Source organism: Oncorhynchus masou, chromosome 11 (genome assembly GCF_036934945.1).
Source record: "Oncorhynchus masou masou isolate Uvic2021 chromosome 11, UVic_Omas_1.1, whole genome shotgun sequence".
Lineage (NCBI taxonomy): Eukaryota > Metazoa > Chordata > Actinopteri > Salmoniformes > Salmonidae > Oncorhynchus > Oncorhynchus masou.
In genome coordinates this window covers 25,615,236-25,687,324 of record NC_088222.1, presented here as the reverse complement: position 1 = coordinate 25,687,324, position 72,089 = coordinate 25,615,236, and the positions used below count along the sequence as shown (strand labels likewise).

At 43.5% G+C, this 72,089-nt stretch overlaps 1 protein-coding gene across 2 annotated transcripts in view; it reads right to left on the bottom strand.

The window, feature by feature from the left end:
* LOC135548377 (T-box transcription factor TBX2b-like) overlaps positions 1 to 58 on the bottom strand; it is an 8,097-nt gene extending 8,039 nt beyond the window's left edge. For both annotated transcript variants that reach the window (XM_064977912.1, XM_064977913.1), the window contains exon 1: positions 1 to 58. This exon is cut by the window's left edge and continues 581 nt beyond it. The gene's annotated coding sequence lies outside the window, so the exon portion shown is untranslated.
* Positions 59 to 72,089: the final 72,031 nt, after the last annotated feature.

The following is a 72,089-nucleotide window of genomic DNA, read 5'->3' as shown; positions in this document are numbered from 1 at the left end:
AGCACCGTGATAATATCCGTGAAAGAGACGGCATCGGCACTTCGAGAGCAGAGCTGGGCTTCACTTCTTATCCACTCAAGTAACTTTCGGAAAAATAAAATCACTCTTTACTCGGATATAGTTCTATGTACTGAGTTCGAATTGAGAGGTCTTGCTCTGGCCACTTTGGAATTGTGACTGTCTTTACATGTCCCTCCTCCCTGGGTCCCGACACTAATGAACCAAGCCCGCTTGATTGCCGATTTTACGCTTTGTGGACCAATTGTGGAGCCCTATAGGCGTGGTTTCGACAGCTCCGGCCAAGAACGGTAGGGGGGGCTAAAAGGTGTCGGAAGCATTAGTTGCAAAGAAACATGTTAATAGAATAAAATATGAACCAATGACTGAGTAAAGATCTGGATATCCCTCCCCCAAACTTCGAATGGAACACCAGCTGGCTTTTACTGCATGGCTGGTGAAGAGGACGGATCCTCCGTCTGCTTCGTCGTTTTGTGAAGCCTTCACTCCACGCAAGATCTTGACTATACATCTCGAATATCGACAGCTTCAAATTATTCGTTCAGTAAAGCCTCACTTGAAATAATGGTATTTATACTAATGATTGAGCTTATAAAACACCAGCTTTTATTCATACAAAACATTTTGTAGGCCTAGACACGAATGTCTCTCTGCGCTGGCTGGTAAACAGACTAGGCTGCTACACAACGCCATGATACATGGTTTAGAATTCGGTTGTGTTTTTAAAATACTTCTACTTTTGGCGTGTTTTGCTGCGCTGTTTGTAGCACTTTTATAACGTTATGATAGGCTATGTTAACATTCATAACCATCTATTGATATGTGCCTATCAAAACATAAACATTTATTATTTTAACAGCTAGACATTTAGCCTATAATTTACAAGTAAATGCATTAGTTTCATGGAACCATATCCCTGTTGTCGAACATTTCCTCTAGATGCCATATCAAAAAAAGAAGAGAGAAAGAAGAGAGATTTGAAGAGCTACATCCGGTTAAAACTGAGCTGAGGCGAACTCCTTATACCTTGGAGGTTATTCAGGAGTTATTAAATTGAACGGAATGTCTTACATCTTCAAAACAAATGGATTTAAGATAAGGATAGGCCTTCTATTTTTGCATTATTATTTCAAATCTACGGAAGCATTATACCCTACTTTTTCAGCAAAGTTCTGTACCATATATTACATGTAAAATGTATGCAACAATGACAGAAAAATGATTGACTATTCGAAACCATAGCATATCATATTATTTATAGCGGCAGGGGTTCATGAGTAGACAATGGTAGGCTATGCGAGAACGTTTGTAGGGAATCTCAATAGGCTACTGCTCATTAGACATGGCACGTGCATTTTGCAAGATGCAACCGGGTGATATTGTCAAACTTCATACTATCGGGTACCAAAGGTTGTGTGTGATTCCTGTGTAGCAATATAACTTTCTCGAAATACCATTGTGTATACCTTTAAGAAGTCATTGTGCTGATCCTTGATTGAGTTGGACTACGTTTGTTAAGGAGCGCTTGGCGCCAGTCTGCTGGCGTCCCACAACAAGAACCCTTTCCTGTCACTTCATATTTAACCCCAAATCTTCAAACAACGTGCTCCAATCCCCTCTGCATTCCCTCCAAGGCTGCAGCCCATGGTAGATCTTTAACTTCGGATTTCCTGCACTTGCCACACATCGGCGATAGTTTGGCTATAATTATTTATTCCAATGCAGATTCTTAATTAATGAATGAAGAGTTTCCCAGACTCAAACCCAGCTTAAAACATTCAAACTTCAGCTGAATACACCGGACATCTGTCACAATGGTGAGACTCTTCATAATTTTACCCTCATAAACGCTATAATGCAATATGTTTTCACATTATATTTTCTTTCTGTTATTTTCTTTCTGTTTAGCATTTTATCTAATTTTGAACGAATTGTCACTTGTTTGTATTGAAGAAAATGATATGATTATCTTATTTTGAAAAGATGTAGTCACACGTAATATATTACTAAACGTTGTTTTAACTTTTAACAATACATTTTCAGTGGTATGCTGCAATTGTATTTACATTATATGACATTTACAGATCATTCAATCGATTAGGGGAGAAGAAGTGGAGTATGGAACGTAGGCCTACACACCGTAGGTGTCGATAATGGTGTGTCTGGATGAGTCCACTGAAAGGTGTTTGGTATTTAGTAGTTTTGTATGCCATAACCTTGTAGAACTATCAAAAACCACCAGAATGGCCCGCGGACTTTTGCCATTGAGAAGCGCAACATCGGGTTAGTTATAAAATCAACATTAACACCGCAATAGTGAGGCTAGACCAATCATAGACTAATAGACGAAACAGTAAGGTCAGGTAAGTGAAAGGCATTGTTGATTTGATTTTATAGAATGTATCTTTTCCTGTTGAAGGTGGATATAGGCCTACTTTCTTGTGACATGTTTCCATGGCAAACATTCATAGCCTACTTAAACTGTGGAATATAATTTCACATGATTCACTAAATGCTAGGCTTTTCGACCAGTCAAGTTCGAATGTTAAAGAAACTTCGTCATTTGCAGAAGGAAAAAATACAACCATGACAACCATTAGGCCAATACTTTATTACGATTCATATTTTTACAGTGAATATCATATGCCTATAGAGGTGGTTGATGGTAAGGTCCCAACACCTATAGTTTATGCCTACCAATATAACCCACACAATCACGAGGCCAATTTTGAGTGTTTGTGTCTGCAATTCCCCGATCAAGAACGTTGTACTTAAGGCTGTGTTTGAGCAATTGTAATAGCCAATTGGTGTACAGTCTGACCGCAGTTGCTGAAATAAAGTAACAGAAAAAACACTATTTTGCAAATATTTTTTTTTCAGTAACACATTTGGTAGGCTACATATAGACTACTGCTACTCCATATTTTAAGTCTTGGGAATGCAAAATGTTTAAACCCACACGGAGACAGATAATGATTTCCTACGTGTATATATATCATTCAACTAATTACATAAACCAAGGCAGACATTATGCTCAATTTATTTGTTTTAGGGGTTCCACAGTAAGCCTATGCGCATATAGGCCTAGTTGATATTGTGGTTTTATTTAGGCCTAGCCTATAGGCCTATGTGTTAGCTCGGTGAGTGCACATGGACCTTTGTATCTTAACTTTTGTTTTTAACTTTAACTTCAACTTAAATAATTTATCATGTTGAGCGAAATGAGTGTGTCAATTTGTATTTGTTCACATGACCGAATTAGGTGCACAAGTCACTAGTGCTATAGTCTACCCAGCTAGCACATAACGTTCTGAGAACAATATGTTGCTGGCTAGCGGAGTAGAAAACTTGAAAATAAAGGAGAGATGCACACTCTAGGAGCTCAGATGCAAAAATGTAATATCCAATGTTTCGACAGCCAAGCTGTCTTCATCAGGATATAATCACAAACAGTGCGGGATGACTCGTTTATAGAGTGTCAAAAGACACACAGGTGTCTGTAATCATGGCCAAGAGTGCCCTAATATCATTGGTTAATTCTCAAATATTAAAATGGCATACAAAGAACAGCATACAAAAAAACAAATGGATAGCAACCTAAAAAATATACCGAACACGCAAAATGTTTACTTCTGTTCTCGGAACATTTAAAGAAAAGTTCAATTTTACAGGTCAGGAAACATATGGCTTCCTTCCCACAACCAATGTGAAACCTAAAACATAAGTTCTCACAACTTCCAAGGAACCAAATGTGCTAGCTGCGTATAGCCTGTCAAAATTGCCTGGATATGTGGTGTAGGACCTACACTTTATATGAGAGAGCATATCGAGTAAAAAAACACAAATGATTTAAAATGTATCGGATACAAGATGTTTGTCACCCTGCCATACCATATGCTGTTATAAATCTGCTCTACATGTCACTTGATTCTTTTCATCATTCCCCTTCTATCATTCCACTTCCATCTCTCTTTCTCTGTGTAACTGCTCCTTGGCTATATTTTTCCTGAGGACTGAGGTTTTGGCGCCAGACCGTTTAAGACCTGTCAGAGTCCTTCATATTCCCGCGTCACATAGCCAAGGCAAAAAGTCTTCCAGCCTTAAAAACTAAACCGACCCCCCCCGCACCCCAACCCCTGGTCATGGTCAATTCCCTCACTTCACTCTTCGCTTTCGTTGATTCATTCATTCATTCATTCATTCGTCCATCCATCTATTTGTTCAAATCTGGGTTTAATCCCGTTGCGTCGCATCAGTCTTTGGGGGTTTAGAAATTTGCTTTTCGTCGTGACTGTCTCATCTCATTGACCCTAGTCAGTGGGGTCGCGGTCCAGTTCCCTACCCCCGCCAGTTCAACAAAGTCTAACGGATTGTTGAAAACTATCATCATTTATTCATAGCAACAATCGTTGGCGTGCACTCCTTGTCCAAATTTGCCCCAGTTTTCCTGATGATGCCCCCATACCTACTCATATCGACCTACTCTCCTTAATCCTCAATTATTCATGCGGATGCTTATTATCTAACAGGCTTCAATATATTTACGCTACTGCATGTTTATAGAAGCAAGTGTTAAATATAGGACACTCCATATGCCTTGTCCATAATAGCCTAAATGTTATTTCAGCTGGAGATTAAATGGAATATGGGCTAATTAACCTGTGCCAATTACTGCACACTCATGGACTCCATAAGGTGATCTTGGCAGAAGCCTTAAGCCTTAACCTATCATTAGGTACTGTAGGCTAATCATGTCTGCCGGAGGATACTGGCTCCGCTGGGATCCTGGGATGTGGGAATTAAGGTCAATACGAAGAGCACCTTTCACTTAGATATAACAGGCGGGAGCGCCAAATTTAGGGCCGACAGGGATTCGAAAATAAACATGTTTTTCAATCTAATTCGATGTTTCACCACAAAGAAAATGTATCCAGACTAAACGAGTATGTATATTGATTTAATTTGAGTGACTATCGTAAGTCATTTGCTTATTCAAAACTGTAATATGCTATAGCCCTCTGCAGTGAGGCTGTCATTGCCATCATTATAATGATTGCATTCCCTTGTAAGGCAACCACTCACAGTCGTCATTACCTTTAGAATGGAATTGTGGGACTTTTATATTCATGTTCATAACCTAGTTATGTGACTCATGTATTTTACATTAATTGACCTAACAATTATTTTATTTCTTCATAGGAAGGGATACACTTTCACTCTTTAATTGAAAACTTGACTCACCTGCCGCACCACTGAGCCGGTTGAAAACACGAAATGGATCGTCGATCAAAGACAAGTTTTATTCGGTAGAGTAATTAATATGAACTTGCTTCTTTTAAACATAAAACGGTTTGATGATGACAATATCGACCCACAGTGGATGCTTTATTAAATGCCATCTTCATAGAGAATTGATTCAGTAGCTAAAGCTTTTTTGAATAATACAAATAAAGTCAACAGGGACAATTCGAATATACTTTTGTGGTTATGGTATAGCAGGGCTCGATCTTGTTTGAGAATCTTACACCAGTGTTTCCCACACGCCCAAACTACCTGCTTATTGTATGGACACAACATTTTAGTGGGCCATTAACTATTTTCAGTTACATTTCCAACATCCCCCGTATTACACTTGGTTGTAGAACAACTAATAGACACCATTGTTGAAATACATCTGATCAGCTCAACAAACTTGTTTATCTTAACGGCTTACTAGTCACATATAATATAGCCCACATAGGGTTAAGTATTTTAATTAACGAATTAACTTGATAAATAAATCTGTTGGATGACCATCAAAAATGTAAAATAAAGACGTACCAAAATAGCCTGTTGATTCAAAGTTCAAATCCAGATTATAATTGGAATATGCATGACTTTGATACATTTTACATGATTATTTTTTGACAATTAAAAACAGACTTTAAACAATAATTAATAGGCTAACACGTGCTCTGGTCTATATTTCTTTGTTGTATATGAAACATTGATGGTTTGTCTATCGTTTACACTAAAGCCTCTCATTCTAAACTGACATTTCTCTTAATAGCTACATTTTACATTATTGATACAAATATATTTTTTTGTTAGTTTATCATTTATTAAACACTTTTTACATATAATAATATATTAATATACTATAAACAAGTACTCCAACTATCACTGCAAGAACTGCAAGAATATTCAACATTTCTATCTGAAGACTGTTGGAACATACCAGGGAATGGAGGACCTTTCTATCCTAATGCTAAACTCTGTATGATCTCTCTAAAATAGCCATGTCAATATTCAATAACATTTCTGACAATGTGACATATCATATTTTTGACATATTTCTTGTGTCTGACAATGTCTAATGAAAGTTACAATTTGATTAATAAGCATGTAGGCCTAGAAGGCCTACTGAACATAATTCAAATCTTTAAAAAAAAATCACTATCCATGGGTGTGTCTTACAACTTAACTGCCAACCAGATACTTGTAAAACTATATCAAATACATATTTACAGAGCAGTGTCGTGCCTGAAGCGCTACCCTATAAGGTCATAGAAAAATGTATACAGTATCTGAATTCCTGCCCAATATCACACATGGTAACCAATATTATTTTTTAACTTAACAATTTGTACATAATTTCTGATGTAATAATAGAGGTGTAGTAAAGTTAGAATCCATGTGAGTGAGGACAATTACAGATGCAGTTTGAAGCGAGGGCCACGATTTCTTTTAAGGCTGTTGTCAGTGAGATGATGCCAGCCAAAGAGTTCAACTAATGCCAAATATGTACATTATATTCTTCCATATTACTCCTGCAGGATAATGCTTAGATCTGTGTAACAGTGAATCACTATACAGACTGAGTCCTCATACAAGGTATATGTGTGTGTGTTTGTGTATCTGCTTTTCATTCCTTCAATAAAGACAAATTCAGTGCTACGGATAGCCTTTTTCTCATCCTATATGAATTATGTTCCAGCTACTAAAAAACACTTAATGAGTTGTTTTGTCTATACTCTGGTACATGTCCACAATCCCTCACACTGAACCCTGAAGCAGAGAAACAAGTCTGTTTAGCTGATTCATTATGTGGTTCAAGGTTTTCTTTTGAAGACATTATTTGAAACAGACACAAACTTTTTCACTGAAGAAATTATATTGTCTCTTGTCAATGCTCACTTGAAACAACTCATATGTACTGACAGTATAACAGCAGACTCATAACATTTTCTGATTAATTTAATAAGGAATCTTTTTTTGGAGCTTTTTTTACACAAAACAAAAGAGTTACCATCACTGAGGTCAGACCTAAAACAGAACTAACTTTGCTGCATTACTGTTCACAATGTGATACAACAAGCAGAAAGTTCAACAAATACGGTATCATCGTTACCACACTGCATGTGATTGCAGGTGTCAAGGGCAGTGTCATGCTAGGGGCATTCTATGAGTTGCTGTAAGCACTATAAAGCTGCCTTTGGACCAGGCTAGAGGGCATGTCCAGGTTAATAATGATTCACAAAGCCTTCATTAACTATTGGCATGCTTCATGATTGTCAACAAAGTGGGATTTATCATATTATATGAAATTAAAACCATCTGACCATCACGTTTGATGGCCTTTGGACTAAATTGTGCCGCTGATCCTGCTGCTTTAGCACAACGTCCATTACGTTACCCATTCATTTAGCATTTGGTAAAGCAATAATCATATAATAAAAAAAATAAGTGTACAAATCTATGTGAACTATCTTGCGGGTTACTTTGTTGTTTTCTTGGTTGGACAGAGTGTTTTCCAAACTTTGTGTTGGTTGGTCATCCCATGGGTCTGTCTTGACTCAGTGATTTCCCATGATCAAAGGCATAGCAGAGAATGAGGGGGAGGCCAGCTAACCTCCTGTGTTGTGGACTGTAAGGTGGATGCAATAACCTGAAAGGTCAGCATCTCCCCACATCAACACTGCCACACTGACCGGTGGAATGTTCACATCAGGGTCAGGTAAGGGATTGGCCTATGTAGGAGGCAAGGTTGGGTAGGTTACTTTATAAATGCAATCTGTTATAGTTACCAGTTACCCATCCAAAATTGTAATCAGTAACGTAACTTTTTTGTTATCCAAACTCAGTAATCTAATCAGATTACTTACTTTTGAATTATTTTCCCCTTAGGAGCATCAGAAGAAGACTAAAAGGATCCAGCAAATGTGTTTGTTGTGTCATCATAGTGGTCTCTGACTTGTGGTCACTCAGTCAGGTGGAACAACATGACTGATTTTCTGCTAACTAGAGGTTAACTTAAATGTTTTCCTTTTTTAAGGCTGAATTGAATGTCATTGAGAAAACAGAAATGTGTCATAATATACAGTATATATTTTTTGCAAACATTCTTTCTGAATATAAGGGTTACCAACACATAAGGTAATCATCTAGTTTTTCTAAAGTGTCTGTAATCTGATTACAATATTTTTGCTAGTAATGTAATTGATTACTTACAAATTTGTTGTAATCAGATTACATGTAATCAGTTACTTCCAAACACTGGTGGGAGGGGTATACCAGCTTTACCATCGGACACTAATCAACTGATTATAAAAAAATGACATACTCTCTCCATTGCTTGTTGAAGGTGTTTGATATAGGCTGTTAAATTGAGGTGGGTTAACAATACGTATTTGTCAAAGGCTCTGGACATTGAGACTATCAGTATCTGTCAGATGGAATGCATTATCTCAGTAACCAGAAATATGTGTAAACATCTTGGGAACAATTTGCTCAAAATATTAAAGGCAAAGTTTTTTCAAATTGCTTAAATGTTTCCTTTCCTTAACTGTGAGATGCTGCAATCTACACTTAGGGTTTGTTTACTCAGCTACAGTCACCAATGGTTAACATTAGCATTGATGACCAAAAATCAATGGGAGTGAATGGGAAACCATTACCATGTTTTAATTGCATGCTCGAATCATATCAAATTCTAAACATAGTTTCAAACCCCAGTAATCACACAATCCCACAATCTGCCAAGGGTGATAGGAAACATAACACAAACTTATATTACGTTTGGGGGATCTTTCCCTTCAAATCCATGTTGGGCTATGGGCTAGCTGGCTGGCGAGCCAGTATAGAGAGTTCAGAGTGAACTGGTGAGCTGGAGGGGAGTTGGATGTCAGTGAAAGCTTGGGGTAGGAAGTGATCTCAGTGGTCCCACACAAGACGAATGGCTCCCTAGATACAGGGGGTAATAACTTCTAATCAAAGCCATGAGACGGGTACGGGCCGGGGAGGTTGGGTCAGGACTTAGAGGAGGACATTAATCGCACCCCTCCGCTCCCGTTTCATGAGGTGCAGATGACTGGTGAGGAGGTGAGGGTGTTTGTTTGTTTTCTCAGGATGGAAAGAGAGCCACATGTCTGACAGGCAGGCAGGCGTAAATTGTACAGTAGGGTTTGAAGTGAAGGGAGGCAGGATGATGACGGGGTCTGCTTCTCCTCACTCACTGCTGCTGAGGCGGGATGGTCCACCCCCCCCCCTCCCCCACCCCCCCAGCCCCTCCCAGCCCCAGCTAACAGCACATCAGAGGAGCACTGAAGCAGGAAGGAGGCAATCAATCTGAGCGACGGCGCACGGCTTTCACCTCTCCGGTCACAGTCCACACCTGGGACACATTCAGCAGAATGTTAGGTCACACAGGGCTCCAGGCGAGTCATCCCGAGGTCGAAACTGTAAAGCAGAAATCACATCTGAAGGCTGTAAAGTCTCTCCGTGATAAGGAATAAGAGAAAGAGCCCAGGCTGGAGTTATAGCTGAAGTAACTCTCCAGCAGGACCCTTTTATTCTCAGGAGATCAAAGGCAAAGCAAGTACATACAATATCTGTTTACAGTCATTATCAAGATGCTTTTACTGTGTACACATTGTTCTCTTCTCATTATACAGGATAGCTTCATACCCATGCACATTGCATTGCAACAATAGGGAATTTAAACTAATCCATCCTTCCTATACTGGCTCGATTTATCTGTCATTGAAACGCACACACGCACACGGATACACACACGGATACACACACGGATACACACACGGTTACACACACGGACACACGGATACACACACACCAAAACTCACACACACACGCACGCACGCACGCACGCACACACACACACACACACACACACACACACACACACACACACACACACACACACACACACACACACACACACACACACACACACACACACACACACACACACACACACACACACACACACACACACACACACACACACACACACACAGAGGTCGTGCAGACTTATCTGGAGTAATCCATAATGATATCACTTTCCGGGCGAAAGCATCAGGCCCCAGTACCACTTTCTGAGCTTCAGCTCCCAGAGGAATGTGATGGTGGCTCATTATTCTAAAGGACTTAAGCTGATGTACACGACCGAAGACCTAAAGGTTTTTTTCTGCAGCTTAATGCACCCACATTGTCCCTATTTCTGATGCCAGACCAGCCTGAACAGTTGTATAAAAAAAAAATGTTGTGGTGGTGTCTATGGTAAGTGAGCTTATTTTCAATCCTCTCTACATTTGGGAGATTTGAACCAGTTCTCTCAAACTCTCCATATCCATCCTAATTGGAGGATATTTATAATTTATGTTTTAAGTTGAGCATTTTTCAGGAGATGAAGAGTTAACAGTTGAGACATTAACCCATTGAAGTGTAAAATGTGGCAATGTAAAATACACTACACGATTAAAGTATGTGGACACCTGCTCGTCGAGCATCTCATTCCAAAATCATGGACATTAATATGGAATTGGTCCCCCCTTTGCTGCTATAACAGCCTCCACTCTTCTGAGAAGGCTTTCCACTAGATGTCGGGACAATGCTGTGGGGACTTGCTTCCATTGAGGCACAAGAGCATTAGCAAAGTCGAGCTCTGATGTTGGGCAATTAGGCCTGGCTCGCAGTTGGCGTTCCAATTCATCCCAAAGGTGTTCAATGGGGTTAAGGTCAGGGTTCTGTGCAGGCCAGTCAAGTTCTTCTACACCGAGAGAACGTGTTTCCACTGCTCCAGAGTCCAATGGCGGAGAGCATGACACCACTCAAGCCGATGCTTGGCATTGCGCATGGGGATCTTAGTCTTGTGTGAGGCTGCTTGGCCATTGACAACTATTTCATGAAGTTCCTGACAAACAGTTCTTGTGCTGAAGTTGCTTCCAGAGGGAGTTTGTAACTCGGTAGTGAGTGTTGCAACCGAGGACAGATGATTCTTACGCACTACACACTTCAGCACTCGGCAGTCCAGTTCTGTAAACTTGTGTGGCCCACCACTTTGAAGCTGATCCGTTGTCGCTCATAGACGTTTCTATTTCACAAAAACAGCACTCACAGTTGACCGGAGAAGCTCTAGCAGGCCAGAAATTTGACAAGCGGACGTGTTGGAAAGGTGGCATCCTATGACGGTGCCACGTTGAAAGTCACTGAGCTCTTCATTCTACTGTCAGTTTGTCTATGGAGATTGCATGGCTGTATCAGCAGTCACCTGGCAGTAACGGGTGTGGCTGAAATATCCAAATCCACTCATTTGAGGGGGTTTTACATACTTTGTATCTATAGTGTACCTTCTAACTATTCCACACTAGAATGCCCAGATATGGTTGGATTTAGTGCTTTTCTGTGAATAGCTGTAAGCCGCTTATGTTTTCTCTTCTCACTTTAGGCTGGCTTTGGCTCAGGGATATAAACCCTGTGATTTCACATGATAGAAAATTGCTTTGTTTTTTGCCACTGATGTAAGGACTGATTCAGACAGAGTCTCCTGGTCAGTCTAAGAAGTGAAACCCAGGAAAAGAGACTTGAGAGCGTGTATGTATCTCTAGTCACTCAGATCACCTGCTGATTCAGAACATGTTGCTGCAAACCAAAGGCCTGTGTTGATGGAGATACAGTACATTGAACTCACAATGAAAAGTGGATCAAAGGAAAACAAAGAGCCTCTTAATCAGAGATTCTGTGCCAGCGTTCAACATGAGGAGAGAGGGAGAGGTCCAATCCCAGCCCAATTTCACCCTCTTCAGCCTAGGTAAACTAGGGGAGAGAGAGGCCGCCCTGGGGACTAGAGACCAAGGCAGAAACCCACACCAGTCCCACACTTATCCCCTCTGATTTGTTATGTTGTTCAAACAGTAATCCCACCATGGTCTGTCTCCCAGCTGTCTCTGGTTAGGGCTCTCACATCACACATATAAACACACCGCCCTGCCTGCCTGCCTGCCATGATGCCCTAACCAACCAGGACGACTGATACCCAATCAGGGCTTACTAAGGAAATACCCCTTATTAAGGACACACGCACACACGCACACACGCACACACGCACACACGCACACACACACACACACACACACACACACACACACACACACACACACACACACACACACACACACACACACACACACACACACACACACACACACACACACACACACACACACACACACACACACACACACACACACACACACCTCTATATCATGCAAGGTCCTGCCAACATATACTGTATTTTGCTCACCTGCACAATAGAATGATAACCAAGTTCTTTGTCGTCCTATTTTAAGAAGAAAATGTGGCTCCAGAATAAGACATTTACAGCAGACTAAACAATAGGACTATACTATATGGAGACTGCAGACAGTTACATGCATTCTGGTTAATCTTTCTGCACAGCCATAGTGTAGTAGCCTATAGTATTATAAACCCAAAGCTGTTTCAAAGAATTAGCTGTAAAGCCAGTAGAGGGGGTATTAGAACTAAAAGTAAGAGCCTGCCACCTGTGTTAAATAACCTTGACAATTATTATCCCTGACCCCTCCCTCTCTGTTGTGATTGGCGACATCAGCGGTTGCCCCACGTTGACAGAGGTAACGGGCATGGTGTGTCAGGAGTCCAATCAAAAGGGGACCATCGCGCTCTCCGAGATGCTTGGCTGGTGTGTAAAACCCATGAATTCAGACAAATAAAAGGTGTGATGGGTACACACTCAGAAATATGTTGCATAAGGAGCACAGAGCCATCACCCAGCTGCCAAGGCACTGGGAAAAACAAACAGGGAGAATTTATACAGCTCTTCCAGAGGAGGGGGCATTAATAAGTCTGGTGGCTTAACGTATCGTTGTAATTAAAACACACTTTCAGATGGCAGTGCACCTGGAGGTGGAGGGACTCCAAACCCCAGCACCGGAGCTGCATTCAATTATCTTTCATGAAAACCCTACTGCTACCCAGCTCAGCCACTCAGGAAGCCTGATCAGATTTTCATCAACCTTCACATAGCACCTCATAATGAACGATACCCATATCAATCTCTTCCTTTTATCTCTTCTATTCATCGATGTAGCACAGCTTTGTGTTGTATATCCTGAAATGTTTCATAAAAAAACAGAGAAATGGGGTGTGAGTTTGTTTGTATCTGGCAGAGAGCCTACATGCAGTGTTGGACGTAACATGGTGCACATGGCTGGGTTTTGTGTGTGGGAACATTATAGGAACAGAAACAACACAAACCTACAATGAATGAATGCACTGCAAAGAAGACACATGAACAGACAGACAGACAGACAGACAGACAGACAGACAGACAGACAGACACTCCCCCTAGCAGGCACAAACATTCTGTTCCCTTTTCTCTGGCATTGAACGCCTACAATCTGCTCGAAGCATGCTATTAAGTGCACTGTCTAAAGTCATCCACAGAGGAGCTGATCGCTGTGGGTTAGTGCTTTAACTCAACCTCCATCTCCATCCTTCTACAGGCGTCACTTTGCCCATGCTAGTGAGCTCAGTGGCAGAGGGGAAGTGGGGATTAATGATACAAGGACATGCAGGGCTGAGGTGTCAGAGTGGGGTGTGGGGATGTGGAGAGAAGTGGCTGCCCTGCATACAGGAATGAGTTTTCATCATCACAGCACTGTCGCTGTGCATTACGCTCAAGCTCTTAGTTCGCCAAAGGAGAGCAACCCTGGAATGAATGGGTTAGTGCTGAGGGGTAAAAAATAAAATAATTGCATCCCTCTTTTACACTCTCGAGTCAATTTTCACAGCTCCGTACACGCCAAGCCTGTGCTAAGGTCACCTCACATTCTTATTTTAGAAGCTCTGTGTTGTGGTTCTCAGTACTAGAGTGCACTCTGCAACCACAAGCAGACCCCCTGAGGGGTGAAGTGGTAGACAAATATGTCAGTGAAAAGTATCTAAATACTGTGTTAGAATGAGAGGAACATGGAGGAGGGAACCTTTCAGCATCACTTCAGGCCAATGTTCCTTTTAAAGCACTAAGATCATGGTCATGGTGCCTCTCTCTCTCTCAGTGACTCCCTGTGTCTCTTCCTTGTTGCACACCATGTGACCGAGGAGATATTATTACAGCCTTGTGTCTCTGTCATGGCAAGTCATCAAAGTCTTTTTAATATGGCAACATAGATATGTGATGATATCAGTAAACAGTAATGCTGTGTATCTAAGCCATGCACAGCAGGTCTAGTTGAGGTCCTTCTTCCAATGTAATCAGGAAGTTGGTGGTAAGGTTACTGAGCACCAGTACTGAACACCACCAAATGACAGTCCCCACCTCCCCATGCTCGTTCCGGGTAGGTGGTTAAAAATCCCTGTGTGGAAAGGGCCTGCCATTACCTTACATAGAAAAACATTGCTCTCTGCTGAGAACTGCTATTGTGAAGTATAACTCAAGCGCAGAAATGGGTGGAATAAAGGTATGATTACGCAAGCTAGCAAGTAAGGGCAGGAAAAGGAAAAACCCCTGTAAGAAACAAGGGCTGAGCCCAGCAGCCAAGCGCACCCAGCTATGGTAGACTGCAGCAGAGATGGATACCAGTGTTATGACAGGCAGGCCATACTACCCAGCCACTCACTCACACAATCACAGCTGGCCTCTGTGGAGGAATATGAGCAGCAGCATCCAATTCAAACATGACAGAAATGAACAAGACTGACCTACCTTACAGGCTACGAACAAAATAGGTTTTCATTCCAAAAATGAAATGTGAAGCTAGTTCAGAATTTCACAATGAAGGTTTGGCTACAGAAGCGTACAATGTACTGAGTGCTACATTGTAGAGTTAGAAGTGCAGTGTGGATGTATCTCACTGAGAAGGTTATGATTATGATGTACTGTATAATATCAGTTAGCAAACAATTGTATTTTATTACAAAAATCATCTAATAAAGCATATGTGGTTGCTCTGGTTGCGCGTGATTGGCTCAGCGTGCTGTCACTTTTGGGAACACTACGTCACCGCAGCACCTGCTGGAGGAGCTAGCCATCAAAAGCTCATCTTTAGTGCTCCATTTATTTACAGTAGAAGTGCCCGCCCAAGAAGGATCATTGTCATTGACCACAAATACAGTAAATCAATGTGTTATGCCCGGTAACGTTGATTGGACTGAGGTGTTGACTACATAGCGAGCTAATTGATTAACACGCACTGTTAGCAATACAATCTAAGTTAGCGTTATAAAGAAAATGATAAAACATCTCGGTGCTCATTAACCACCAAAACTTAAAAATATGGCCAACCATTAAAATAAAGCAAACTGGGAAAGACGATTCAGGTCAAGTGGTTGGTGGTGGATCATGGAGCAGTGGCTAACATCTGTTTGGAGGTAGGCTAGCTATAATATCCATCAGGCTACATGTGTTATTGTTGATGTTTGATGGCAGACTGTAATACCCATGGAACCACATGTAGAAGAAGGGTTAGTTAAAAATATATTTTATCGAATTTTGCAGTATATGAAGTGAGGGAATTGAGTTATAAACATTGCATATTGTTAACTGGGCCCGTCTGTAACAGGCAGGCAGGCAAACGCACGCAGTGTCTCAATATTGGAGACCGATTTCTAGGTCGTTTACTATATAAAAGTATGATCGACTACCATGGTCTTCCGTGCAATAAGAGCTAAAGATATGGGAAGTAGCCATTTACGGATCATAACCCAAATGTTATAACGTTTGTGTGTATGTGGCTCAAAACTCAATTCTCAAATTTGTTATTACTGCATTCAATGTGTATCCAGTACTGTGTAGTAGTGTACTGGTTTTGATGCATATGAAATTTGTTGATTGAGTTTTCCCCACCTGTTATGAACTTGAGTGAAGACCCAAAAGCGGTTTTAACAGAAAACAGAGTTCTTTAATGAAAATACAGGAATGGCATAAATCCTCTTCCAACGATGTCAGCGGAACAAAAGAACGTTAGTATAGTGCAGGATGCTCCAGCCAGGCAGACTCCGACAGGACAGGACAAGGTGGAAGCAAACGAGACGACAGCTTGCTTCTGGCATCAAAAAACACAAATAAGAATCAGACACTGAAAGTAGCAGGAACAGAGAAAGAAATAGAGACCTAATCAGAGGGGGAAGAGAGAACAGGTGGGGAAAGAGAGAATGAGCTAGTTAGGGGAAATGTAGAACAGCTGAGGGATGAGAGACAGAGAAGGTAACCTAAAAAGACCAGCAGAGAGAGAGAATGAAGAGAAAGGACAGGAACAGACATAACAAGACATGACAGTACCCCCACTCACCGAGCGCCTCCTGGCGCACTCGAGGAGGAAACCTGGCGGCAACGGAGGAAATCATCGATCAGCGAACGGTCCAGCACGTCCCGAGAGGGAACCCAACTCCTCTCCTCAGGACCGTACCCCTCCCAATCCACTAGGTACTGATGACCACGGCCCCGAGGGCGCATGTCCAAAATCTTACGAACCCTGTAGATGGGTGCGCCCTCGACAAGGATGGGGGGGAGGGACGAGCGGGGGCGCGAAGAACGGGCTTAACACAGGAGACATGGAAGACCGGGTGAACGCGACGAAGATAGCTGGAGAAGAAGTCGCACTGCGACAGGATTAATGACCTGGGAAATACGGAACGGACCAATGAACCGCGGGGCCAACTTGCGAAAGCTGTCTTAAGGGGAAGGTTCTGAGTGGAGAGCCATACTCTCTGACCGCAACAATATCTAGGACTCTTGGTCCTACGCTTATTAACAGTCTGCGCCCTATTACGGCAAAGTGCCGACCTGACCCCCTTCCAGGTGCGCTCGCAACGCTGGACAAAAGCCTGAGCGGAGGGGACGCAGGACTCGGCGAGCTGAGATGAGAACAGCGGAGGCTGGTACCCGAGGCTACACTGAAAAGGGGATAGACCGGTAGCAGACGAGGGAAGCGAGTTGTGGGCGTACTCTGCCCAGGGGAGCTGTTCTGACCAAGACGCAGGGTTACGAAAAGAAAGACTGCGTAAAATGCGACCAACAGTCTGATTGGCCCGTTCGGCTTGACCGTTAGACTGGGGATGAAAGCCGGACGAGAGACTGACGGAAGCCCCAATCAAACGGCAAAACTCCCTCCAAAATTGAGACGTGAACTGCGGACCTCTGTCGGAAACGACGTCAGACGGAAGGCCATGAATTCAAAACATTCTCGATAATGATCTGAGCCGTCTCCTTAGCAGAAGGGAGCTTATCGAGAGGAATGAAATGAGCCGCCTTAGAGAATCTATCGACAACCGTAAGAATAACTGTCCTCCCCGCTGATGAAGGCAGTCCGGTGACAAAATCTAAAGCGATGTGAGACCACGGTCGAGAGGGAATGGGAAGCGGTCTGAGACGGCCGGCAGGAGGAGAGTTCCCAGATTTAGTCTGCGCGCAGACCGAACAAGCGGCGACAAATCGACGCGCGTCACGTTCCCGAGTGGGCCACCAGAAACGCTGGCGAATGGAAGCGAGCGTACCCCGAACGCCGGGGTGGCCGGCTAACTTGGCAGAGTGGGCCCACTGAAGAACGGCCGGACGAGTAGGAACGGGAACGAACAGAAGGTTCCTAGGACAAGCTCGCGGCGACGGAGTGTGAGCGAGTGCTTGCTTTACCTGCCTCTCAATTCCCCAGACAGTCAACCCGACAACACGCCCCTCAGGGAGAATCCCATCGGGGTCGGTGGAGACCTCAGAAGAACTGAAGAGACGAGATAAAGCATCAGGTTTGGTGTTTTTTGAGCCCGGACGATAAGAAATAACAAACTCGAAACGAGCGAAAAACAGAGCCCAACGAGCCTGACGCGCATTAAGTCGTTTGGCTGAACGGATGTACTCAAGGTTCCTATGGTCAGTCCAAACGACAAAAGGAACGGTCGCCCTCCAACCACTGTCGCCATTCGCCTAGGGCTAAGCGGATGGCGAGCAGTTCGCGATTACCAACATCATAGTTACGTTCTGTAAGCGATGAGAGAAAAACGCGCAAGGATGGACCTTGCCGTCAGAGAGAGAGCGCTGAAAAGAATGGCTCCCACGCCCACCTCTGACGCGTCAACCTCAACAACAAACTGTCTAGAGATGTCAGGTGTAACAAGAATAGGTGCGGATGTAAAACGATTCTTAAGAAGATCAAAAGCTCCCTGGGCGGAAACGGACCACTTAAAGCACGTCTTAACAGAAGTAAGGGCTGTGAGAGGAGCAGCCACCTGACCGAAATTACGGATGAAACGACGGTAGAAATTAGCGAAGCCCAGAAAGCGCTGCAGCTCGACGCGTGACTTAGGAACGGGCCAATCAATGACAGCCTGGACCTTAGCGGGATCCATCTTAATGCCCTCAGCGGAAATAACGGAACCGAGAAAAGGGACAGAGGCGGCATGAAAAGTGCACTTCTCAGCCTTCACATAAAGACAGTTCTCCAAAAGGCGCTGGAGGACGCGTCGCACGTGCTGAACATGAATCGAGAGAGACGGTGAAAAAATCAGGATATCGTCCATGTAAACGAAAACAAAAATGTTCAGCATGTCTCTCAGGACGTCATTAACTAGTGCCTGAAAGACAGCTGGAGCGTTAACGAGGCCGAAAGGAAGAACCCGGTATTCAAAGTGCCCTAACGGAGTGTTAAACGCCGTCTTCCACTCGTCCCCCTCCCTGATGCGCACGAGATGGTAGGCGTTACGAAGGTCCAATTTGGTGAAAAACCTGGCTCCCTGCAGGATCTCGAAGGCTGAAGACATAAGAGGAAGCGGATAACGATTCTTAACAGTTATGTCATTCAGCCCTCGATAATCCACGCATGGGCGCAGGGACCCGTCCTTCTTCTGAACAAAAAAAAACCCAGCTCCGGCGGGGGAGGAGGAGGAGACTATGGTACCGGCGTCGAGCGAAACCGACAAATAATCCTCGAGAGCCTTACGTTCGGGAGCCGACAGAGAGTATAATCTACCCCGGGGGGAGTAGTTCCCGGAAGGAGATCAATACTACAGTCATACGACCGGTGTGGAGGGAGAGAAGTGGCCTTGGAACGACTGAACACCGTGCGCAGATCGTGATACTCCTCCGGCACCCCTGTCAAATCGCCAGGCTCCTCCTGTGAAGAAGAGACAGAGGAAACAGGAGGGATAGCAGACATTAAACAGGTTACATGACAAGAAACATTCCAGGATAGGATAGTATTACTAGACCAATTAATAGAAGGGTTATGGCGTACTAGCCAGGGATGACCCAAAACAACAGGTGTAAAAGGTGAACGAAAAATTAAAAAAGAAATGGTTTCGCTATGATTACCAGAGACAGTGAGGGTTAAAGGCAGCGTCTCACGCTGAATCTTGGGGAGAGAACTACCATCTAAAGCGAACAAGGCCCTGGGCTCCCTAACTGTCTGAGAGGAATGTCATGTTCCCGAGCCCAGGTCTCGTCCATAAAACAGCCCTCCGCCCCAGAGTCTATCAAGGCACTGCAGGAAGCAGATGAACCGGGCCAGCGGAGATGGACCGGAAAGGTAGTGCGTGATCCAGAAGGAGAGGCCTGAGTAGTTGCGCTCACCAGTAGCCCTCCTCTTACTGATGAGCTCTGGCCTTTTACTGGACATGAGGTGACAAAATGACCAGCGGAGCCGCAGTAGAGACAGAGGCGATTGGTGATTCTCCGATCCCTCTCCTTGGCCGAGATGCGAATACCCCCAGCTGCATAGGCTCAGCATCCGAGCCGGCGGAGGAGGGTGGCAGTGATGCGGCAGGTGGCAGTGATGTGGAGAGGGGAGCAACGGAGAACGTGAGCTCCTTTCCACGAGCTCGGCGACGAAGATCAAACCGTCGCTCTATGCGAATAGCGAGAGCTATTAAGGAGTCCAGACTGGAAGGAACCTCCCGGGAGAGGATCTCATCCTTAACCTCGACGTGGAGACCCTCCAGAAAACGAGCGAGCAAAGCCGGCTCGTTCCAGTCACTAGAGGCAGCGAGAGTGCGAAACTCAATAGAATAATCCGTTATGGATCTATTCCCCTGACATAGGGAAGACAGGGCCCTGGAAGCCTCCTCGCCAAAAACAGAACGGTCAAAAACCCGTATCATCTCCTCCTTAAAGTCCTGATACTGGTTAATACACTCAGCCCGCCTCCCAGACTGCCGTGCCCCACTCACGCGCCCGTCCGGTAAGGAGAGAAATGACGTAGGCGATGCGGGCTGCGCTCCTGGAGTAAGTGTTGGGCTGGAGAGAGAACACCACATCACACTGAGTGAGGAATGAGCGGCACTCAGTGGGCTCCCAGAGTAACACGGCGGGTTGTTGATCCTGGGCTCCGGCGACTCGGAAACCCTGGAAGTGGGCGGTGGATCGAGGTGGAGTTGGTGAACCCGTCTTGTGAGGTCGGAGACTTGGACGGCCAGGGTCTCAACGGCATGTTGAGCAGCAGACAATTCCTCCTCGTGTCTGCCTAGCATCGCTCCCTGGATCTCGACGGCGGAGTGAAAAGGGTCCGGAGCCGCTGGGTCCATTCTCGGTCTGATTCTTCTGTTATGAACTTGAGTGAAGACCCAAAAGCGGTTTTAACAGAAAACAGAGTTCTTTAATGAAAATACAGGAATGGCATAAATCCTCTTCCAACGATGTCAGCGGAACAAAAGAACGTTAGTATAGTGCAGGATGCTCCAGCCAGGCAGACTCCGACAGGACAGGACAAGGTGGAAGCAAACGAGACGACAGCTTGCTTCTGGCATCAAAAAACACAAATAAGAATCAGACACTGAAAGTAGCAGGAACAGAGAAAGAAATAGAGACCTAATCAGAGGGGGAAGAGAGAACAGGTGGGGAAAGAGAGAATGAGCTAGTTAGGGGAAATGTAGAACAGCTGAGGGATGAGAGACAGAGAAGGTAACCTAAAAAGACCAGCAGAGAGAGAGAATGAAGAGAAAGGACAGGAACAGACATAACAAGACATGACACCACCAATATTTTCATGTTAAAATCGCCACTGGACATCAGAGATCAGAGTCAATACGAGTTGTGATTATCCAGTAGTAATATTACTAAATGTAAGTGTCAGGGAATATTGGATAACTAATACCGGTTGAAAAGTGGATTGATTTTGTAATTCTAATTGAATGTGCTCCAATAAAACTATTATGAACTCTGATTATAATATTTTTCAGAAATAAATAAAATTATCCTTCCTCCTTATCTGATCTCTCTCAGCTGTGAGTGGCAGGAACCAAAGAGCTAATCACATCAGTCCATCACCACTTACACAGCTCCTTCTACATCATTCTAATACACATGTATTCGTTTCTACATTACTGTATCAAAATATTTTTGGTTTGAATTCAGAAATGTTTTCCTGCAAGATAAGATCAGGTGATAAGTGAACATTTCCAAAATCCACAGCCTGTACCTAACAAATCAATGAGGAGAGCGACGCTTCAGTGATGCTCAGCATGTGGAGTAATTTTACTCAATCATAAAACCATTAGGAAAACAACTTCATAATTTGATTAATAATTACTGCATGTGGCTTAGGGGTCTTGTAATATATGACACACTATTTGCTTTTTCATTTCAAATGCTTTAAAAAAACATTGCACTTCTGTATCTGAACGTGTGCGTGTTTGTGTGTGTGCATTTGTGTGTGTATCCTGCATGTGCTTATCAGTCCATGTTAACAGAGGCTGGACGCGGGACATTGAATTATACATGAACAAGAGAATTCCATCTCAGTACGGACACACTGTGACAATCTTCTGATAGTCGTGGGATTCTGTCTCCAAGCCGTTTAAATGGCATTTGTGTTGGGTTTGGCACTGATAATCAAATCCAATTAGCATCATTATGCTGCCATGCAGAGACGGAAATCTTATTTAAGGATTACATTACAGTTTTCCCTGGAAGCGAGGCTAGTCTTCTCTGCATCATCACCTTATCTGCACCACTCACTACACTGGGCTGAGGCTCTGTCTGTTTCGGCGGGGTGGGATAACGAGGGTCTAGATCCCCTGTTAACACTCTGATGAGGCAATTAAAGAGGGAGCAGTGCAAGTAACTCCCCTGACTGCTTAATCTACTAAAATCTGCTTGTTATCCCATTGGTGCTGTTTAATAAAACAAACCTACTCCAATGTAAATATGATCCTTAGTCATTCAAAACAGAGCTTGATAATATACACTGAGGTTACAAACATTAGGAACACCATCCTAATATTGAGTTGCACCCCCTTTTGCCCTCAGAACACGCTCAATTCATCAGGGTATGGTGTCGAAAGTGTTCCACAGGGATGCTGGCCCATGTTAACTCCAATGATTCCCACATTTGTGTCATGTTGACTGGTTGTCCTTTGGATGGTGGTCCATTCATAATACACACGGGAAACTGTTGAGCATAAAATACCCAGCAGAATTGCAGTTCTTGACACAATCAGACCAGTGAGCCTGGCACCTATTACAATACCCCATTCAAAGACACTTAAAGCTTTTGTCTTGCCCATTCCTCCTCTGGCACAGACACACAATCTATTTCTCTATTGTCTCAAGGCTTACAAATCCTTCTTTAACGTGTTTCCTCCCCTTCATCTACACTGATTGAAGTGGATTTAACACTTGTCAGTCTATGTGCCTCAACTTTGGACCTCGAAGGCAGTTCCACTCCCTTTTTTCATTGTCTAATCAGGGACAGATTTAGACCTGGGACACCAGGTGGGTGCAATTAATTATCAGGTAGAACAGAAAACCAGTAGGGTTGAATACACCAGGTCTATGTCATGGAAAGAGCAGGTATTCCTAATGTTTTGTACATTCAGTGTATATATAATTTTGGGCCGCAGCGTGGCCTAGTGGTTAGAGCGTTGGACTAGTAACCAAAAGGTTGCAAGATTGAATCCCTGAGCTAACAAGGTAAAAATCTGTCATTCTGCCCCTGAACAAGGCAGTTAACCCACTGTTCCTAGGCCATCATTGAAAAGAAGAATTTGTTCTTAACTGACTTGCCTAGTTATATAAAGGTAAAATAAAAATAATATATGCCATTTACTAGACACTTTTTTCCAATGTGACTTACAGTCATGCTTGCATACATTTGACTTATGGGTGGTCTCGGGAATCGTACCCACTACGCTTGCGTTGCAAGCACCAAGCTCTTTCAATAAGCCTGTAGAACGGAGGGACCTTACACACCACGTGATGTTGTGTGTTAGACAAACCAAACTCTCTAGGTCATCACCCTCTGACAAGATGTCATCGGCCGGCCAACCATCGGCCGGCTGCTCTGGCAAAGACCCTCTTCCAGTGAGCACCTTACCACCTGCTTTAAGCTCCTTCCACAGAGGCTATCAATCCCCTCAACTGCTGAAGTTAGAGGACACAGTCAGACAGAGACGGGGGGAGAGGAACATGTTACTGACTTCCAGCAGGGCTGAAGACATCTCTGAAAATAGTCAGACTGACCTAAGGGGTAATTCAGTCACCCTCACCATGCCAATGCAGTCTCATTTTGATTCCACAGAATACAGTTCTAAACCAAGAGGCACAACATCGCGATACTTGCTAGAACGCTTCGTGAAGCAGACTCGACCGGGATTTGGGAAGACAATGGTAGAAGTGAAAATGTCATTTTTATCAAAAACAACTGAACAACAGTTCAGCATGAGATGACCAATGGACTTGATGAAGTGTTTCCGCACATAAGCTTAGTTAGCCAATGTCGCCATGACATTACCTTTGAAATGGCGCTGTACTCAATGGCCGACAACCCAACTTTGCTGTTTTGTGATTATTTTGTAAGTCATTTTTACTTTATTTTCAGGAAATGTATCCGCTATTATTTCTTACAACCGACAAGGACTTTTGAACATTAGATCGGCACCTACTTATCCCAATTCCCTCCTCAACCTCAACTCATCTGCCCTGGGCTCTCTCTTTAATTCCAACCCAATTTTTGGTCTACCCAAGAGGAAAAGCTGTCATTACAGAGGCAAGGGGGGATCCTGGTGAGATTACGGCGAAGGAAAATAGGCCACCTCTTCCCTCCATTCTGCTGGCCAATCACTTGATAAGAAGATGGATGACCTCCAATTGCAGATTTGCTACTAACGTGACTCTCGAAACTGCAATATTCTTTGATTTTCTGAAACATGGCTCCCGGACAAGATCCCCCCCCCCCCATGCCTATCCAACTCGATGGATTCTGCATTCATCAGGCAGACAGGACAGTGGAATAGGGGAAATCGAGGGGGAGAGGTTTGCCTGTACATTAACACCAACTGGTGTGCTCACTCCAGTGCGGTGGAAGTGTCGACCCGATGTTCACCCATATCAGTCAAATGCCGACCCTTCTACCTCCCAAGGGAGTTTTCAGCTGTTATCGTGACTGTTGTATACATTCCAACTCAGGACAAGAGAGAGACTGCTTTTCTGGTTGCCAGCTATTTTAATTCCGCATCACTAAGACACGTGATGCCCAACTTCCATCAACACGTTTCAAATGCCACTAGGGGCGATAAAGTCCTAGACCACTGTTATTCTACTCACTAGCAAGCATACAAGGCCCTCTCTTGTCCGCCATTTGGCAAATCAGATCATGACTCTTGCTTTCTCTTTACAAGCAGAAACTCAAATAAGAAATACCCATGACTCGCTAAATTGAGAAATGGTCACTAGAATCTGAGATTATGTTAATGGACTGCTTTGCTAGCGCTGATTGGAATATGTTTCAAAACTCGATAACATTTACCATCTCAGTCATTGACTTCATAAAAAAATGCATCAGTGATGTTGTCCCCATGGTGAACTAAAGGACAGGGCAACCTCACACAGGGCTATCGCAGACAACCCTGAGGAACAAGAGTCATCAAACGAGCAAAAGGACAATATAGGAATAAGGTGGAACCATATTACACAGGCTCTGAGTCCACCACATGCTTCAGGGGCTACATTCCATTATGGATTACAAAGGAAGACCCAACCTTAATCTGCCCAAACGACGCCTCTCTACCAGATGAACTCAATGCGTTTTATGCTTTGACACCAGCAACATTGTCCCGGGTTTGAGGGCTGTTCCAGAGGATTGGGTGATCTTGCCCTACAAGGCCAATGTGAAAAGGGTCTTTAATCAGGTCAACACCTGCAAGGCTGCGGGGCCCAATGGGATTCCAAGGTGCATTCTCAGAGCATTCGTAGAACAGCTAGCAGGCATATTAACATTCATTTTCAACCGCTTATCCCAGTCTGTAATCCCCACATGATGACCACCATCATTCCTGTTCCCAAGAACTCTAAGACTTCATGCCACAATGACTACCGCCCTGTAGCACTCACTTCCATAATGAAGTGCTTTGAGAGGCTGGTTATGGAACACATTAACTCCACTATCCCAGACACCCTAGACCCACTCCAATTTGCATAACCCCCCAAAAGATCCATAGATGACGCAATCTCAATTGCTCTCCATACTGCCCTCACCCACCTAGATAAGAGGAATAACTATGTGAAAATGTTGTTCATTGACTACAGCTCAGCGTTCAAATCCATTGTCCCCTCCAAGGTCGTCATCAAGTTTAGGAATCTGGGTCTGAACACCTCCCTCTGCAACTGTACTTCTTGACCGGCCAACCCCAGGTGGTGAAGGTAGGCAACATCACCTCTGCCATGCTGACTCTCATCACTTGGGCCCCACAGTAATGAGCCACGTCGATGGACTACAGGAAAACGAGGACCGAGCATGCCCCCATTCTCATCGACGGGGCTGCAGTGGAGCAGGTCGAGAGCTTTAAGTTCCTTGGTGTCCAAATCACTAAAGACTTAAAATGGTCTAAACACACATGCACAGTTGTGAAAAAGGCACAACAGTGCATCTTCCCCCTTGAGGTTGAAAAAGTTTGGCATGGGCCCTCAAATCCTCAAAACGTTCTACAGCTGTACAATTGAGAGCATCTTGACTGGCTTTATCACTGCCTGTAATGGAAATAGCAACGCCCTCAATCGCATGGCGCTACAGAGGGTGGTGTGGACAGCCCAGTACTTCACTGGGGTCGAGCTCCCTGCCATCCAAGACATCTATATCAGGCAGTGTGGAAGGAAGGCCCGGAAAATTGTTAAAGACCCCAACCACCCAAGCCATAGACTACTCTTTCTGCTTCCGCACAGCAAGTGGTACCGGTGCATCAAGACTGACAACAACAGGCTCTTGAACAGTTTCTATTCCCAAGCAATAAGACTGATAAATAGCTAACAATAGCTATACGGACTATCAGAGTTAACCTTGTATCTTATTGACCTTTTATTTTTTTATTTTTGCACTGTCTCTATGCACACTCACAGGGCCCTACACACTCACTCCATCATCTGCTCACTCACACATAATATGCACATACATTTAAACTGACTATAAACACATGCAGACCCACTCACATACAAGCTGCTTCCACTCTGTGTATCTTATATCCTGTTGCCTAGTCACCTTACCCCTATACATATCTACCTCCATCACTCCAGTATCCCTGCACATTGTAAATATAGTTTTGGAACTGACCCTGCATATAGTATTGTTACTTACTTATTGTGTTCTTCATATTCTTCTCATTTCTTGTGTGTTTTTTCTAGTATGACATAGTTATTAATTATTGTATCATTGGGTTTTGAGTTTACAAGAAAGGCATTTCCCTATACTTGTGCATGTGACATTAAAACTTGAAACTACAAGGGTGATCTGCGATTTCTAATGGAGAAGCAGTTTCTAGGAATCTTTGACAGTGCTTTTCCTACTGACTCATCACAAAGCTGAGGTTGCTGGAGGTGTAGCGTTTTGTATTTAGATTTTTTTTCATGCCTTTATTCTTCATTGTGCTTTCTCACCCAATTCCCTGCTCTCTCCATCAGCTGAGTCTTCACCTAATGTGTGTGAGAGCCCCTTCTTCTGGGACTGCTGCCTAATGTGATCAGTAATGAATTTTGTGTTACATTAGGCCTGTGTAAATGGACGGAGAAGCACAGACTACAAGTGTCCGGGAGTCGGACTTAATCTAATGACAGCCAGGCAGAGACAGAACCAATTAGAGGGAGAGGGCCAAGTCGCTGCTGCTGCAGGGACTGCAAATGAATAGGTACAAATCAAATCAGGGCCTAATAGACGCGCTGCGAGAGGAGCCAGTCGATGCTAATAGCATTAGGGCCTCGTGACCTCCCAGCTCAAAGCCACATCGACCAGATAAACTTCCATCGGCCCTTCAAGGAAAAATCAAAAGACCTCTTGTTCACTTAAGGAGGGGGAAAGAAACGTTGTTGTTGTCTCCTAAACAGGTAAAACATTTGGGTCGTCAGCATGGCAGACTGCCCCTTCAGGGTTTTAATATGAATTACTTAATACATCATTTCAGGCCCTTTAAAATATAGGCAGCTTTTTGCCAGCTTGTCTTTGCAAAGGAATACATCCCTTGTTTACAAAGAGACACTGTGACTCAAGCACATTAAAGAAAACTGGGAAATAAAATGAAGGTGGAATAAAAATGCCAACTCGATTTGTTGTGCTTATTGAGTGACATACTTTATAGGGTGCACTTGACAAACGGACACTGTGTAAACACTATGTGTGATTCCTTTTTGCAAACATTCTAGAATAAACCAAGAGTTATGATGTTAAGACACATTAGCAATATATACTGAGCGTACAAAACATTAAGAACTATTACATATAAGTGTTAAATCCACTTCAATCAGTGTAGATGAAGAAGAGGAGACAGGTTATAGAAGGATTTTTAAGCCTTGAGACAATTGAGACATAGATTGTGTGAGTGTGCCATTCAGAGGGGGAATGGGCAGGACAAAATATATAAAAAATATATAAACGTAGCATGCAACAATGTCAAAGATTTGAATGATTTACACTTCATATAAGGAAATCAGTAAATTGAAATAAATTAGGCCCTAATCTATAGATTTCACATATATGCATCTGTGGTCCCAGATACCTTAAAAAAAAGGTAGGGGCGTGGATCAGAAAAACAGTCAGTATCCGGTGTGACCACCATATGCCTCTTGCAGCACAACACATCTCCTTCACATAGAGTTGATCAGGCTGTGGAATGTTGTCCCGCTCCTCTTCAATGGCTGTGCGAAGTTCCTGGATACTGGCGGGAACTGGAACACACTGTCAAACATGTCAATCCAAACATGCTCAATGGGTGAAATATCTGGTGAGTATGCAGGCCATGGAAGAACTGGGACATTGTCAGCTTCCAGGAATTGTGTACAGATCCTTGAGACATTGGGCCGTGCATGAGATGATGGCGACAGATGAATGGCATGACAACGGGCCTTAGGATCTCACCATGATATCTCCGTGCATTCAAATTTCCATCGATAAAATTCAATTGTGTTCATTGTTCGTAGCTTATGCCTGCACATACCATAACTCCGACACCCCATGGGGCACTCTGTTAACAACCTTGACATCAGCAAACCCCTCACCCACATGACACCATACTGCCATCTGCCCGGTACAGTTGAAACCGGGATTCATCCGTGAAGAACACACTACTCCAATGTGCCAGTGGCCATCGAAGGTGAGCATTTTTCCACTGCTGAACTGGAGTCAGGTCAAGACCCTGGTGAGGATGACGAGCACGCAGATGAGCTTCCCTGAGACGGTTTCTGGCAGCTTTTGCAGATATTATTGGGTTGGGCAAACCCACAGTTTCATTAGCTGTCCATGTGTCTGGTCTCAGACGATCCCTCTGGTGAAAAAGGCAGATGTGGAGGTCCTGAGCTGGTGAGGTTAAATGTGGTCTGTGGTTGGGAGGCCGGTTGGACATACTGCTAAATTCTGTAAATCGATGTTGGAGAGGGTTTATGGAAGGGAAATTAACATGACATTTTCTGGCAACAGCTCTGTTGGCCATTCCAGCAGTCAGCATGCCAATTGCCTGCTCCCTCAAAACTGTGGCATTGTGTTGTGCGACAAAACTGCACAAAACTGCACATCCTGTCAGGTGGATGGATTATCTTGTCAAAAGAGAAATTCTCGCTAAAAGGGCTGAAAACAAATTTGTGCATGACATTTGAGAGAAATAAGCTTTTCGTGCATATGGAAAACTTCTGGGATATTTTATTTCAGCTCATGAAACATGGGGCCAACACTTTACATGTTGCGTTTATTTTTTTGTTCAGTGCAGGAAGGTGTAAATCCATCAAATAAGGCTTTGCTGACTGTGATTTATAAATATCTTGAGACATCTCGGCGGTATGAGTGGACCATGGACTACATGTGACCACACTGAGGAAATGTAGATGCAATGAGGTGAACTGAGGACAACACTACAGATTAACCCCAGTACGATATGGGTTATGAGGACAACCATGTATTTCCAACTGATAACATTATGACTGCCACGGACACTTGTGTGACAGCAGTAATCAAATATTTAGAGACTGTGAACATTACTAAAAAATATATATTGACATTGACTTCAAATTATATGCATATTATTACTGAGATAATAACAAATTAAATAAATTAAATAAAATACTAAACTTGTAATCTCCAACTATGTTTGACAATATAAAATGCACTATATATACAAAAGTATGTGGACACCCCTTCAAATTAGTGGATTTGGCTATTTCAGCCCCACCCGTTGCTGACAGGTATGTAAAATCAAGCACACAGTTGTGCAATATCAATAGATAAACATTGGCAGTAGAATGGCCTTTCTGAAGAGCTCAATGACTTTCAACGTGGCTCTGCAATAGGATGTCACCTTTCCAACAAGTCAGTTAGTCAAATTTCTGCCCTGCTAGACCTGGCCCGGTCAAATGTAAGTGCTGTGAAGGGGAAACGTCTCGGAGCAACATCGGCTCAGCCGCGAAGTGTTAGGCCATACAAGTTCATAGAACTGGACTGCCGAGTGCTGAAGCGCTTAGCACGTAAAAATCGTCTGTCCTCGGTTGCAAAACTCACTACTGAGTTCCATACTGGAAGCAAAGTAAGCACAATAACTGTTCGTCAGACGCTTCATGAAATGGGTTTCCATGGCCTGGCAGCCGCACACAAGCCTAAGTTTACCATGCGCAATGCCAAGCGTCGGCTGGAGTTGTGTAAAGCTCACTGCCATTGAACTCTGGAGCAGCGGAAACGCGTTCTCTGGAGTGATGAATCACGCTTCACCATAAGGCAGTCTGTCGGACTAATATCGGTTTGGCGGATGCCAGGACAACACTACCTGACCCAATGCATAGTGCCAACTGTAAAGTTTGGTGTAGGAGGAATAATGGTCTGGTCAGGCCTAGGTCCCTTAGTTCCAGTTAAGGGAAATCTTAGTGCTACAGCAAACAATGAGATTCTAGACAATTCTGTGCTTCCAACTTTGTGGCAACAGTTTGGGGAAGGCCCTTTCCTGTTTCAGTATGACAATGTCCTCGTGCAAAAAGCGAGGTCCATACAGAAATGGTTTCTCAAGATCCGTGTGAAAGACCTTGACTGGCCTGCACAGAGTCCTGACCTTAACCCCATCGATCACCTTTGGGATTAATTGGAATGCCGACTTCGAGCCAGTCCTAATCGTCCAACATCAGTGCCGAACCTTACTAATGCTCTCGTAGCTGAATGGAAGCAAGCCCCTGGAGCAATGTTCCAACATCTAGTGGAAAGCCTTTCCAGAAGACTGGAAGCTGTTATAGCAGAAAAGGGAGGGATCAACTCCATATTAATGCCCATCATTTTGGAATGAGATGTTCGACGTGCAGGTATCCACGTACTTCTGGTCATGTAGTGTATTTGCTCATTTCCTGGAAGAGGAGCAGGATAAAAGCTACTAAGGAGAGAAGGATCAGAGGAAGTTGTATAGTTTCTGTGATTACAGATAGGACCATAGAGATAGACAGAACAGAGGAGTGCAGTGCCCTTGCTGAACAGATATCTCACACACCAAACGCCGCTGGGTTATCACAGGGCAGGGATGGAGCCCTTTGATGTCGGGCCCCCTGGCTATCTGCACTTGTCTCCGGGGCTCCCTGGCCTGGCTCAGCCACACATTGGCCCCTCTGACAGCTGCTAATATACATGCGAGAGTGGGGAGCAGGCAGTCGCTGCATAGCGCTGCTGATACGGAGAGACGACCACTATCTACTGGCTGAACACTCAGCCAGTCCGGGCAGACTCACACACAGCAGATAACTTTTTACCACTTCATAAAAGCTGTCTGAGCATGTCTGTTATTGACTCCTCAAAGGATGGGTCTGTTCCCAGGCTAACATATATACCATCAAAGAGCTGGTGGGTAGGTTTCTTGAGGAGTGTGAAAATACAACAAAAACAGTTATGTATAAACATCTCTCTACAGTACCATCAGAATGTATTCATAACCCATGACTTATTCCACATTTTGTTAAATTAGATGGGGAGTGGCAGTGTATAGCAATCTTCAAGTCTTTCCACAGATTTTCAATAGGATTTAATTCAGGGATTTGGCTGGGCCACTCAATGAATTTCACATTTTTGTTCTGAAATTATTCCAGCGTTTATTTGGCTGTATGCTTTTGTGGTCCTGTTGTAATGTAAATCTTAGCCCCAGTCCTAAGGTCGTTTCCACTCAGAAGCAGGTTCTCATCAAGGATATGCCTCCATTCATTGTTCCCTCTATCCTTACCAGTCTCCTAGTCCCTGCCACTGAAAAGCATCTCATAGCATGATGCTGCCACCATGCTTCACGGTAGGAATGGTGTTAGACAGGTGATGAGTTGTGCCTGGTTTTCTCCACACATACTGTAGCGCTTTGCATTCAGGCCAAAGAGTACATTTTTGTTTCATCAGAGCACAGTATCTTTTGCCTTTTGCCCTCTGAGTCCCCCATGTGCCTTTTAGCAAATTCTAGGTGTGCTGTCAAGTGCCTTTTCCTCAGGAATGGCTTTCTTCTGGCCACTCTCCCATAAAGCCCAGATTGGTGAAGTCCTGTAGAGACTGTAGTCCTTCTGGCAGGTTCTCCCATCTCAGCAAAGGAACTCCGTGGTTCTGTCAGTGTGGTCTCTGGGTTCTTGGTCATCTCCCTGACCAATGTCCTTCTTGCCCGGTTGCTCAGTTTGGTCTAAACTCTTAACCTCTCTTGGTTAGTGGGCAGTATTTTACATTTTGGATGAATGAGGTGCCCAATCTAAACTGCATGTTAATCAGGCCCAGAAGCTAGGATATGCATATGCATGGTAGTATTGGATAGAAAACACAAAATATTGTCTGTGAGTATAACAGAACTGATATGGCAGGCAAAAACCAGAGGAAAATCCATCCAGGAAGTGGGATATTTTTGATGTGGGTACTTTTCTATTGAATGCCTATACAGTATCTAAATGGTTAGGACCCAGATTGCAGTTCTTATGGCTTACACTATATGTCAACAGTCTTTAGACATTGTTTCAGGCTTGTATTCTGAAAATGCCAGGACAAAATATTATCCATTATTTAGACAATAGACAACCTGAGGATTAATTATAAACATCGTTTGACATGTTTCGATGAACTTCACCGGTACTATTAGGATGTATTCGTCTGCATGTCGTGACCACCTTTGAGCCAATGGATTACTGAACAAAACGCACCAACAAAAGTGAGTTTTTGGGGCATAAAGAGGGACTCTATCGAACAAAACAAACATTTATTGTGTAACAGGGACTCTTGTGACTGCAACCATATGAAGATCATCAAAGGTCAGTGATTCATTTTATCGCTTTTTCTGGCTTTTGTAATTCCTTTACTTGGTTGTAAAATGTTTGTATGCTTTTGTAAGAGGGGCGCTGTCCTCAGATAATCTCATGGTATGCTTTCGCCTTAAAGCCTTTTTGAAATCTGACACAGCGGCTTGATTAAAACAAGAAGTTCATCTTTAAGCCAATGTATAACGCTTCTCTTTTTATGAATGTTTAATTTGACTATTTCTGTATTTTGAATTTGGCGCTCTGCAATTTCACCAGATGTTGGCCAGGTGGGATGCCAGCGTCCCACCTGCCCATAAGAATTAACATAACCTCTACCCACATCTCAACATTCTGAAACTCTAAAGTAACTTCGACCCATATCTCAATAGTCTACACTCTAACGTAACCTGTACTCACATAATTTACCTGCTTCTCATTTAACTAATTGATCAGCTCAAACAGCACCTGCTCACCTTCCTCTCACAAATCATGTGATGCCATTCACGGCCTACCTACATTACATTCTTTGATATGATACTAGTCTAAATTCTAACATAACCTGGACCCACTTCTCAATAGACTAAGACCGACCTCAGCCTCCCAGTGACTTGGACTACAGGCACGTGCTACCACACTCAGCCAGCTGCATGTGTGCAACTCTCTGATATGCACTGTCAACTGCAGGACCTTATATAGACAGGTGTGTTTCTTTTTAAATCATGTCCAAACAATTGAATTGGACACAAGTTGTACTGGCATATCAAGGATGATCAAAGGCAATTGGATGCATCTGAGCAATTTGAAGAGCAATTTGAAGTGTCATAGCCAAGGGGTGAGAATATGTATGTAAATGAGTTATTCCTGTTTTTCATTTTCAATACATTTGCAACAATGTTGAAAAACATGTTTTCACTTTGTCAGTATGGGGTATTGCGGGTTGATGGGTGAGACAAAAAATATATATTTCATCCATTTTGAATTCAGTCTGTAACACAACAAAATGTATCAAGAGGCACTGTAAGCGTCTCATTCTTTAAAATATTTGTAATATTACATTTAGATCATCAAAGGTGAGATAAAGGGAGAGTTTGATTTCCCACACCTCATTGAGAAGCTAGAGCTATCCTCTCCACCTTCTGGACCTGTCGTTGGCGTGGCAGCTCTTGGTGGCGGAGTCGGACAGACAGTGTGAACAGCCCAAAGTGTGGCTGTGGATCGCTCTGTCTGTACATACACACACTTTGTCTGCTGCAGTTATTTTAAGGTCTAGGGTCCAGTCCAGGGGAAGTGTGATAAAGAAGGGGCAGCAGTCTATCTGGATGTCAAGGTCAGGAGTTCATCCTCCGGACCCAGGCCATCTACTCTCCTCCCTCCCTCAGTCTGTCTGACAGCCAGCCATGCACCACATTCTACTCCCTTCACACCCAGCTTTTAAAATGGCACAATTCAATAATCATGTGTCTCCTGAGAGAAAGACAGAGAAAAGGAGAGAGAAGAGAGGAGAAAAGAGAGTGAGAGAGCCCATAGAGCGCAGGCAGGCTCTAGCTATGACTAGCCTCTGCCAGAATTCATGTTCTCCCTCTCTTCAACATGGGAATCTCCACCAAGCAACAAAGGGATATATGGAATACGGTAGACAGAGTGGAAATACATAATTAGAAAATACAACTGTGATTTTCTTCACTGTGAAAATAAAGGAGTGAGAGATTATATCTAAGGCAGCTGTTGGCAAATGCCTGCTTACGTATCTCACAGCAGTGAAATTTCCTTATAGATTTTATAGAGCAGAGTAGTGGATGGAACAATAAATATGCATGTCCTTTATACATACATTGGTACAAATGGGTGACCCTTGGAATCAAACTCACAACCCTGGCAGTGCCAGCGCCATGCTCTACCAACTGAGGCATACCGGACCACATGCACTGCCACAGTTTTGGAAAAAGTACTCGATTGTCATACTTGAGTAAAACTAAAGATTCCTTAATAGAAAATGACTCAAGTAAAAGTAAAAGTCACCCAGTAAAATACTGCTTGAGTAAAAGTCTAAAAGTATTTGGTTTTAAATATACTTAAGTATCAAAAGTAAATGGAATTGCTAAAATGTACTTATGTATCAAATTATTTCCTATTCCTTATATTAAGCAAACCAGATGCACGATTTCTATTTAAATGTTTTATTGACAATTGGCCAGGAGCACACTACAACACCTAGACACAATTTACAAACAAGGCATTTGTGTTTAGTGAGTCTGCCAGATCAGAGGCAGTAGGGATGACCAGGGATGTTCTCTTGATAAATGTGTGAATTGGACATTTTTCCTGTAAACATGTAAAGAGTACTTTTGGGTGTCAGGGAAATGTATGGAGTAAAAAGTACATACTTTTCTTTTGGAATGTAGTGAAGTAAAAGTAAAAGTTGTCAAAAATAAAAATAGTAAAGTACAGATACCCAAAAAACTGCTTAAGTTGTACTTTAAAATATTTTTCTTAAGTACTTTACCACACTGCACTGCCATTGCCATAACCACATTGAAATGTCAGTCTCTGGCCACGAAAGCCCACTAGGCCACGTTCATTCAAAAACAGTGAAGGAATTTGAGGTTAACAGGTTTGATTGAATAGGGCCGACAGTAGCTAATCACAGAATGGTGTTGTAAAGCCCTATTTACTGAAGGAGTCAGAGAAGTAGTGCCCTCTACCTTTCTTCCCCTCTGATCTATGCCCTAGCTTTCAGCTATCTATGCCCTGCTCTTACAACCTCTTAAAGTCCAAACCTGACACTATTCCCTGTAAGCCTCACAGACAATCCCCACTCCTTTTCTCCTCCCCTTCTCTCCCCACACCCCAAGTTCCTAAAAGAAGCCCAGCACTGGCACAGAGTCCCCTGGCGGCCCGTCAGTGCCCCCCTCAGAGACCAGAACACTGACAGCCCTGCAGACAAGAGTAACGCCGCCCACCTCTGCAGCTCGAATGGCTGCCACAAGTTCTTAGCTGCGATGTGTGAGTGTTAATGTGGATGTAAGCCCCCAGGATCAACCTCCACCACATGATAGGTGACTCCAGGAGTGTCTTCCCTCCTCTTCATACCCAGGGAACTACCTCACTTTTATTACATTAGCTAGAGTGTCGGCGGTTAAATCATTTATTCCTTTTCTCCCTCCCTCCCTCCCTCCCTCCCTCCCTCCCTCCCTCCCTCCCTCCCTCCCTCCCTCCCTCCCTCCCTCCCTCCCTCCCTCCCTCCCTCCCTCCCTCCCTCCCTCCCTCCCTCCCTCCCTCCCAACCCCATTTTCACCCTGGGCTCCGGGAGTGTTAGTAATCCTATCAATAGCAGCCTTCTGAGGGATTTGACTCTCTCACACACAATGGAGCTCTGCCTCAGCTCCTCTCTTTCTTCCCTCCCCTGCCTCTCTAAAAGTCATATCTGGAGCATCTGAGGAGAAAGAAAGAGGGTAAAATCTTTCAATTGGCTTTAAACCTAAGAGAGCATAAAGAGCGCCTTCAGCGTCTGCTGTGTGTGGCACTTTCAACACTGTTCCTCTGTGTTTTATTGTAGAGCTGAGGGGACCTTTCATAGCCAAATAAGCCTGCTTCCATGCCTCAGGGCATCTCGCTGTGTGTAGCAGTGGTGACTAGGATCTCAGACATGCTCAACTTTAGATGACATTGAGAAACATCACTTACAGTAACCCTGATAACCGTACTGACAGGATGGGGGACAGTCGAAAACAAGATATGATTTCTACAAATATCTAGATGGATAATATCATAGATTAGTACATAATAACTAGTAAGACCAGAGACGCAGTACTGTATATGCCATTATCTGCAAAGTAGGCTGATAAGACATACAGTAAGAGGGAGTGAGAAGGAGCAGTAGTGAGTGGGTAGCAGTGCTATGTGTAAGCCTTGAGTGTTATCTACTAAGCTGCTAATGTGCCTCTGCTCTGATTAATGGTCTGATAGCCAAACTCTACCTGTGTGGACAGACAGGGCTGTGTCCAGATTGGGAGCCCGAGAGTCTTTCACTACTTTTCTTAGGGATAATGCATTGGCTAGCGTGGTACTGTGAAGTAGTCACCATAAAGGAGACTCACGGTCCAATGTACAGTAGGTCCTACGACACACAGCCACAGCAAGGACAAATGATCCCAAAGTTGTGATGTATCTAACGATTCAAAGCAGTGGGTACGATCACTGCATTCCTTTGTACTCAGAGTACAGTCAATAGAGAAAAACAGTGTGGGAAATGAATGGGGTCTTTTTCAGTTCCAATCCAGTCTGCTCTGCCTGGACTTTCTCTCATGATTCTTTTCTCCCAGAGTCTTTAATGGCACTGCTGTCTGAAATGGCCTGACAGCATCAGTAATGGATTCAACATGGGCACTGGTGGAGAATGAAGGGTTAAAATAACCTTGACAAAGAGCAGACGCCAAAGGGTGCGCTCAATGACAAACCACTGACATGCCCATGACATCTGGATGAAGGGAACCTCCATCCTTCACACACACACACACACACACACACACACACACACACACACACACACACACACACACACACACACACACACACACACACACACACACACACACACACACACACACACACACACACACACACACACACACACACACACACACACACACACACACACACACACGTCCATGCCTTGCTGGGTTCACACTCTGGTGTGCGTTCAGCTGTCATCTCTCACATTGCGATGGTGTGGAAGGCTTGGGTATTCTCCCTTCCTGGGCCCTGGTCATACAGTACAGTATAGCCTGAGCACCAGGCTCCCTGAGTGCTTCTTTTACACCCAGCTCAAACCACCCATCTACCACACAGCTGCGAGAGTGCTGCCTGGAAGGCTTCCAGGAGCCGAGTTAAACAAATGAGCTCTCCAGCCTCTGGTACCCCCGAGGATGCGTTCTGAGAGTCACATTATGAGTGTAATGGGTGGGATTTATATAAACAGAATATTGTGGTTTACAATGAATAATGAATGAGGCAGCAGGCTGAGAGGAAGCTGGGGGTACACCTAGATGTCAGGGGACCTAATGGATTCCGAACAGGCTTGTGTTACAAGCAGACTAAATGAAGCAACGCTCTGTTTATGCTGACATGTAAATGTGCTTTAAAGCTACTTTACTGGCAGGCAGTAGGGCTCCGGCATGCTCTGCACCACTTATCAATGACGTCTCGTAGAGAGAGACAGAGCGGATCACAGAGATGCAAAAAGGAATACATACACGTAAAGAAAAGTGAAAACATGACACTGTTGTTGGCTAGTTGCATTGTAAATAGAGGCTAGTGTCAGTGATGTACTGCACAGAATATTAAGGAGTGTGGAGTAGGGTGTAAACGGTAGGGGAGTAGAGGTGCAGGGGTGTAGGGGCGAGAACGTTGCTGGAGTCATTTATCAGGGTGCCCCTCCCTGTTGGTTCCATTCATCAGCCCTGAGTTTCAGAGGGAAACTCGATCGGACCCCTGGCTGCCTGGGTCAGACAGTCCACATCAGGCGATTGATGATCAGCCCCTTTCACCTCCACTCCCCTGAGCTCTCCATGTTCACACTACCCTCTCATAACACTATTACACATCCCCACTGTACAGTATGTGATGAGAGACAGCATACTGTAAAGTCCAACAGAGCTGTATTACAGTTTTTACAATCACTTGGCCACTCATTTCGGAACCTTGATGTCATTTTTCAAAACTCTAGACACAAATCTCACAACCAATGATCAAAATGCACATTTTTCCCAATTGCTTGGCTACAATACACATAAAGCTAAGATCATTTGTTCATTGAACTAAAATCACCTTTTCAAAATGACACAACTTAACATCAGAAGATTACTATTTCAAAATACAATTCACACATTACATCTGAGATAACTGTCTATTCAATTCATTACAATGATCTAACTATCAATTGATACAACTGCTCAAAATGATAAGTAACTGTTGCATTACTCTTAATGCATAGTTTTATGGAAACTGACTAACAATATTCCATGTTTAGATCATGAAAGTTTCAGGATAACAAGTTCCATTGACACCAATTACTGTGGAATATGAACCAATTGGACTACATGATCTATGGCTGTAATATTTCATCATCATTCTTTATCAGACACTGTTTCTATGGTCCCATGTACCACTTTTCCAGACCATGTTTTCAGATTTGACATTACTGTACACTCACCGGCAACTTTATTAGGTACACCTATCTAGTACTGGGTAGGACCCCCTTTTGTCTCCACAACAGTCTGAATTATTTATTGTGTTGTACGTTAAGAAATGCCATTCTGCACACCACCGTTTTAAACAGCTGTAATTTGAGCATTTGTGGCGTTTCTGTTAGCTTGAATGAGTCTGGACATTCTCCTCTTACCTCTCTCCTTAACAAGGAGTTTTTGCCCACAGATCTGCCGCTCACTGAATGTGTTTTGTTTATCGCACCACTCTTTGTAAACTCTAGAGACTGTAGTGCGTAAAAATCCCAGGAAGGCAGCTGTTTCTGAGGTGCTGGAATCACCATGTGTGGCATCAACAATCATACCACGGTCAAAGTTGCTTAGATTACTCATCTTGCCTGTTCTAATGTTTGTTCAAACAACATCTAAAGCTCTCTATATACTCTATATATTGAGTTGCAGGTAGCCACATGATTCGCAGTTCGAATGTAACCTTCCTTGATGAGCTAAATCAGCTCTGTAGAGCTGATGGCATGACATTGTGTGGGATAATGTCATGCTTCCACCATGCTCAGAATGGTGCAAGCATGGTTTCAGGCCCAACCACAATTTACCACCCTGTACTTACCTCCATACTCTCTTTTCCTTAACCCGATTGAGGAATTTTTCTCCACATGGAGATGGAAGGTATATGATACGCGCCCTCACGAACAAGCCACCCTTCTCCAGGCCATGGATGACGCATGCAATGACATCACGGCAGACCAGTGTCAGGCCTGGATTCGCCATGCCTGAAGATTCTTCCCAAGATGTTTGGCTAATGAAAACATCCATTGGGATGTGGATGAGAACCTGTGGCCAAATCCACAAGACAGAGTTGAGGGAAATATAGAAGTACAGTAATCAATCCTTTGTTTTGCTTTTTACAGTAAGCCAGGTGAGGAACACTGCAGTTGACATTTTACTGTAGTTTTTTTCTTTTTTTTGTAGCTAATTATTTTTGCTTTGATTCAAAGAAACCTATGTTATTATTTTATTTGTATTTCATCAATAAATGTCAGATTTTGTTCAATGATTCCACTCTGTCTGTAGTATTCTCTCTACTTGTCCTTTTACAGTGATGTATTTACGTGTAGTAGCATAATGAAACATGTGTCACATATTTTGTACTACAATATTTAATGATTGTACAAACAACTACACAGTGAAACTACTGGTATCTTGTGTGTGGGTGATGTAAATGAACGTTCCTATGGTATTTCATGATAAATGAGTTATTTGAACCAATGATTCTGCAAGTGCGAGGTTTCTTTAAAGATATGAATGCACAATGCAATGTTCTGAATATTTGACAGCCTGTGTTACAAGTGATGACCATTTTGAGTTTTGTGTCTAGAGCTTTGAAAAATGACCACAAGGTTCTGAAATTAATGCCAAAGTGATTATGAAAAACTGTATACTGTTCCCAAACTTTCATACACTTTTCAACCTACAGCATTATTTTACTCAATGTAATGTTTGGTATGATCTGTAGCCTTGTATTCTTTATTTGTGTTCACTGTACATGTTATGTTTACGGTCACTCTCACACACCACTAACATGTTGCTGCCGAACGCTAAACTGCACATTATTGTGGAACATTGAGTGTGAGGATGATCCAAGGGCATCGAGCTCATGATGCATGATCTAATTTGTGTGGATCATTTGTGTGTGTGTGTGTGTGTGTGTGTGTGTGTGTGTGTGTGTGTGTGTGTGTGTGTGTGTGTGAGAGAGAGAGAGAGAGAGAGAGAGAGAGAGAGAGAGTATGTGAGTGAAAGAGAAAGAGATTGAGATAAAGAGAAAGGGGGAGGGAGAAGCAGACATGCAGTAATGACGACCATGATTCCTGTGCCCTATTTTTAAGTGAGTTAGGATGTGCTGCCTGCTATTTATCTCAAGTCCTCCAAAGACAGCAGCAGTGAAAAAAGCCTGAAAAACCCAGACCTCAGCTGGTCTTCAGTCGAGATATGTGGGCAATGAATGCATGCACACGCGCGCATACACACACACACGCACACCCTTCCCTTGGCCTTGTCAACTAGCATTATTTATCAATGCGCTGACGTCTTCCATGGAGCCTGCGCCACATGAGAAAGTGATAAGATTGATGTGAGACATGATTGCACCTGACTGCAGACTGCTCCTGGGCAGCAGGCTGCCTCCAGCCACCGCCTCGCCTCTATCTCTCCTGCTCTACTCTGGCCTGCTCAGCGAGAGGCAGGCCGTATGTCAATAGTTTAAGTGCTTCTCCTGCTGAGTCTGGGATCTGGGTGGGGTGTGTGTGTGTTCATTTTGGTGGGGGATGGGTTGTGTTCACATATGTGAGAGCTGCATGTGTATCCGCATGGACTTTTGTCTGCGTGTGTGTGTGTGTTAGCACTAAAAGCGGTGGACACACACTAGCAGTGACAGAGGAAGTGTTAGACGGCTCCTAGGGCTGCTGTGTGTCGGCTGCCTTCTCTCTCACCTTAATCCAAACAGAAAACACAACACATTTTCAAGGATCCTAAAACCACTGACTTGTGAGCTGCCTCCATTGCCAGCAAGGAATGAGGAATGAGATGACTCAACTTTCCCTTCAAACCACTGTGGATGTGTGTGTGTGTGTGTGTGTGTGTGTGTGTGTGTGTGTGTGTGTGTGTGTGTGTGTGTGTGTGTGTGTGTGTGTGTGTGTGTGTGTGTGTGTGTGTGTGTGTGTGTGAGTGTGTGTGTGTGTGCGCGTGCGTGCGTGCGTGCGTGCGTGTGTGTGAAGGGAATGCAGAAACCCTTAGTTAATTCATCATTACATATCTGGAGCTCTCAGGTTCCACTGTGTGATATGTAGGAGCCGTGTCTAATGCAATGAGTGTGGGCTGAATACCAATGGAGCATTTTTGCAAAGCAAAGGCCCTTTGACGAAGTTTAGCTGATAACTTCTTTATTGAGGAAAAATATACTTACTACGACTTTTATATGTGGTTGTTTCACCTAACTATCTTAAGATGAATGCACTAACTAAGTCACTCTGGATAAGAGCGTCTGTTAAATTACTCAAATGTAAATGTTAATGTAAATAACAAACATCTTGTAGCTTAATTTGCTGTATGTGAATTTTCTTTGTGCTCAGAGGATTTAGATTGCAGGTTGTAATGTATTCTATTTACCCTTTATGATAATCACGGTCTACAGATTCCTTTTTAACCGTGGGTTAGAGGGCATGAGATCAGGAACTGGGTTTGAAAGAGGAGTCCCAAGGGTCAGTCCTTTAAATCCATAGAGAAAGAATAGCATCAGGAATGACTTAATAATATCCACTGTGCCATTGAGCAGTAGTACAAACAACCCATTTGGCTGCTAAATGGTTTGGATCTAGGCTTGTAAACAGGAGGTTTCTAGTTCATGTCGCAACCCTTGAGATAAGCACTTAAGCGCAATTGCTTCAATAAAAATATTCAGATGAATAAGTGGATAAATATTTAAGAGCATCTGCTATGCAAAGAGCTGATGACAATAATAAACTGACCATTATGGCTAGATAGGGAAATCTCATCGAGTCAGCCAAGGACAGGGAAATGGTTTATTACCTCTGCCTTACCCAAAGTGGAGTAAACTCCTTAAAACTAGGGTAATTTTGTTTAAGATTGGTCCACGTACTCTAAAGAGTGCTGGGGTTTGACCAACCTGATGTGTAGTTAAAGGATTTTTGAGATTCTGATATTATTGCAGTCAAATTCTATTCTTCCTCTGGGGAAGCTCGCATCCGCTACAAGACCATGGTGCTTGCCTACGGAGCTGTGAGGGGAACGGCACCGCAGTACCTCCAGGCTCTGATCAGGCCCTACACCCAAGCAAGGGCACTGCGTTCATCCACCTCTGGCCTGCTCGCCTCCCTACCATTGAGGAAGTACAGTTCCCGCTCAGCCCAGTCAAAACTGTTCGCTGCTCTGGCCCCCCAATGGTGGAACAAACTCCCTCACGACGCCAGGACAGCGGAGTCAATCACCACCTTCCGGAGACACCTGAAACCCCACCTCTTCAAGGAATACCTAGGATAGGATAAGTAATCCTTCTCACCCCCCCCCTTAATGATTTAGATGCACTATTGTAAAGTGGCTGTTCCACTGGATGTCAGAAGGTGAATTCACCAATTTGTAAGTCGCTCTGGATAAGAGCGTCTGCTAAATGACTTAAATGTAAAATGTAAATGGGGCGGTCATTCAGCTCATCCAGTTTAGTCCAAAAAGCCAAACTCAATCACAACACCAACCAGCATATTCAGGTTAATAACCATCCCCGTTTAACAAGGAAATTAATGCATGGTGAAACAAAGCTCAGGGCTAACCCAGGCCAAAGGGCCTGCAGCATCATAGAAGAGGTCACCAGTCTGACACCATAAAAGTGGAGAGTATAGGACGAGTATAGGTCTTTTTATCCACTTGACACTGCTACAAAGGCTTAGTCTTACCTTATTCTCCCTGATCAAAGTCATACCAGAGGAAAGGTGAGGTGAAGAGTCAATTGGTTCACATAAAATAATGAGTGACTGAGACAAGCAATGTTAACAGTGAATGTGTGCTGACAGAAGCAGTCCTGAGCCCTGGACAATCTCATTTCAGTCCCACTGAAAGCATGACTCCGCCCAAACGTGTCCTGCAATAAAAGTGTCAAGGGGGTCCATTTTCATTTGGCCACACATACAGAGTTAAAGAGAGGCACTTCAGAAGACGGCCGGAGCAGAGGTTTATGGGCTGAGCAGTGGTTTGTCCACTATCTGGGGCCATGCAAGGCCTGACCTCATCACTGCATTGGATATCACCCCTCTAATATGCGCACATCCCCACTGGTATCTACACACAGACCTACTAGAGAAAACACAATTTAACTGCAGCTTGAGTGGAGGGTGATTGTTTACACCAGAGGTAAGTGGTGCTCAAGTCTTCCTGCCATGCAGTGGAAATCACAGATGTGGCCGTGCTGCTGAAGGTAATGAGGAGGAAGTGGAGGGTCCAGGGCACGGCACCTTAGAGGGATTAAACCACAGACACGCTTCCTTGTGTAAGCGTCAATGCAAACACTAGAGCAGCTAGCACCTCCGCAGCCCAGCCCTCCAGATCCCTAACAAACAACAGGAAGAGCTAATGGACACAGCCGGATTGGAGTAAGCACTAAAGACAGTGGGTGTAGGTGAAGCATGCTGGGGGTGGAGGACACAGTTACAGAGCAGTGTCTGGAGAGAGGATTGACCAGAGGATGCCGCTGCAGTGCCACAGCAACAGGTAGCAGACAGACACAGAGCAGGAGTTCAAAGAAGAGGGATTCTAATGCATACTGAAGAGCATACTGCATAACTGTAGACATCTGGGCCTGCAATCAGCAGGCTACTCTCAAGGGCTGCCAAGGCAAACAAGGCAATAACAAATCCACTTTGCAGATCATCGATCTACCTCTGCCCAGGCCAAGGTAAACACGTAAACCAAGGCTCAGGGATCGAAGGGAGGCCATAAGCCCCCCTGTCCATCCCAGTCCACAGATGAGATGTCCTCTTCTCTCTGGCTCTATGTATAGGTCTGTCAGAAGGATTTCTCCATCTCTTTGAAACATGTCACTAAAATTCACTAAAATAGTGAGGATTTCCTCTAGAGAAGCATGACTCACATGTATTGCATCATCACAGTGTTTGCTATTTGAGTCAAGGAGGAGATGGAGCAATTAACCCAGCTGAGGTACCTGAGAACTCTGAGAGAGCAACATTTAGAGCAAAAAGTTCATTTGTACCTCCTCCAAATGCAATGCATTTGTAGGATTCCTTCTGTAAGATTGTTGAAAATGATGTAAGTGATTTATTGAAAGACGAACAGAAACACAAATCCTATGATAACCTGAGTAGAGATGAGAGAATGGCTCTTAAGGACTTAAAGTCAGATCTTTCGATTATCATAAAAAAACATGACAAAGGAGGAATTTGTGTTCAAAACAAATGTGACTATGTGAATGAATGTCGCCGACAACTATCTAAAGGTGACTTCTATCGCAAACTGAATTGTGACCCTACCCTAGAATTCCAGCATAATATCTCATCCACGGTGGAAAGCTGTTTTGAATCAGGACAAAACAGCAAAAAAAGAAGTTGAATTTCTACGTGTGAAATTTCCCAAGATACCAACTTTCTATACAGTCGCTAAATTAAGCAAACAAGTGTCTCCTCCTCCATGTAGACCCATTGTAGCAGACTGTGACATCCAACATTTCTACATTTGTGGATTACCACATTAAACCAATGGCTGAGAATCTCTCATCTTTTGTCAAAGACACTATTCACATGATCTCATTGATAGAAGGCTTAGGAAGGATACCACAGGGCACCCTGCTGGCCACTTTTGATGTGAAGAGCTTGTACACTAACATCCCACACACTGGAGGCTTGAAGACACTGCAACACTTCCTTCAGCAGAGAGACTCTACCCTTGCTCCATCCAATGATTACATCTTAACACTTACTGAACTGGTATTATCTAATAACTACTTTGTCTTTGAGTCAGACTTTTTCCTTCAAATTCGGGGTGGAGCCATGGGCCCCCGTTTTCAATGGTATTCTTCGGCTTGCAAGCCTCCCCCTTTTTCCTCCAAACATAACAATGGTCATTATGGCCAAACAATTCTATTTTTGTTTCGTCAGACCAGAGAACATTTCTCCAAAAAGTATGATCTTTGTCCCCATGTGCAGTTGCAAACCGTGGTCTGGCTTTTTTATGGTGGTTTTGGAGCAGTGGCTTCTTCCTTGCTGAGTGGCATTTCAGGTTATTTCGATATAGGACTCGTTTTGCTGTGGATATAGATACTTTTGCACCTGTTTCCACCAGCATCTTCACAAGGTCCTTGTTGTTGTTCTGCGATTGATTTGCACTTTTCGCAGCAAAGTACGTTCATCTTTAGGAGACAGAGCGCGTCTCCTTCCTGAGCGGTATGATGGCTGCATGGTCCCATGGTGTTTACACTTGCGTACTATTATTTGTACAGATGAACATGGTACCTTCAGGTGTTTGGAAATTGCTCCCAAGGATGAACCAGACTTGTGGAGGTCAACATTTTTTTTATGAGGTCTTGACTGATTTCTTTTGATTTTCCCATGATGTCAAGCAAAGAGGCACTGAGTTTGGAGGTAGGCCTTGAAATACATCCACAAGTACGCCTCCAATTGACTGAAATTATGTCAATTAGCCTATCAGAAACTTCTAAAGCCATGACATAATTTTCTGGAATTTTCCAAGCTGTTTAAAGGCACAGTCAACTTAGTCAACCTAACTACATGTAAACGTCCGACTTCAACTGCATACACAAAGCCCACAGATCACAATACCTTGTTATGTGTGGATAGTATGCATCCCATTCCCCTCAAGAATGGACTACCATATAGTCAGTTATGCAGGGTTAAACGAATCTGTGGCCACCAGACAGATTTTGACTGCAATGCTAAATGAATGACAGATAAATTCAAAATGAGAGGCTACAAGGACAAAACTCTTGATGCTGCAATGATGAAAATATCTCACAAACCAAGAGAGGAATTACTAAAAACTCAACCAAAGAATAAATACAATGCATCCGTCTTTTGCACTAAGTACACCAAGGTTTAGGAGACAATGAAAGCAATCCTGAAAAAGCACTGGCATATTCTGCAATCAGACAAAAAAATTGCACACCTCTTCAAGGAACCCCCACTGGTAGTCTATAAGCATGGTCACAATATTGGAGATAGCTTGGTGAGATCTGTCATGCCCCCTGAGCCCACTCAGGCATTCTTCCAAATGGGAACTACAAATGTGACTCATGTGCACAGTGCAATAGCACTATAAAAACATCCTTCTTCACACATCCACATGCAGGTTGAACAATTCTTGTTAGGGGTATCATCTCATGCAAGACCAAGGGAGTAATATATCTCATCACCTGTTCATGTGGAAAAGCCTACGTAGGAAAAAACGAAAAGACAATTGAAACAACGCATAGCTGAACACGTCAGCTCAATCAGGTGTAAGAACATTGACTATCCAGTAGCAATCCAGTAGCAGCTCACTTTGTTGAAGTTAACCATCCAATCTCCTCCCTCAAATACACAGGCATTGAGAATGTTGCTCTACCAAGGAGAGGAGGGAACATTGAGATCCTACTACTATAAAGGGAGGCTTTACCGGATATCCTATCTAAAAACATTGACCCCTAGTGGTCTGAATATTGACTTTGATCTCAGGCCCTTCTTATGAACAATTCTTTCTTTTATGAACAAGTCTTATAAATTGATATATTCTTAGTACAGCTTATTAGCGTACACCTAATATGTTCCCCCTGTTGATTATGCTCATTTTACATTAAGGTTGAACCAAAAGATTACATGCAACAAATATGAAATGAAATACAAAACAATTATGTGAAATTGAATTAAACAAAAATGTATGTTGATTCTGATCTGATGTGCAATATTCAGTTATGTTTCTATATGATAACAATAGCGTAATACATTTAATATGTCATCATTTTTTAAAATAGTTTCACTAATTCATTTTAATTAACTTAATCATTATGACACACCCTCACTATTGTAATTGCTTGCACTAATTGCACTGTTTGTCTATATAACCTGGTTCAAGTATTCATGTCTTTACCCAGAGGAAGGCACAGTGATGCCGAAACGTTGGTAAATACCCATTAAATTGCTGGGAGTTTATATATGGAGTGTGCGACTTTCTTTATTTTGATAGTTTATTGCTATTTGATGTTTACCAAGTTCATGTGCATGTAAGTCGGTTATCTGTGCAAAGACAGATTTCAACTCAAGCTTAGAATACATCAGAAATAATCATCACAGACAGAACGGCACCAGATGGTGTAGAACAGGGATCATCAACTAGATTCAGCCATGGGACGATTCTTTTCTTGAGCGGATGGTCGGAACATAATCATTTGTAGACTGCAAATTTACCGCAAGAAGCCTAAACAGATATAATATTTTACTAAAACATAATCGTTTCAAATCTTACATATGTATACGATTACATCTCTCTATTATGCATGGAATACTTGGGAACAGATTTCCAAAATTAATATCACTTGGAGCTGATTTCCTGGTGTTTTTACAGTCTTTTATGTGGAGGGTTTCTCTTATAACAGTCTACTGATTCATGGGTATGACAGTAAAATATGGCAGATGTCTTTACTAAACTTTCAAATAAGACCTTGATTCAGACGAGCCGGAATTGTGTTGTGTGTGTGTGTGTGTGTGTGTGTGTGTGTGTGTGTGTGTGTGTGATATACACACACTGGCAAAACTTAGGTCAGGAGACAACCTCCATTGAGAGAGCAAATGAGCTGTTCCGCCCCCAGAGACCAGTGCTTATAGTGCAGAAACACAGTCCAGAACCCCTGATAGAGGAGCAAGCAGGTTGGAGGAAATGGAGCCTGATGGTTGGGATGCTTAACACAGGGTGTAGCTCTAATGAAAGGATCTGGGTCACCAAAAATCATCCAAGCCTGCCTGTTATTATTACATGTGCTTCAATGTCTGCTCCATCATCTGTCCACTTCTCATACTGTCCTTTTTACCTGACCATGGATGATGGCATCTGTTACTCACATTGGCATGAGGCCATCCTCCAGCTTTAGTGGAAGGGCAATGGGATTGAAAGTGCAGCTAAGGAAATCGAAATAAACATCCAGGTGTCTTATTAGATTGCTTTTCAGCACCTGGCATAGTGGTACATACCCAGATAGCACATAACATTCTGAGAACGTTATTTTCTTGCTATTTCATTACTTTAACAGAATGTTTCCTAAAAGTTGAAACGTGGTTACATTTAATATACATTTTGGTAATGTTCTAGGAATGTTCTCCAACTGGTCTGACATTGGGAATGTTCTCAAATGGTTCAGAGAATGTTAAGAAACACCGTTCTTCTGTGGGAATTTTAGTACTTCAGCATGACCATTCCTACAAGTTTCTTCATGGTTCTATTTAAAGTCAAGAAAACTTTCCACAAGAAACAAAATAAAACTTTAGTAACGTTTAGAGAATATTCTAAGAATGTTGTTTAAAAACATACATTCCATTCTCAGAACGTTAAGAAACATTTCCATTTAAAAAAATGCAAGAAAACTTATGCAATGTTTAGAGAATGTTCTAATAATGTTATTTAAAAACAGATACATTCTGTTCTCAGCATCAACAAAACTCTCTCTCCTTTATCTTGTTAAGTGTGTTCAGGTGTGTTGGCCATGCCCACTGATTGGCCACAACTAATCTTAATTAATGAATTCTTGTTTCCTTTGATGAACAGATTTGTATGAGTTAAAAAAACATGGCATGCTAGCTTCATCCTGGTGGCCCAGTGGACTAATCCCATGGCTAGAGAACAGAAGATCACAGGTTTGGATCTCACTGATGCTGTGCTACATAAAAAATAAGTATGTTTGCATGCTTAATGCCTAAGCAAATGAATTTCTATGTATCCTATCTGTGCTTGGAGTTCAAAAAGGTTAACCTAAGCTAGCAGTGTTATTGAAATATGTTCTCTGAATGTTATTTAATTACCTTCAAATAACCTACAATTTATGTTCATCAAACCTCCCATGAAAACATTCAGGGAACCACAGTAAAACATATTTTTTTCAAATGTTTTACCGGTCAGGAGGCATATGGCTACTTTCCCAGAACCAATGGGAAACCAAAAACATACATTACCACAACTTCCAAGAAAACAAATATGCTAGCTGGGTAGTGTCAGCAACACATTAGAAAATATTTTTAGACAGTTTAGAGGCAGCTAAAATCTCGGGATTAGCTGGCCGATTGTCCCGGAGTATTCAGGGTAAGGGCAGGTTGAATCCTTTGAGAAGGGGAATACAGATTGTCGGTCTGGAAGCGAAAAGGATGAGGGAGCCAGAAGGCTGGAGGAGAGATACAAACAATATTTGGAAAACTAGTTCAGTAAAGAGTAGGGCTGCAAAGCTACTGGTAATTTACTAAAATTACCGGAATCTTCAGTAGTTTTGGTAATTAACAAAACTGGCAGTCTATCATAATTGAACCATTGTGTAGTCTAAACATTCCGTATACTCCCCTTTTCTTAAGGGTAAAAAAATTACCTGCCTTCACTGAACCCCTAAAATAAAGCAGCTTAATTGAATTTTAAACCCCAAATCTATTTTGCATGAAGAAACAACCTGTCATTCATCACAAAATTTGTGAATATCTGTGTTTTCCCACTTCACAATGCAGAAAAACTGCATTTAATCAGTGGACACCACTCATTTTTATTACAACACACCTGTCATAATTGTTTTCTTTAGTAAGTAGAGGTTAATTCTTTTATTATTGCTAAAGGTACTGTATAAGTGTAAACATACATTTTAGCAAGAGATAGCACTTGTATAGACTAAGAAAGTAGCAGAAATGTGCAGAAAGTAGTTTTCAATGCATTTTACTGAAGGGAAGCAATAACTTTTTTTGGCAACAGTGATATATTCTTATACACTGTACAATGAGGAATTCAACTACAAAATGATAGTCTTCTCCATTTGTTTATCCATTGCCCCCACCCACAAGGTGTATATACAACAACAATAAATAAGAATAAAATAAGATAGATTTTTTAAAAAACATTAAGAACATAAATCAATCAACTCTAATTAGCACATGTAGGACAAGTGTGTGTGCATGGACTTTGCAGATGTATTTCTCACATGTGCAGCACGTATTATTTGTTTTACAGTCCTTCTTTGGAGGGCAGAATTGGCATGTCCTCCTCTTGCCTGCCCCAGCTGCAGCCTCAGGTGGATCAGGACAAGATTCAGCCCCCTGAACAGCTTTCACAAGTGCTGCAGAGGCTGCAGTGCGGGGGAGGTGCTCCCTTCTTTGAATGCGTGGGGTTACAAGTGCCTTTCCCAGCTGCTCCAGGAACACCACTTATTCCACTTATCAGGCATCCAGGTAGGGTTGATCTTGTTCCATATCACAAAGGCATTTTATGAGGACACATCAATGATTTTATGAAAGATGACCAGGGGCCAGCGGGCAGTCATCCTCCTGCAGCTGTAAGTTCCAATCACCTTATCCAGGTTTTCCAGACCTCCTTTGTTGTGGTTGTAGTCCAGGATGATGGCTGGCGTCCTGTCCTCACGATCACTGATCTCAGACGTTTTGGGCAGTGTGCTCAGGAGAACCACATTCTTGTTCCACTTTTGGAGGTAAGAAACGAGAGTGGTGTTGGGGATGAAGGCAAACTTTGATGAGAAGGCCTTTCTCCCCCTTGCTGCGAGGAGTGCAGGGGGGAACACAGGCTTGTTCTTTCTTCAGAAGCTGCTGGCTGAGTTCATAAGAGGTGAAGAAATTGTCATTTGTGACATTCGCCCCCTCAGTCCATCTGTCACATCAAGCACAACCCGCATCCCCTGGTTCTTCTCCGGGCCTCCGCTGGTCGGCTTCCCTGTGTAGACTTGCATCTTCCAAGCGTAGCTGCATTGTGCGTCACAGGCCACCCATATCTTGATGCTATACTTTGCTGGCTTGCTGGGCATATACTGCAGGAAAGGACAGGGACCTTTTGACAAAAGAGATTACCATCAGTAATTAGTATCAGTGTCACAGAAAACAGTCACATATATTAATGGTATTACAGTGATACATAATAAAATTAAGTGAAAATCACTTATATTTTTATTTTCATATCTGGAATGTATCTCTGAATGGAACCAGTTGCTCATCCACTGCTACTTCAGGCCCAGGGTTGTAGAGGTAATGCAGACACTCCACCCACTTCTCCCAGACCTTTCGTCCAGTTTGTCTCTCACACATCTTGCAGGTCTTGACTCACGGTTATCAAATCATAACATTCTTGAGAAAGTGTGAAAGACTTTCAGTGGCATCTTGGCACGGAAAATTTCCCTTCCACTCTCTGCATCCCAGGGACTACATGTAGCCTCGCCTTGGGACCTATACACACCCGCTAAGATTAGCAGCCCTATGTAGGCACGCAGGTCAATCTCATCCATCCTTTTCCAGTTGTCTCCGTATTTATGGAAACCCTCCAGATTTGTAATCTCCAGGATGATTTTGTTCAATGGCTGGTGTGATGAACATGTAGAATGTTGAGGCGATGTCCTGGGCAACTGCATGTCTTGTGGACCCTGGGGTCATCCTTATGACATGTGCTGCCATCCTACCCTGGTTGTCATATGGTGACAAGGACCATGTTTTGTTGCTGTACTTTGACCAAAATGTCTCTCTTTCAAATTGGGGGATTTCTTCATCTGAAGATGATGCATCGTGCTCTGGGTTGTATTCTTCCCCATCTTCTTTTTCAGATACCTCCTCCTCTTCTAAATCCTTGTTATCTTGTTACTCTTTGACATCTGAAAAAAAATCAATCTACGACCTGTTGAGCACTGAAACGTGTGATCATTGCTTCAGCAAAGAGAACTGGGGGGACTGTCATCTGCAGCACCTTTATAGCCTCTGACTGCATTCCCCATTAGTAAACAATGCTTTCAATTTTTTTTTTTTGTCTGAAATTGTTTTATGTTGTCTGTGAACTTGAGTCATGTGTGGGGTCGTGGAGGTGAGATGCTGCACGTGCACAAGAAAGTTTGAGTTTTGAATGAGTTCAATCAGGAGCACCAGTAGTTTGATACCAAAATAATGACAAACAATACATATTGACACAGCCTTCGGACGAGAGAGCACATTTTCTTTGCCAGGACAAATCATGCATCATTAACTCGTTGTTGTGGATGTATCAAAAAGCAGCTTAAACAAACACAAATGCAGCTACTTGGCTGTTATTCTAGCTACACTGTTTGGCATGACTTTGTTAGCCATAGTTGGCTAGCTAGCAAGCAAGGGATAAAAGTGTTGCAAGCCAGCATGGTAATAGAACATTTAGAACGAGTGACTGGGTCCCGTCCAATAATACTTAAGATTCTCTGGCAACTAAAAGGGTTCTATGGGTTCTATGGCTGCCCCATAGGAAAACCATTTGAAGAAACTTTTTTGGTTCCAGGAAGAACACTTTTTGGTTCCATGTGTCACATCCTGACCATAGTTTGCTTTGTATGTTTCTATGTTTTGTTTGGTCAGGGTGTGATCTGAGTGGGCATTCTAATCAAATCAAATCAAATCATTCTATGTTGGATGTCTAGTTTGTCTGTTTCTGTGTTTGGCCTGGTGTGGTTCTCAATCAGAGGCCGGTATTAGTCGTTGTTTCTGATTGGGAACCATTGTTAGGTAGCCTGTTTTGTCATTGTGGGTTGTGGGTGATTGTCTATGTGTAGTGTTTGTGTCAGCACAATTGTTCAACACATACCACGCCGCATCTTGGTCCTCCTCTCTATCTCCAGACAAAAACCTTGACACCATGTGGAGCCCTTTCCACAGAGGGTTCTATATGGAACCCAAAAGGGTTCTTCCTGGAACTAAAAAGGGTTCTCCCATGGGACAACTGAATAACCCACTTGGAACCTGTAGTGAAGTAAAGAGTGACTGATGAAATGGATAGGGGATTTATTCCTTTGCCATGTTTATTGACTTAGTGCTGGCCACTGGTCCATCTTCACTGACCATGTTCTTTACGTTATATATGTCCCTTGTATTTGGCACATGTGACTGATTTGAAATAAAAGATCCCAGACATGTTCCGTACGCACAAAAAAACGTATTTCTCTGAAACTTTGTGCAGAAATGTGTTTACATCCCTGTTAGTGAGCATTTCTCCTTTTCCAAGATAATCCTCAACTTGACAGGTGTGGCATATAAGGAAGCTGATTAAACAGCATGATCATTACACAGGTGCACCTTGTGCTGGGAACAATGAAAGGCCATTCTAAAATGTGCAGTTTTGTCACACAACACAATGCCACAGATGTCTCAAGTTTTGAGGGGGTGTGCCATTGACATGCTGACTGAAAGTATGTCCACCAGAGCTGTTGACAGAGAATTTGATGTTCATTTCTCTACCATAAGCCGCCTCCAACGTCATTTTAGAGAATTTGTCAGTTCTTCCCAAACTCACAACCGACCTCACAACAGACCATGTGTATGGCGCTATGTGGGCGAGTGGTTTGCTGATGTCAGTGTTGTGAACAAAGTTCCCCATGGTGGTGGTGATATTTAAAAATGTATATATTTTACCTTAATTTAACGAGGCAATTCAGTTAAGAACAAATTCTTATTTACAATGGGTTATGGTGTGGGCAGGCATAAGGTATGGACAACAAACATAATTGCATTTTATTGATGGCAATTTGAATGCACAGAGATACCATGATGAGATCCTAAGGCCCATTGTCATGCCATTCATACGCCTCCGTCAACTCATTTTTATCATGATAATGCACAGCCCCATGTTGCAAGGATCTGTACACAATTCCTGGAAGCTGAAAATGTCCCAGTTTTTCCCTGGCCTGCATACTCACCAGGAAGGTCACCCATTGAGCATGTTTGGGATGCTCTGGATCAATGTGTACTACAGCGTGTTCCAGTTCCTACTAATATCCAGCAACTTCGGACAGGCCACAATCAACAGCCTAATCAACTCTATGAAAAGGAGATAACGTCAAATTAGATTTATTTATATAGCCCTTCGTACATCAGCTGATATCTCAAAGTGTTGTACAGAAATAAAGCCTAAAACCCCAAACAGCAAGCAATGCAGGTGTAGAAGCACGGTGGCTAGGAAAAACTCCCTAGAAAGGCCAAAACGGAGGAAGAAACCTAGAGAGGAATCAGGCTATGTGGGGTGGCCAGTCCTCTTCTGGCTGTGCCGGGTGGAGATTATAACATAACATGGTCAAGATGTTCATAAATGACCAGCATGGTCAAATAATAATAAGGCAGAACAGTTGAAACTGGAGCAGCAGCACGGCCAGGTGGACTGGGGACAGTAAGGAGTCATCATGTCAGGTAGTCCTGAGGCATGGTCCTAGTGCTCAGGTCCTCCGAGAGAGAGAAAGAAAGAGAGAAAGAGAGAATTAGAGAGAGCACACTTAAATTCACACAGGACACCGAATAGGACAGGAGAAGTACTCCAGATGTAACAAACTGACCCTAGCCCCCCGACACATAAACTACTGCAGCATAAATACTGGAGGCTGAGACAGGAGGGGTCAGGAGACACTGTGGCCCCATCCGAGGACACCCCCGGACAGGGCCAAACAGGAAGGATATAACCCCACCCATTTTTCCAAAGCACAGCCCCCACACCACTAGAGGGATATTTTCAACCACTAACTTACCATCCTGAGACAAGGCCGAGTATAGCCCACAAAGATCTCCACCATGGCACAACCCAAGGGGGGGGGGGTGCCAACCCAGACAGGAAGATCACATCAATGACTCAACACACTCAAGTGACGCACCCCTCCCAGGGACGGTATGAAAGAGCCCCAGTAAGCCAGTGACTCAGCCCCTGTAATTGGGTTAGAGGCAGAGAATCCCAGTGGAAAGAGGGGAACCGGCCAGGCAGAGACAGCAAGGGCGGTTCGTTGCTCCAGAGCCTTTACCGTTCACCTTCCCACTCCTGGGCCAGACTACACTCAATCATATGACCCACTGAAGAGATGAGTCTTCAATAAAGACTTAAAGGTTGAGACAGAGTTTGCGTCTCTTACATGGGTAGGCAGACCATTCCATAAAAATGGAGCTCTATAGGAGAAAGCCCTGCCTCCAGCTGTTGGCTTAGCAATTCTAGGGACAATGAGGAGGCCTGCGTCTTGTGACCGTCGCGTACATGTAGGTATGTACGGCAGGACCAAATCAGAGAGAGGTAGGAGCAAGCCCATGTAATGCTTTGTAAGTTAGCAGTAAAACCTTGAAATCAGCCCTTGCCTTGACAGGAAGCCAGTGTAGGGAGGCTAGCACTGGAGTAATATGATCACATTTTTTGGTTCTAGTCAGGATTCTAGCAGCCGTATTTAGCACTAACTGAAGTTTATTTAGTGCTTTATCCGGGTAACCGGAAAGTAGAGCATTGCAGTAGTCTAACCTAGAAGAGACAAATGCATGGATACATTTTTCTGCATCATTTTTGGACAGAAAGTTTCTGATTTTTGCAATGTTACGTAGATGGAAAAAAGCTGTCCTTGAAATGGTCTTGATATGTTCTTCAAAAGAGAGATCAGGGTCCAGAGTAACGCCGAGGTCCTTCACAGTTTTATTTGAGACGACTGTACAACCATTAAGATTAATTGTCAGATTCAACAGAAGATCTCTTTGTTTCTTGGGACCTCTGTTTTGTCCGACTTTAAAAGTAGAAAGTTTGCAGCCATCCACTTCCTTATGTCCGAAACACATGCTTCTAGCGAGGGCAATTTTGAGGCTTCACCATGTTTCATTGAAATGTACAGCTGTGTGTCATCCGCATAGCAGTGAAAGTTAACATTATGCTTCGAATGACATCCCCAATAGATAAAATATATAGTGAAAACAATAGTGGTCCTAAAACGGAACCGATATGTCATGCTGCATGAGGCAAATGGTGATCACTTCAGATACTGACTGGTTTTCTAATCCACAGCCTTTTTTATTAAGGTACAGTATCTGTGACCAACACATGCATATCTGTATTTCCAATCATGTGAAATCCATAGATTAGGGCCAAATGAATTAATTTCAACTGACTGATTTCCTTATATGAACAGTAACACAGTAAAATCTTTGAAATTGTTCCAATGTTGCATTTATATTTTTGTTCAGTATAAGTCGTCCTTATCCAACCTCTATCAGATCCTATCAAGAGTTTTGGATCTCATACACTGCTCAAAAAAATAAAGGGAACACTAAAATAACACATCCTAGATCTGAATGAATTAAATATTCTTATTAAATCCTTTTTTCTTTACATAGTTGAATGTGCTGACAACAAAATCACACAAAAATTATCAATGAAAATCAAATTTATCAACCCATGGAGGTCTGGATTTGGAGTCACACTAGTGTGGAAAACCACACTACAGGCTGATCCAACTTTGATGTAATGTCCTTAAAACAAGTCAAAATGAGGCTCAGTAGTGTGTGTGGCCTCCACGTGCCTGTATGACCTCCCTACAATGCCTGGGCATGCTCCTGATGAGGTGGCGGATGGTCTCCTGAGGGATCTCCTCCCAGACCTGGACTAAAGCATCCGCCAACTCCTGGACAGTCTGTGGTAGTCTGTGGTACAACGTGGCGTTGGTGGATGGAGCGAGACATGATGTCCCAGATGTGCTCAATTGGATTCAGGTCTGGGGAACGGGCGGGCCAGTCCATAGCATCAATGCCTTCTTCTTGCAGGAACTGCTGACACACTCCAGCCACATGAGGTCTAGCATTGTCTTGCATTAGGAGGAACCCAGGGCCAACCGCACCAGCATATGGTCTCACAAGGGGTCTGAGGATCTCATCTCTGTACCTAATGGCAGTGAGGCTACCTCTGGCGAGCACATGGAGGGCTGTGCGGCCCCCCAAAGAAATGCCACCCCACACCATGACTGACCCACCGCCAAACCGGTCATGCTGGAGGATGTTGCAGGCAGCAGAACGTTCTCCACGGCGTCTCCAGACTCTGTCACGTCTGTCACATGTGCTCAGTGTGAACCTGCTTTCATCTGTGAAGAGCACAGGGCGCCAGTGGCGAATTTGCCAATCTTGGTGTTCTCTGGCAAATGCCAAACGTCCTGCACGGTGTTGGGCTGTAAGCACAACCCCCACCTGTGGACGTCGGGCCCTCATGCCACCCTCATGGAGTCTGTTTCTGACCGTTTGAGCAGACACATGCACATTTGTGGCCTGCTGGAAGTCATTTTGCAGGGCTCTGGCAGTGCTCCTCCTGCTCCTCCTTGCACAAAGGCGGAGGTAGCGGTCCTGCTGCTGGGTTGTTGCCCTCCTACGGCCTCCTCCACATCTCCTGATGTACTGGCCTGTCTCCTGGTAGCGCCTCCATACTCTGGACACTACGCTGACAGACACAGCAAACCTTCTTGCCACAGCTCGCATTGATGTTCCATCCTGGTTGAGCTGCACTACCTGAGCCACTTGTGTGGGTTGTAGACTCCGTTTCATGCTACCACTTGAATGAAAGCACCGCCAACATTCAAAAGTGACCAAAACATCAGCCAGGAAGCATAGGAACTGAGAAGTGGTCTGTGGTCACCACCTGCAGAACCACTCCTTTTTTGGGGGTGTCTTGCTAATTTCCTATAATTTACACCTGTTGTCTATTCCATTTGCACAACAGCATGTGAAATGTATTGTCAATCAGTGTTGCTTCCTAAGTGGACAGTTTGATTTCACAGAAGTGTGATTGACTTGGAGTTACATTGTGTTGTTTAAGTGTTCCCTTTATTTTTTTGAGCAGTTTAGGATTTTCACAGATCGGGTGAAAAGGATCTTTCTATGAGGCCTTGTATCCTTTTCGCCATGTAGTATAATACTAGCCAACTGCCCCAGATGCTACCATCTACATTTAGCTACCATAGACACTAATTAGTCTTACACTGTATATGTCAGGTTCTCCCTAGGAGAGGTGGGTGTGAAGTCAGGCGCAGGAGAGAGCGAATTGCAAGAAGGGTGTTTATTTACAAGTCCATCAAGAACAGGCACAGGACCAGCCACTGCAGCCACTAAACAACAGGAACGCAGTCCAGAAAAAACACCTGTTCAACAGAACAAACCAAACGCAAGCAAATGACAGCTACACAAACAATCCCGCACAAAACCTAGAGGGTAGGGCGAGATTAAATAACCCACTAATTAACCTTAACTAGACACAGGTGAACAACAAGACAGACAAAACCAAATGAAAAAGAAAAGGGATCGGTGGCAGCTAGTAGACCGGCGATGACGACCGCCGAGCGTCGCCCGAACAGGGAGAGGAGCCACCTTCGGTGGAAGTCGTGACAATATATTATAGTAAATAGTGGCTTAATTAATTGCAGTAGCAGCATGTTAGAGGGCAAAATTTATCTGCACGAAAATAGATTTTGCTTGTAAAATATCAGTCACTGTTCAGAGTGAAGCAAAAAGCAATCAGGAACTGTAGGTGTAAAAGTTACAAATAAAGTTGGTTTCAGACAAGTACCACATTGCAGGGGAAGTAAGGTAATGCACAGCTAGTGGAAAAAGCATAGAAGAAAATCTGAGTTTTTGTATCCGTTTTTGAATTATGTGCCAGTTTGGAACTCTTTGAGGTGGTTGGGCAGAGAGTTCGATACACGGGACAGGGGCACAGAAGGTGGTTGGGCAGAGAGTTCGAGACACGGGACAGGGGCACAGAAGGTGGTTGGGCAGAGAGTTCGAGACACGTGACAGGGGCACAGAAGGTGGTTGGGCAGAAAGTTTGAGACACGGGACAGGGGCACAGAAGGTGGTTCGGCAGAGAGTTCGAGACACGGGACAGGGGCACAGAAGGTGGTTGGGCAGAGAGTTTGAGACACGGGACAGGGGCACAGAAGGTGGTTGGGCAGAGAGTTCGAGACACGGGACAGGGGCACAGAAGGTGGTTGGGCAGAGAGTTTGAGACATGGGACAGGGGCACAGAAGGTGGTTGGGCAGAGAGTTTGAGACATGTGACAGGGGCACAGAAGGTGGTTGGGCAGAGAGTTCGAGACACGGGACAGGGGCACAGAAGGTGGTTGGGCAGAGAGTTTGAGACATGGGACAGGGGCACAGAAGGTGGTTGGGCAGAGAGTTTGAGACATGTGACAGGGGCACAGAAGGTGGTTGGGCAGAGAGTTCGAGACACGGGACAGGGGCACAGAAGGCACCGCTGCACATGGTGTGCAGCCTGGTTTGTTGGACGATGAGCTTGTAGGTGCTTGAAGTCCTGAGATTGCTGAAGGGCTTGGTAGGCTTGAGGTATTTGAGTTAAAAGGGCATTACCATCAATGTATTTGAAGGCCAGCAGGGCAATTGTGAAAAGTGTAAGCCAGTCTTTACTAGCATGAGAGGTATCAAACCGAGACTCTGTGATTGTCTCCGGTGACTACCTCATTGATGACTTTGCCACCCATTGACTGGTTGTCAATGAGTCTTCATCATGGGTGTAATAGGAAGTAACGGCTTGTTGATGTCAAACTTCTCCAGAGTTGGTAAGCACGGGCTCGCATTGGAATTGTGCAATAGTGGAAATTAGGTTGTTAAGGGTCCAAAAATAGGCAGGCAGGCAACCCAGCCCCCTCCTGCCCACTGTGTGCTGTCCTGTGGTGGTCTGTTTTGTGATAGCCCTCCTGGTCATTAGCAGTAATTAAGTGGACCTGTCCCTGACCAGCCAAACAAGACACACTCCAGCCAAAATACCTGCTCACATTGGTGCTAAAACCTATGGTCCAGATATCTCTACACATCTGGGTAGACTAAAAACAACTTGCCCATATATTTCCTGTCCACGATTTGGAATATGAATGTGGTAACAGTATTTGTTAACTCTTAAGTGGACATAGTCTGAGTTGGGATCAATTCCATTTCTATTCCAGTCAATTCAGGAAGTACATTGATATTCCAATTCAAATTCTCATCAATGCTTTTCAATTAAGAACATTTGAAATTGGATTTTATTTATTTTTTCAAATTGATACAGTTGAGTATTGCAATATTATTTTTGATGATATTATATTATAATGATACTCTGCTAGAGCTATTTCTCATCCTATAGCTTGTTCTCTGTTTTAAATTGTGAGGCAACATGCTTTCAGCACTTATTTCCATGAATGATAAAAAAAATAATTCTCATGCCTCTCTCGTCTCCCTGCAGCAGACACTGAGCAATATGTTTGGAACATCGAATCGCAAAATAATGGCAGTATCGAATCGCAATACTGTATCGTATTACATATAGAATCGGAATACATATATCATATTGTGACAATATCATATCGTGAGGTCCCTGGCAATTCCCAGCAGTAGAATTTAACTTCCTGAATTGACTGAAATTTAAATGGAATTGACCCCAACCCTAGACATCATAGCATGCTTAATTTAACAAGGATAGGCTTAAGTGGCTGGTTTACCATTCATCACATTACATTTAAGTAAGTAAATAGATGTTTATTTTGAAACCAGAATAAGAGTTCATACAGTACACTGAAAATAATGACAGGTTAATCAGGATTGGGTAATAATGGATATCCCCAGCTAAGCCCATGTAGCTCATCCCATTGTGGCGCTGCCGGCCAGGCAGCGGTTGGAGCTGTTGCAGCCTGCAGTCCTCCATGCCCATATATCAAACCCTCTTCGCTGTGCCTCCCTCCCTGCTGGGCAAATTTGTCCAATTAGATACAGCCCCACAGGGAGGCATTCCGTTTGAAATGAGGCTACTACTGCCTGTAGATGAAGCCACAATAAAGAGGGTTTCACAGACATGCTCATTTAAAAACTCTGAATGGCAGGGCTAGGGGCCGAGGAGACAGGACTGCACAGAAACACACAGTGCATGCAGACAGACAGAGAGACACATACATACACAGGGCTGGTGGAAACTTCCTCCCAATGCAAACACAAACACAGACACACACAGAGCCCAATACACACCCTCACACAGACAGAGCCCAATACACACCCTCACACACAGACAGACACAGGGTCCAGTACCAGTGGTGTGTATTTTCCTTCAATTCCCAAGAGACTGAATGTATCTCATAGGAGAAAGCATATGAGCGAGTGAAACAGCGCCCCTCTGTCTCTCTACGTGTAGGCCATCTACAGTGACTTGCGAAAGTATTCAGCCCCCTTGAACTTTGCAACCTTTTGCCACATTTCAGGCTTCAAACATAAAGATATAAAACTGTATTTTTTTGTGAAGAATCAACAACAAGTGGGACACAATCATGAAGTGGAACGACATTTATTGGATATTTCAAACTTTTTTAACAAATCAAAAACTGAAAAATTGGGCATGCAAAATTATTCAGCCCCCTTAAGTTAATACTTTGTAGCGCCACCTTTTGCTGCGATTACAGCTGTAAGTCGCTTGGGGTATGTCTCTATCAGTTTTGCACATCGAGAGACTGAAATCTTTTCCCATTCCTCCTTGCAAAACAGCTCGAGCTCAGTGAGGTTGGATGGAGAGCATTTGTGAACAGCAGTTTTCAGTTCTTTCCACAGATTCTCGATTGGATTCAGGTCTGGACTTTGACTTGGCCATTCTAACACCTGGATATGTTTATTTTTGAACCATTCCATTGTAGATTTTGCTTTATGTTTTGGATCATTGTCTTGTTGGAAGACAAATCTCCGTCCCAGTCTCAGGTCTTTTGCAGACTCCATCAGGTTTTCTTCCAGAATGGTCCTGTATTTGGCTCCATCCATCTTCCCATCAATTTTAACCATCTTCCCTGTCCCTGCTGAAGAAAAGCAGGCCCTAACCATGATGCTGCCACCACCATGTTTGATAGTGGGGATAGGGTGGTCAGGGTGATGAGCTGTGTTGCTTTTACGCCAAACATAACGTTTTGCATTGTTGCCAAAAAGTTCAATTTTGGTTTCATCTGACCAGAGCACCTTCTTCCACATGTTTGGTGTTTCTCCCAGGTGGCTTGTGGCAAACTTTAAACAACACTTTTTATGGATATCTTTAAGAAATGGCTTTCTTCTTGCCATTCTTCCATAAAGGCCAGATTTGTGCAATATATACGACTGATTGTTGTCCTATGGACAGAGTCTCCCACCTCAGCTGTAGATCTCTGCAGTTCATCCAGAGTGATCATGGGCCTCTTGGCTGCATCTCTGATCAGTCTTCTCCTTGTATGAGCTGAAAGTTTAGAGGGACGGCCAGGTCTTGGTCGATTTGCAGTGGTCTGATACTCCTTCCATTTCAATATTATCGCTTGCACAGTGCTCCTTGGGATGTTTAAAGCTTGGGAAATCTTTTTGTAACCAAATCCGGCTTTAAACTTCTTCACAACAGTATCTCGGACCTGCCTGGTGTGTTCCTTGTTCTTCATGATGCTCTCTGCGCTTTTAACGGACCTCTGAGACTATCACAGTGTAGGTGCATTTATACGGAGACTTGATTACACACAGGTGGATTGTATTTATCATCATTAGTCATTTCGGTCAACATTGGATCATTCAGAGATCCTCACTGAACTTCTGGAGAGAGTTTGCTGCACTGAAAGTAAAGGGGCTGAATAACTTTGCACGCCCAATTTTTCAGTTTTTGATTTGTTAAAAAAGTTTGAAATATCCAATAAATGTCGTTCCACTTCATGATTGTGTCCCACTTGTTGTTGATTCTTCACAAAAAAATACAGTTTTCTATCTTTATGTTTGAAGCCTGAAATGTGGCAAAAGGTCGCAAAGTTCAAGGGGGCCGAATACTTTCGCAAGGCACTGTATCTGATGCTGTCTGGTCCAAACAAGTATAACATTGTTGCAGCCTGTGGCATTGAAGGCAAGGAAAGCCAGCGAGCATTTGGCCTCCCTTGATTAAAAAAAGTATAAAAAATTTGCCAGTCAGCGTTGATCTAAACTGAACAAAATCAACTGTGAATGGTCCTGGTGCACCAAAAAAACAGTCAACGGAAGCCAGCTTGGATGTTGGCGTCACTCCTATCAAATCCAATTGCAAGCATATGTCATTGACAGAAAGACTTGAATTGTTGCATCTCGTTGTGTTGTTGTCCTATGGTGGCTAGCTAGCTAAATTGTCCCTTTCCTAAATTAGCTATGGTTGGAGATAGGGATTTGGACTTGTGGTCTTACTTAATTCTCCATACTGGCCAATGATTATAACTGTGATTCTGATCCAACCATTAATTCATACATGGGGCTGAGAGGATGGAAGTTAAATATGTAGCTAGATGTAGAAGGCTAATGTTAACTAGCTAATGTTGCCCATGGATGGAGGTTCGGCTAGCGAGCAAGCATTTTAGCCAGGTAGTCTATGAAAACAAAAAATACAAGCGTGTACTGTATGACAGAGTCATAGACCGTTTCGTCAACATGAAAGAGAGGAGGATGGCATTGGAGTTTCTCTACAAGTAGGGTGAGTCAACACGTTTTTCTGCTTGCATGAACGTGCAGGCGCACACATGCATACAGAAATCAGAACCATGGACAGCCACATCATATTTAGCTTAGTTGTCATTGTATTAGACTAGAGGTAATTTGATGATGCTGGAATAGTGGAGGCAGCATCTGTTTTCTTTGAGACTTGCGGGTAAATCTTTAAGGTTCTAAATCAAAGGTTGTTTAGTGGTCTGAAAATTTTGGAAACAGTAACTTGCTTGAACATTCTGTAGGTCATCTAACTGTTTATTACTGTACGTGCAATATGCTTTGTGGACATTACTGGACAGAGATTGCTATCCGGTTTTGTGATAAAACAAAGGTGTGGTTGAATTTATTCTGCCACTGTGTCTTCTCATTGTCTCAGGCATTGCGGCCTATAGATGGCAGTCGCAAGGCATATGAATTAACAGGTTAATAGGTTGTGATATGGCTTCCCCGGTGATTTTACCCACACACCACTACTGTCCAGTATCTGCCCTCACACAGGGCCCAGTACCCGCCCTCACACAGGGCCCAGTACACACCCTCACACAGGGCCCAGTACACACCCTCACACAGGGCCCAGTACACACCCTCACACAGGGCCCAGTGCACACCCTCACACAGGGCCCAGTACACACCCTCACACAGGGCCCAGTACACACCCTCACACAGGGCCCAGTACACACCCTCACACAGGGCCCAGTACACACCCTCACACAGGGCCCAGTACACACCCTCACACAGGGCCCAGTACCCGCCCTCACACAGGGCCTAGTACCCACCCACCCTAATATAGAAACCGACAGACACACACAGAACCTAGTACACACCTCTGCCCCTTATCTGTGACGAGCCTCTGGCTGATACGTCTCACACCCGACCCTCCGTGGCGACATAATCCAAGCCTCTGGCCCAGGCTAAGAGCCTTACAGGTGTCAGAAGAGGCCAGCTGCCACCTTCAATGGAGTTCAATGACTGAAAATACACACCTGACCGGTAGCGCTCGTGGGGCAGGATGGGGACAAATTACAAGCGGATCAAATGCAATGCAAAACGGAACCAAGAAATGAGGGTACTGGCACACACCCAAGTGAGAAGTACTCATGAGGTAGCTTACTGCAGTTAATCAGATGAACTCCAAACCCATTCTTCAGACTCTCAAAGGAAATAGATTGCGTAACACATCTGTTTTGTAAACTAATGACGACTCCAAATCACGATATCACAAAATCCTCCACTTAAGGCAGGTCTTCAGCTCTTCAGATGAAGCAAAAATGACATTCTATAATACTTAGTTGACATCAAGCATATCCCCTGGCAAATGTATCATCTGAAGCTATTCACAGCTTAATTTGATGCTATCCACAGCAAACCTTTAATGCTAATTTGGGCAATAAAATAAGGTTTTGAGGGTCATATTGCCTCCTGTTTCACTAGGGTAAACGTGGGGCACTTGATTAACAAACTGACGAAAAAAACACAGACACATACGTATTTTAATTAAAATTGTCAAGATTATTAGGTAACAAACAACCAGCTGTTTGCACGTTCCTTGAGGAAGTTCGTCACTAATGCCAGACAGGGACAGACTGGGATCAGAAATCATCCAGGGCATTTATAACACACTGGCCCATTGGGGCGGCAGGGTAGCCTAGTGGTTAGTGCATTGGACTAGCAGCCAAAAGGTTGTAAGTTTGAATCCCTGAGCTGACAAGGTATAAATCTGTCTTTCTGCTCCTGAACAAGGCAGTTAACCCACTGTTCCTAGACCGTCATTGAAAATAAGAATTTGTTCTTAACTGACTTGCCGAGTTAAATAAAGGTAAAATCAATTTAAAATGATTTCCTTGAGGCCCCCAACACTGGACTAAAGATGGACCAGCTAATCTAGCATTTACCCAATGGCCAGTCCATCCAACTCAGTGACCTTGTGGTTAGTGTCCACCATGAGAATGGAAGGTCAGGAGTTCAATCCTCGGAGGTCATACCAAAGACTGTAAAAATGGGACCCGATGTGTCTGTGCTTGGCACTGCGATAGACTTGTGTCCTGTCCTGTCCAGGTGGTGTACTTGTACATCAAGCTGCCTCACGCTACAGAAACAGGAGATAGGCCCCTGCTTCGATGAGCTGTTCTGGCTTGCACAAGCCAAGGCTCATGTAAGGATACTTACTTACAGTCCATCTCTGATGCCGGGTAACCTTGATGAACTGAGAGCTATTCAAAGAAACCAAGATCTACTACATGGGGGAAAGGAGACGTGGCCTCCCAGAAAGATCCTCTTCATCTTATATGTGAAAATCCTGTGAGATCTAGATCTCTTGATAGGATCTGATAGAGTTTGGATAATGACCACATATACAGAACAAAAATATAAACACAACACTCAAAAATTTCAAAGATTTTACTGAGTTACCATTCATATAAGGACATCAGTCAATTGAAATACATTCATCTATGGATTTCATGTGACTGGAAATACAGATACGCATGTGTTGGTCACAGATACACTACATAACAAAAAGTGTGTGGACAACTGCACATTCTAGCCAGTTTAGCATTGACATGAAACCAGGCAAAACACCTCAAAACAAGACATAGCATGATGCACAAGATGAAATGAGCTGAAACGAGCCACTTACGATTCCCCACATGCGAGTTTCTTGTCATTGTTGCCATCCAGAATCACGACAACATGCTAACTTCTGCCCCATGTAAACACACACATTGTTTTCTTGATGTTGTCAGCTAACCCATCTATTACTTAAGTGCGTGTTATGGAATATTTTATTCTGTAGGTTTCCCTCTTTTGACTCTGTCATTATTGTGGAGTAACTACAACATCCCCTGATTTCTCCCATCACAGCCATTGAACTCTGAGCTTTTTTAAAAGCACCATTGGCCTCATGGTGACATCCCTGAACAGTTACCTTTCTGTCCTGCAGCTCAATTAGGAACACAGCCTTACACAGCCTGGAGGAATGTTGTGTCATTTTCCCGTTGAAAAACAAATTATAGTCGCACTAAGCGCAAACCAGATGGATGGCGTATCGCTGCAGAATGCTGTGGTATCACATCTCCTCCTCCATGCTTCATGGTGGGAACCACACATGCAGAGTTCATCCGTTCACTTACTCTGCATCTCGCAAAGACACGGCAGTTGGAACCAAAAATCTCTCATTTGGAACGGTCTAATGTAATTTGCTCGTGTTTCTTGGCCCAGTCAAGTCTCTTCTTCTTATTAGTGTCCTTTGGCAGTGGTTTCTTTGGAGCAATTCGACAATGAAGGCCTGATTCACGCAAACTCCTGAACAGTGAACAGTTGATGTTGAGATGTATCTGAACTCTGTGAAGCATTTATTTGGGCTGTTTTTTCTGAGGCTCTTAACTCTTATGAACATATCCTCTGCAGCAGATGTAACTCTGGGTCTTCCTTTCCAGTGGCGTTCCTCATGAGAACCAGTTTCATTATGGCGCTTGATGGTTTGTGCGACTGCACTTGAAGAAACTTCTTGAAATGTTCCGTATTGACTGACCTTCATGTCTTAATGTAATGACGGACTGTAGTTTATCTTTGTTTATTTGAGCTGTTCTTGCCATATGGACTTGGTCTTTTACCAAATAGGGCTATCTTCTGTATGCCACCCCTACGTTGTCACAACACAACTGATTGGCTCAAATGCATTAAGAAAGAAAGAAATTCCACAAATTAACAAGGCACACCTGTTATGTAGTAACCAAAAAGGTGTTAAACAAATCACAATACATTTTAGATTTGAGTTCAAGGACATGAACTCCTAGAATTCGCCAGTCGTGAGTAACCATTGCGAATGAATGAGCTGCCCTGTTCAATGCAATCTTTTGATCAAACTGATTATGAAAGGGGAAATGCGCTTATAATTGGAATGTTTGATGAACTTGGGAATGGAATTTAAAAACAATGAAGATGTTTGAGTTTGGAAAACACTGAGAACCTATACACAATGTAGCCTAATCAAATGTCTAATATTAAACATAATGTGGAAATGCAATGCATCGAAGGAACGTAACTAAATGATCTAAAGATACTGCCTGTTTAAATGTAATTAAACGGGACAAAACCTATAATGGGATGAAATGTTTAACCCATCTAAAATAACGAACTTGCACATGTTCAATGCAAGATGGATCAATTTCCTGAAAGAAGTGGAAATTTGGAAAAATGCTGAAGTTGAGCCACAAACGCTCATTGACCCAAGACAGCATTTCCAATGTGTCAAAAATATCAAGTAAAACAAAGGATTCTAAGTTGCAACATCCTGAATATCCTCTGAAGCAGAGTGAACAGCTCTACTCGCCCACCAAGCATCATTACAGGACAAGCATGCATTGGAACTGGAACAACAGAAAGCTCAGCTGAATGTTAAGATGGAAAAAAATGGAACTGGAAACCGACGTAGCAGCATATAATGCCAGACTGAAGGTCCTGGAGAGTTTTGAGTCAACTTCTCAATCCCATGCCGTGCTAGCCCACTTACTAAACCAAGAAGATGTAATTAACTCTTATTTTGAGAACCAGGATCCTGAGGCCTTTCAGGAACCTAAACCAGCACCTGTTGATTTTGCAGGATTAGGTGCAATTCCAAAGACCCCACTACAAAGGGTTTTACAACAACAAACAACCAAGCCATCCAAACCCATTCAGAAAACAGTCATAAACCACACCCTTCAGCAGCCAACAGCAACTTCTAGCAATCAACACAGAATCAACACTGTAGGTGTCATGCCCTGACCTTAGAGATCCTTTTTATGTCTCTATTTTGGTTTGGTCAGGGCGTGAGTTGAGGTGGGCATTCTATGTTTTGTGTTTCTATGATTTTATATTTCTATGTTTGGGCCGGGTATGGTTCTCAATCAGGGACAGCTGTCTATCGTTGTCTCTGATTGGGAACCATACTTAGGTACCCTTTTTCCCACCTGTGTTTGTGGGAAGTTAACTTTGTTTGATGGCACATAGCCTTAAGCTTCACGGTTTGTTTTGTTTATTGTTTTGTCGGCGTCATTTCGAATAAAAGAGAAAATGTACGCTCACCACGCTGCTTCTTGGTCCCGTTCTTTTAATGGCCATGACAGAGGGTATCAACCATAATACCAGACTTAATAACCTCTCTACTGTCATGCAAAGGTAAAATGAAATTGCAAGACCTACAGAACATGGAAGAGCTTAATCTTCCCTCCAACATCAAGTTAATAATAATGATAATGTCAAAACTTCCCTACAAACTAAGGGAAAATCTACAGCATGTAGACCTTTAGCCGAAATATTGCAGGATCCGTTGCATGGAGATATTCAAGTCCCCTTTCCAGCAAAATGTTTAAAAAAAATAGCAGCAGACTTTAAACAGCAGTTCAAGTCTAAGAGTAGGGGAAGCTGTAGCGGCAAACATTCAAAGTAAAGAGACTAGGCACCTACCCTTCTGATGCTCCCAGTATCTCATGTGTATTTGCATTTATTGGTTGACTACCAAACAGGTGAAGGCACAGCCACACGAGTCCAAGGTTGAGTTTCTGAGATCAAGAGGCCTTTTGTTTTGGCTGTTTGATGAGTGGACACTTAAGCAAGAAATGTAAAAGAAGGAGGAGCTGTCAAATAAAGCCTCCCACTATCCTGCACATTAAAGGAAGAGAGATTTAGATCTCAAAAGGCAGATATGAGTGGTGTAGCTGTAATGCGGGAGGAGACTGTCAGCAGTGCTCTTGTTTCACTGAACGCTGGTCAAGAGACCGGGGCCGGTACAGATTATGCACTTGCAATTGTGCCAGTTCAAGTAAAGATGGAAAATGGAAGCAAGTCTATGTTAACCTATGTGTTTCTTGATTCTGGTAGCTCAGCAACATTTAGTACGGAGAGACTCATGAGGCAGCTAAAAGCTAAAGGCAGTGAGACTGAAATTCTGCTACGCACAATAGGGCAAGAGGTTTGAGATATTTGGATTAGAGATTGGCAACGTGGAAGGCGTCACATTTCTTGCATCACCAAAGGTCTACACCCAGAGTAAAATACCAGTGACAAGAGAGAACATTCCCACTCAGAAAGTCATAACTGAAAGAGGTTCAGTTGAAGGAGATTGATGCCGATTTCAGCAAGAGCAAATTGTCATGATGGCAGACATCAAAGGAATGTTCCATCAACTACGTGTCCATGAAGATGACTTAGACTTCCTGCGATTCCTGTGGTGGCCAGATGGTGATACTAACAAAACATTGAAGGAGTACAGAATGACGGTACATCTTTTCAGTGCTATATCCTCTCCAAGTTGGTCTAACTTTGCACTGCGAAAGACGGCAGAAGACAACTGTCAGAAGTATGATGAAGAGGTGATTGAAACAGTCCAACTTCTATGTTGATGACTGCCTCAAATCACTGGCCATAGAAGAACAAGCCATAGCTATCACAAAAAACATCAGATGTGTGCCCTCAGGGTGGGTTCAAGATGACCAAGTGGGTCGGCAACAGTCGCGCTGTGCTGGCTTCTATCACTGATGAAAGCATTACATGGGCTTGCTCCTACCTATCTCTCTGATTTGGTCCTGCCGTACATACCTACACGTACGCTACGGTCACAAGACGCAGGCCTCCTCATTGTCCCTAGAATTGCTAAGCAAACAGCTGGAGGCAGGGCTTTCTCCTATAGAGCTCCATTTTTATGGAACGGTCTGCCTACCCATGTCAGAGACGCAAACTCGGTCTCAACCTTTAAGTCTTTACTGAAGACTCATCTCTTCAGTGGGTCATATGATTCAGTGTAGTCTGGCCCAGGAGTGGGAAGGTGAACGGAAAGGCTCTGGAGCAACGAACCGCCCTTGCTGTCTCTGCCTGGCCGGTTCCCCTCTTTCCACTGGGATTCTCTGCCTCTAACCCAATTACAGGGGCTGAGTCACTGGCTTACTGGGGCTCTCTCATGCCGTCCCTGGAAGGGGTGCGTCAACCGGGGTGGGTTGATTCACTGATGTGGTCATCCTGTCTGGGTTGGCGCCCCCTTGGGTTGTGCCATGACAGAGATCTTTGTGGGCTATACTCAGCCTTGTCTCAGGATGGTAAGTTGGTGGTTGAAGATATCCCTCTAGTGGTGTGGGGGCTGTGCTTTGGCAAAGTGGGTGGGGTTATATCCTTCCTGTTTGGCCCTGTCCGGGGGTGTCCTCGGATGGGGCCACAGTGTCTCCTGACCCCTCCTATCTCAGCCTCCAGTATTTATGCTGCAGTAGTTTGTGTCGGGGGGCTAGGGTCAGTTTGTTATATCTAGAGTACTTCTCCTGTCCTATTCGGTGTCCTGTGTGAATCTAAGTGTGCGTTCTCTAATTCTCTCTCTCTCTCTCTCTCTCTCTCTCTCTCTCTCTCGGACCATGCCCCAGGACTACCTGACATGATGACTCCTTGCTGTCCCCAGTCCACCTGACCGTGCTGCTGCTCCAGTTTCAACTGTTCTGCCTTATTATTATTCGACCATGCTGGTAATTTATGAACATTTGAACATCTTGGCCATGTTCTGTTATAATCTCCACCCGGCACAGCCAGAAGAAGACTGGCCACCCCACATAGCCTGGTTCCTCTCTAGGTTTCTTCCTAGGTTTTGGCCTTTCTAGGGAGTTTTTCCTAGCCACCGTGCTTCTACACCTGCATTGCTTGCTGTTTGGGGTTTTAGGCTGGATTTCTGTACAGCACTTTGAGATATCAGCTGATGTACGAAGGGCTATATAAATAAATTTGTTTTGATTTGATTTGATGAACACAAAGCCAAGCAGATTAAAGAATTGGACCTGGATGGAGAAAAGCTGCCTGTTGAAAGAGCACTTGGAATCCGATAGCACA